Source organism: Ictidomys tridecemlineatus, chromosome 7, assembly GCF_052094955.1.
Source record: "Ictidomys tridecemlineatus isolate mIctTri1 chromosome 7, mIctTri1.hap1, whole genome shotgun sequence".
Taxonomy (NCBI): domain Eukaryota; kingdom Metazoa; phylum Chordata; class Mammalia; order Rodentia; family Sciuridae; genus Ictidomys; species Ictidomys tridecemlineatus.
The window spans coordinates 110,468,415-110,540,503 of record NC_135483.1 but is presented as its reverse complement, the minus strand read 5'-3'; the positions used below and the strand labels follow the sequence as shown (position 1 = coordinate 110,540,503).

The following is a 72,089-nucleotide window of genomic DNA, read 5'->3' as shown; positions in this document are numbered from 1 at the left end:
AAAAAAGAGATTTGCCTGGAATTTATTCTATTATTAGGTGATTAATTCCTCTTAGTTATTATTAAAATAATCATTATTATAATTTTATGATACGTTGACAAGCCTGTCTGCCAGTCTTTTATGTAGTGAAAGTAATAAGCCTCTTTTCTTTACACTTTCCCTTGTTGACACATATTGATACTATACTGGTTATCTAAGAAAACTGATGTATGTTTTCATGGTCAGAACATGCAATGGGTCTTGAAAAAAATTATTATTTTTCCAAAAAAGAATGCATTTTGCTTTTCTGACACTGTCCTTATGTATCAGGGAAAGATTGTGTCCGTGCAGGTGAATACTTTGATTGACTCTTAGTAAAAGGTCAAGATGAAAAAGTATGTGAAAAACTAGCAAGTCAAAGAGTAAAGCAAAACAAACAGCAAGTCTCTTAAGTAGACAAAAACAAAGCCAAGTTCTGAATTTTTTTTCCTGCGAATTCTTCCAAAACTAGTGGAAGGGGAAGAAATGAATGGAGAGTTATTTCAAAGGACCTATGTGAAGACCATCAAGCTTCTTATCACATTCAGAAAATATAAGGCCTTGTTTGAGACTGGTGAGATCTAAAATTGTTGTTCTCCCACACAAGTGGAGTGTGTTGAAATCAAGGCCTGTGAGATCTGGTAAGGTATCTAGAAGCAAGGGATTGAGTACCTGTGGCTTTGGAGTCAAATCCTGGAATGGGCTTTTCCTCCCTGAAAAATATGTGTCATTGAGACTGCATCTCTAGAGAAGACAGTGGGGTTGAGTTCCCACTGGTGAGAAGAGTTCTCCTTGATTCGCATTCCTTTTACCTGTCATTGGTTGTAGCTATACCAAGACACCTAGTCCAGTGACCACTGATGTACATTTATGTGACTGTTGGCTCAGCTAAATAAATGCAAGACTGTGAGTGTGCCAACAAACATTCCTAATGTATGTCTTGTACCCTATTTTGTTTTAATGATAAACTCTGAATCTCACATTCTTCTAGATGCTAGAGAACATCTCCTTAGATCTGGATTGCCCAGACCTGTATCTTGATTACACCCAACCCCTTCATTGGATGCTCATATTGTAAATTTGTGCAGAATTTTAAGAAGTATACTTTAATCAAAAATACTTTACTTCCTTCTATCAGAAAAGTGCCATAGAACACTGATTATTTTTAAAATAATGCACAAAAATTTTTCAAACAATTGTCGTACTCAATATGAACGCTTGCAATGAGTGTAATAGGAAAGGTTGATGGGATACCTTTTGTAATGTCCAACAAGGAAAATCATTATTATTTTTTTTAGTTGTGTGAGAGAGTATTATCTATCTATCGATCTGTCTATCTATCCATCTATCTACCTACCTATCTATCTAGTTAGTTTTACCAGGAATTGACCCAGCAATGCTTAACCACTGAGACCTAGTCCTTTTTTATTTTTATTTTTATTTTTTGAAACAGAATCTTCCTAATTGCTTAGGGCCTTCTAAGTTGCTGATGCTGGCTTTGAACTTGAGATCCTCATGCCTCAGCCTCCCAAGCTGCTAGGATTATAGACATGTGCCACCCCACTTGGCTGAGAGTACATTGCTTAACCTAGATCTGCTTCTGCAAAATGAAACCAGTAATAGGATTCTGGAATTATAACCGTTAATACATATAAAGTACTTAGACAGGAACCTGGCTAAATAAAAATTATAATCATTACTACTGATAAAGAAATGGAGTTTTTTTAATCAGCTTCCACAAGGACATCCAGCTGGGATACAAACTGGATCTGGTCTCACTCAAAGTCAGTCTTCTCTCCTCTACTTCATTCCAACTCTTGTTTCAAGAATGTGGTCTGTGGTCAAAAGTGAAAAGTGTTTGTCCATGAAAAATGAGGTTTTTGTTTTGTTTTGTTTGTGGTGCTGGGGATTGAATCTACCGGCTTGGGCACGCAAGGCAAGCACTGTACCAACTGAGCAACAATGAGTTTTAACTGAATGGAAAGTAGCAATGAAATAATCTGATATTAGGAGGCATGTTATAGAAATGCATGCTGTTTTTACAGATAAATAAAAAATGTGAACCGTTCTTTCCAGAAAATCATATATTTCTGCTCAGTTCGCAGTTCTTTCTTGACATCTAATGTCCTGTAAAATGAGTGTCCCATATTCACTTCCCTATTGGGAACCTACTGTAAGCTATTATAGCCTTTAAAATTTTGAATTTTAGAATGTTGATTAGTGGTCATTTTGAGAATTTATGGATTCTTAAATATGAGAGTCCCAGAAATTTGTAAATAGGTGTGAACAACTGGGGAGGGGAGGCCTGGGTAATGGTGCCTAAGAGCCAAACCAGACCTTTCACCTGCCAGTCCAAATAAAGATAGCATCTGAAGAAGCCTCAAAGTACAGGAAGCTCTGTTCTCATCCTCTTCTTCACTACCCTAAGTTCCTGTCATCAGTGCCCTCTAATAAATCCCACCACTCCACCCCAAGACGTTAATTTGTGAGCTTGCCTTTAGTTTGTATCCTGAAAATTCCTGTAGACATCTTCAGGTCTTGGGGATAATTAATTTCTAGTTGCTAGAAATGACCAAAATATCATCTCATGTGCTTATCCATGGAGCTCATTTACCTTTCTGCTTCCCCTCTGCTCTGTCTGTATCACAGAGTGTGAGAAGACAGTAAAGGAAGAAGGTTGACTGACTTCTGAATGCTGTGCTTTCCAGGGACCTATGTTTATCCATAGGCACATGCTTATGGTTGGGTTTGTCCCAGGAGGTCACTGATGGAAATTGGAGGTCAGAGGAAAGAAGGGAGAAGTTCCTACTTCTGTGCCTGAGGTAGGTTTCCAGGAGTATTGTTTCTCCTCTGTCTCCAGGAAACCTTGAAATGACCTACATTGACCTCAGTTTTCAATGGGTGACCCCCACCCCAACCCAGGGCACCAACAAGAACACCTCTATTTTGCTCCTTCAGACATAAGGTGGCAGGGGCTCCCTGTGGTTGCTTATCTCTGGGTTGCCTCCTTCTGTTGATTAAGCAGCATCTTCTGTTTATCCTATATAACTTGGATATCAATTCTCTCTCTGTGTTTTATACATTCAGACTGGTTTCTGTTTTTCTAGCTGGACCCAGTCTAATAGAAGCTGATTTTAGAAAAAAATGGAAGTGGTAGGGTCGACAGAAGCATAAACTCATGTGAGCATGGTGTGTTGGTTCATCAACACTGAGTTTTAACTGAACAGAAAGTAGCTATGAAATGATCTGATGTTAGGAGACATATACATTTCTGTTGTGGAAATCTCCTCAGATTGAACATATTTTGATTTGAACTGTTGTGGAAAAGGTTTAGATTGAAAATTAGGTGTTGTTGGCCCCTCAAATGCTGTACTACAGACAGGAAGGAAGTCTGTACACACCAGGTTAAAGATGGCGACTCATCACTTCCAGGGCCTTAGCACATCAAAACTACAGGCTTTCTCTCCTGCAAGCATACACTGCTAACTCTGATAGTTGCTTCATGCTAGCAGGGAAGGAAAGGGCTCTTGTCACTGGGGTAGCAGGAGACAAGAGGCTTTATCATAGGATGGGAGATCAAAATAGCTATTTGAAAGGAGTATTTCATAATATGACAGTGTCCATTACCTTAAAGGATAACTGCTTTCTTTGTTCATTCTACAATTGAGTGAATGCCTACTATATGTTGTGTTATTTCAGATACTGGGATCAGAATCATCAGCAAATAAAAAAAAAATACCCTATCTTCCTGAGTGTATAATATGGGGGAGGGATGGGGGAGAAAAAGAGATAATACACAAAACAAATAGTAGAATTAAAATGATGATATATACTATACAGAAAAATATTGCAGAAAAGTGAATAGTAAGTGTTTGGAAGAGAGGCTTCAAAATTTAGATGAGAAGGCCTTACTTAGCGTGGCATTTACATGAAGTCCTGAAGGAGGTGAAGGGAAGAGCTGTGGGCCTTCTGAGTAAAGGACATTGAGGTAGAGAATTGGAAAGGACATCATATTAGGGAGGGAGGTGAAAAATACAGCAGATTCCAAGGGCAGTGTGAGATGTCTGGCCAGAGCCTCTGGAAGGTTGGCATTATTAGTTGAAAAAGGGCAACAATGAGGAGGAGGAGTTTTGCTTAGGGTTGGGACTGGGAAAATTAGAAGCTTAATATTTAGACATGTAAACCGTGAAAGCCTATTACACATTTAGAAGGAGATGCCACTTAAGACAGCTGCTTCTATGAATCTGGAATTCAGAGAGAGATAGAGAGAGACAGGCAGACAGACAGACAGACAGACTCACACACACACACACACACACACACACACACACAGAGGGAGGGGGGAGAGAGAGAGAGGTGTATCCTGGAGTTGTCAGCAAATCAAGAATACTTACATAGCATTTAAAACACAGAGGAGTTACAGTGAGCACAGATAGGCAAGTGAAAGGTCAAAGATTGAGTCTTTGGCACTCCCATTTTAAGAGGTCAGGGAGATGAGTGGAAACTTGAAAAGAAGCCTTGGAAAATGAGCTGTGAGGCAAAGCGTGAAGGGGTAGCGGTGTGCTGAATGTTTAGCAAAAATCGAGCATGAATCGAGAGAGAATGTGGCAAATAGTGTGAATAATTAAGAAAAGGTGAGGCCTGAGGCCTTACCATCACACCTGAGGTCACTGGTGATGCCAACAAGAGCAAAGACAATGGAGTGGCACGGATAAAACATGGAGCATGCTCAGAGAGAAGGAAAGCAGAAAAATGACTGACAGTGAATGCAGAAGAGAGTTTCTGTAAAAGGCAAGACAGAAATAATAGAAAAGAAAGTAGAATTAAGAATTTTCTAAGGTAGAGAAATAAACATGAAGCGATTCTATCAGTAAGTAAAACCTAAGAGTGAAGAGAGAATTATTATTTTTGGGGGAAAAAAAAGCATTAATAGCTAGGATGATGTGTTTGAGCAGACTAGAGGAGTCGGTTCCTAGTGTACAATAAAGGAGCTGGTTAGCTAGGAGCATGCACAGCGACCCCCTGTACTGAGAGGGAAGGAAGAGCATGCAGGGCAGATGACATAGGTGAGTAGACGTGGTAGAGCTTGCAGGACCCTTTTGCCTTTGCTTTTATTTTCTCAGTAAAATATGAAGCTGAGAAGGAAGAAACAAGCCATCCACTAAGGAGGATGGGGCCCAGATGTTGGAGGTTTAAGGAAAGAACTGAAAGTCTGAAATACTTCACTGGTAGAGTGAGGGAGAAATGGACATGGAAATATAATTCCCAGTTAATGTTAGAGCCCTCTTGAGATTAGTGATCACAAATTGAAAGTGAGGCCATTCATCCTGGCTTTATGCTTTCCTCCAGCCGTGTTCAGTTGCAGAGTGTCAGGCCGTGGAGCAGACAAAGAGTTCCATTTAACTAGAGCTGTGTTTTTGCCTATGATGAAGCTGAAAAAATGGCAAAGAAGTCGCGGATATATACAAGGGAGGGGTTATAATTACTGGTCACCAGAATTTAGGATGGATAAAAAGAAGATTGAATTTAAGATTGGTTAGAAAAAAATGAGTCATTGGTAACAGTGATAAAATGTAGGTTCTGGGGCTGGCGTTGTGGCTCAGCGGTAGAGTTCTTGCCTAGCATGCATGAGGCACTGGGTTCTATTCTCGGTACCACCTAAAAATAAAGTTTATTGTGTCCACCTATAACTAAAACGAATATTTTTTAAAAATATAGGTTCTTATGGGATCGAGGGCGATTGGAGAAGTGGTACCAGAAGAAGTGAACTGGGAAGATGGTAGATGTTGGTCAGAGAGGGTGATTCTAGAAATAGAGTATATCTAGGGGGCATAATTCAGGTAAAACAAGGTCTATGGTATAATCACAGGAACAAATGGCTGAAGAATGTAGAAGAGAGGAAAAGAAAGAGAAAGGAAGTCACTGACTTAGAAGCCAGGCTACTACAACGACCATATTAGATTAGAAGGATATTGAAATCACCAGGAAGGAGGCATGGTATAAAACAGTGACAGCAAGCCAGGACTGATATCTTCAGGAATTACGTATGAGTTGTGAACTGCAGCCAGAACAACTGTGGCGGGGAGTAGTCTGGCAATCTGAGGTTCAGAGCTGAGTGCTTTCGTGGAGAAAGGAGACCATAGGAGAGTAGCAGCAATGAGAGGCCAAAGGGATGCCCGGGCTCCTGCCAGCCCAGAGAATGAGAATGCAGAAGGCTGACAGCGGCCGTTTGCAAAAGCTCTGAGTTCACAGACTCCTCCACAGAGAGCCAAGTTCTAGAACATGAGGAACTGAGAATAGAGATGTTCTTAATTCTAATGGACCAGAAGTTCTAGAAGTCACAGTGGAAGGGTTTAAGGATTTCAGATATGATCAGAAACAGACTTCATGGAGTTGGGATAGTCTGGCATCCAGGACTTCTACATAGCTTTCTTTTGAAGAAACTTCAACTTTCTTTAGCTCCTGACTTGTCTAATTAATTAATTAATTGACTGATTTGCAAAAAAAAAAAAAAAAAAAAATTTCTCCTCAAAGGCCAAGTAGCACAGAAACACGGGGCTCTTGATACACGATGCCTAAGAGATAATGTAAGAAAATTGGAAAGCTCAGGGTAGTGAGTCTCTTTCATACTTAAAGAAATTTGCATGAAATTGGGAAGGAGTTATGAGAATTTCAGATATAAAATTGGGCCAGTTATATGGAATGCTTTTTACACTGTTACCCCAAGGATAAGCTGTCACACCCTGGTGTTAGTACGGATTTCAAGAGTGCGGGGAGAAGCACAATAAATTTTGAGTCCTTACAAGAGTTATAGGTATATATGTATGTATGTATGTATGTGTGTATATATATATATTATTTTAAAGAGAGAGAGAATTTTAATATTTATTTTTTAGTTTTCGGTGGACACAACATCTTTGTATGTGGTGCTGAGGATCGAACCTGGTCCCCACGCATGCCAGGCGAGTGCGCTACTGCTTGAGCCACAAAGCCACAAAATTTTATGGTTTTTTTTTTTTTCAAATCAGATGTTCTGTCACTTTCAACCTCATTTCTACCTGATGGTTGAAAATATAATCCAGTCACTTTTAGGTTAATTCAGACAAATAAGAGATTGTTCATTCATTTTCAAGTAAAATCACAAATGCAGAAATACTTTCTACCGCCATCCCTTATAGTATCGATGCCCTAAGGATGGAGTCACAGAGGTTTGACTTCACTGCTGAGAGAGAACTGGTGCTTAGGTCTGATCTGGACAGCAATAGTGCTATGAAAAAATAGTGTGCCAAGATCTCTGTCAGAAGTGCGAGATAATCACTGGTACCCACTGTCCTCTCCCCTGCTTCCAATCCCCCTATCCAGGCAGGCTTCCATGCCTGTGACTGCTCCTCACAAACATGAGATCCATGGAGGACCAGTGGCCTTCTATCTACCCTCCCACAACATTCACCTGGGTGGTAGAGCAGAGTAGATGGGATCTTTGGGATTTCTTGTCAGACTCTTCAGCCTACAGGAACATAGTTTGGGGTGTGGTGCTCTCCTGGCTCTGTCTTATAGGCTTGGTTATACAATGTTAGTTTACTCCTATAGTAGATACCCATGATTATGGAAAGAATTCTTCATGAGGCTTCTGTCTCCTTGGCTTCACCCAAGATGGAAGAGCCACATACACTGTACACTGTCAAATCTTCAAATTTAAAATGGATTTTTTTTGTGTTACCTCGCATATTTGACATAGGTATTTGTCTCCAAAACGAAGCAGAGTTTTCCCTTGTGTCTAACATTCCTATTTTTCCAATTGTTCCTCCCTACTATGAATGTAAGCTACTTTTAGCTCATAAGGACATGGAAATTTGGTCTGGCAGGGAGAGCAAAACATTGTTATTGAAGATATAAACTTTATCTTTGGAGTAAAGCATCTTATGCCCTTGTTCTTTTGCTCCCTATAAGGAAGAACTTTTTTTTGAGGGGAGGGGGGATACCAGGGATTGAATTTAGGGTCACTCGACCACTGAGCCATATCCCCAGCCCTATTTTGTATTTCATTTAGAGACAGGGTCTCATTGAGTTGCTTATCACCTCGCTTTTACTGAGGCTGGCTTTGAACTCCCGATCCTCCTGCCTCAGCCTCCCAAGCTGCAGGGATGACAAGTGTGAACCATGGCACTGGGTCCTCATAAAGAAGAAATTTAATACCATTGGATAAAACACCTGGTAAGTTTGAAATTTTTCCTATTTATATTTCAGTGAAAAACTTAAACTCTTAAAATGAAATAACTTCCCTGGTAATTGTGTTCTTTTCAAAGAAAGTTGCTATATGAGTGGAGAGGAATTGTTTTACATTCCTGAGAATGAGAAAGAGAGAAAGAACAGATGGCTCCTCACGCTTGTGTTGGCTTTCAGGCTGGTTCCAAATGGCAAAGTATTGCTGGGCAAATATTTGGAATCAAAATGACCCTACACTATTTGTTGAGAATATTTCAGTACTCTGTGTACCCTGCAAGTCATGTTCACCACTATAAAAAGACATAAAATGTGAGAGGGGAATCAATGATTTATTAGAGCATAAGAATGCAGTTTGGGGAGAAAAAAACTAGTGAAGGAGCAGATATCCATCACCAAATGGCAAAGATGCTAGCAGGAAGGACTCTAAGCACATTGTGGAATCTGAAGTTAAGGTGGGAAATACTTTTATCCAGGCACGGACAAACTCAACGTACTTGATTCTTTCTAGAGATCGGAGCTATTATCAATCAAATGAAAAGTGGATTTTGAATTATTGATTCTGTTCTCCATAAGTCAAAGGGAAGATAATTTAATTTTGATAGAGCCAATAGTTTAATAGTTTCATTATTTGGCTTTTAGTTAAACTCTCACTATATTTTGAAATATCTTCTGACAATAAAATTAAATTGCAATGATAAAATATGCAAGATAACACAAAAATCCATTTAAAAATTTTTTAAAACATTTATTCTTAAGTTTTAGGTGGACACAATACCTTTATTTTACATTTAGGGTGCTGAGGATCGAACCCAGTGCCTTGTGCATGCTAGGCGAGCACTCTACCACTGAGCCACAACCCCAGCACCCCCCATTTTAAATTTGAAGATCTGACAGTGTACAGTGTATGTGGCTCTTCCATCTTGGACAAAGCCAAGGAGACAGAAGCCTCATGGGGAATTCTTTCTGTAATCATGGATCTCTACTATAGGAGTAAATTGTTACTCCTAACATTGCATAGTCAAACCTATAAGACAGAGCCACAAGAGCACCACACCCCAAACTATGTTCCTGTAGACTGAAGAGTCTGAGAAGACATTTCAAAACATCTAAAAAATATCAAACTGCTTAAAAAGAAGAAAATTTGAAGCATGACTGGTAATGTGAAGTTGATTTCAGGGGGTGTGAACTGGCTCACTCAATACTCTAGTTTGTTGGAGAGTAATTAAGAGACAAGAAGAAGTGGGGAGCTGGTATGGTATAGCTCATGCAGTCAGAGGGCCCCAGTTTCCATTCCCACTGTGCCACTTAATATCTGTTTGATATTAGGCAAGTCTTAACCTGTCTTAGGTTCTACAGCTTGCTTAAGTGTTAGTTTCTTCTGGAAAATGGAAAGAATAAAATCTATTTCATGATTTGCAAGAATGAAACACATATTATGTCACTTAGCACAGTGTCTGGGCTACAGATCTGGAATTGTGTAATTAGTTCCTCCTAGTATATCTGTTATGTGAAGAATTGAACTAATCTTGCCTGAACTATTTGATTTTCCTTTGAATACATTTAGGAATAAATTTAATAAAAGAACACATTTGCTCTGCTTTATGTCCCATAATGATTGAAAACAACTAAAAGTCCATTACCTCATTGGAAGGAGACTAGAAAGACCTGGATTCTTTGTTTTCTTGAAGTAAATAGATTTATTTCTTTCGCCATGCTTTGGCTATTCCCACTCTCTCATTCCTTGTCTCTATGCAACTGGTACATTGAGGTATGATTTCTATTGGTCAAGGTTAGAAGTTGGCAAATATAATTTACTCTACCCCACCCCAACTTATGCTCATTCCTGTAGTAGGAATTTATTTTTCTCTTCATGTTGTGATTTATTCCAGGAAAGGGCATTGCATTATGGGGTGGGGATGAGGGGGTCTCTAAAAACAGATGGCACTCTTCAAGATCCCGCTCAAGTGTGTCTTATCCATGACATCTGTTTCTTCACTTCTCTAGTAAGAATTCATTCCCTCAAGCAGTTTCTACAGTTCACTTTTGCATTCATATCTCACTGTATCTTGAAATATAGTTGTTTTTCACATGTCAGTCTTCCTTCAGACTCAGTAACATCTCTGAGCACTGGCACCAGTCTTCTCCTTCACCTTAGCCTTCCCATTGTATCCAGCATCTGGTTTTGTACACCACCAGTTTCCAAACAAGGCAGGTCCCTATCCATCAATTACCCTGTATAGAACCCCAAGACGAGAGTTTTGGCTAATGGACAGTGTACACACAACATTATATGGGAATTGGGGAGTTTGTTCAGGTAACTATAATCATCTGCAACCTTATTTTGAGGTAAGTAAGAAAGATTGAAGATGTGGAATCAGCACATCATGTAATATAGAAAGTGCATTCTGGTCCTGCTGGCTTCCAGCTCCTTGGCTGAGAAATGTCACAGACTGTTAAAGTTTGCCTCCAAGCCAAAGGCACATCTATTTACACAGTTGTGACTATTTCTGTTTCAAATTTACATCTGCTTCTCAAATGCCCCTCTTTCTTCACAGTAATATTTTCTCACTGCTCCGTGTAAATTCTCCCATTTTTCACATTATTGATCTGAAGGGGATAGAAGGAGTGGCTCGTGCAGAAAGGAAAAATCACTTGGCATGTGTAGTTGCCTTAAAATGCCTGACATTTACATCTAGTTCCCCTTCTGAGAATTAAATAATGCCCTTTTAAGGCACAAAAATGGAAATGTTATAAACCCTGATTTTTAAATAGCCATAGGTGTTCTCGGCTGGATTTAAACATATTTTTCTTGATGGGAAATGATTATGTCTTATATATCCCTCCAACACTATTTTGCTCAAGCCAGCAGACCTCTGTTCTTTCTGATTGGAAAATGTAAATCATACTTAAGAGTTGTTTCAAAGAAAAAAAAAAAGAAGTCTGAAGCTGAGTCCTTGGACGCAAAGTTGCAGCTCACTGCAGATTCTATAGTTGAGTTACAACTCACTGAAAATTGGGGATTTAAAATGGAAGCGCTGACAAACCTTCAAGCCAGGGTAGCACAAATGGCGCCTTGATAATTTATAGTCTACAGGCAGCTCTTGGGTTTATTATCACAATGACAAATGCACTGTCATTGTTAATAGGATATTTCCCAGCAAGGACTTCTTGTTATGCAAGCCAGGTTCGGTATGTCATGCAGCATGATAGCAATAAAGTCTACAAGAATTTGTAATGAACTTCAATTACTAATAGATTATGGTTAATGGGAAATATGTGCAGTAAAGATATGAGTTTTTATATGCGCCTTCTGGTATTCTATGAGGCAATGATTTATGCTACAATTTATGTTAACATTTTCCACTATGAAAAGCCCCAATTTGGTAGAAAGCCACTTCATTTATAACATATATTTAAGATAATTTTGCACACAATATAAATGAAGGCATAAAATTAGATATTAATCTATTTAATTCTAGCATTTTTATTTTTATTGAAAATGAAGACTCTTTTCTTTTCTGAGTAGTACCATTGGTTAAAAATTCCTACTATAAAACAAAGCACGAGATATATTGTCTTTGAGTTAAAAGTAACATGTTGTATGTTAATTTCTTTGTTTAATTTCCTTTTGTAATTAAGGACCTGTTAGAATTTGATAGACACTGGTGTCTTGCTTATGTGAGTATTATTTTTAATTAAGAAAATCCACAAGTATTCATGTTAAATTAAAAGATGAATTTATAAGCCACATCATGCTTCCTCTCACCATAAAGATCCCTGGCTATGGTATAAATGTGGAGGTATATATATAAACGATGTGTGTGTATGATATACTGAAGCACACACACACACACACACACACACACACACACACACACACAGTCTCTATACATATACACACGTATGAAAATTGACAAAATTGAAAAATGCTTACCCTAACAGTAAATGCAGGCAAAAAGAAAAAAAAACAGTAAAATTCAACTATGACAATTAAACACTTAAAGATTTTTTAGTTTTTATTAAATAAAAATTATGAGAATTTTAGAGCATTCATAATCTTGCATACCTGAAAGTAACTTTACATCTATAAAAGTTGTGTGTGAAATAGCTAAGATAATTTTTGAAGTTTATTTTTAAACTAAAAAACAAAACAAAAACACATTTTTATGTTTTTCCTTCTCTTCAAATTTTCAAATTCATGTTTTCCCTGCATAGGTGCTACATGGTATCTTCAAATGGCAGGTACAAACATAAGGAGCACCCATGCACTTGTTACTTTTATTACTTGAACAGTCATTGAAACAGTTTTCTTTTTTCTTTCCTACTTCTCCTCCTCTTTCTCATCATTTTGTGGTACTGAGGATTGAATCCAGATGTGCTTTACCACTGAGCTACATCTTCAGCCTTTTTATTTTTATTTTTCATGAGACAAGATCTTGCTGAGTTGCTGAGGCTGACCTTACATTTGTGATCCTCCTGCTTTAGCCTTCCGAGTCTGATATTGCAGGTATGAACCATCACAACCAGAAAACAATGTTTTTTTTTTTTTTCCGGAATGATGATGGCTTTAAGAATCAGAGAGGTCTTAGAATATAAGAATTAAACATTTTGACTTTGAAGAGAGACACTTCCAGAAGACAGCTTTACTACATATCTTATACAGTGTGCCCATCTACCTAAAATTATTATACCTCAGAGTCTGAATCTAAAAAATGAGAATAATTTTAAAAGACTGACTTTTTATTTAATTTTTTTTAGTTGTAGGTGGACACAATACCTTCGTTTTATTTATTTATTTTTATGTGGTGCTGAGGATCAAACTCAGTTCCTCACATGTGCTAGGCAGGTGCTTTGCTACTGAGCTACAACCCCAGCCCCCAGAGACTGACTTTTTAATAATTAAATTCAAGTGAAATAAGACATCAAGATTTTTGCATAGTGCCTGAAACATAAAAAGTACCCAATTCATTATAAATAGCATTAATATTAATAGTAGTGATAGAGTATTAGTAGCATTTGAAGAAATACTGGTCTACATATGTTAATTCATAATTTAATGTTTATGTACTTATTCCTTTTCATTATTATTACAAAATTCCTTATAAGCCTCAATATCTTATAGGTTCAGAGGCTCTGGTGAACCAGAAAATCACCTGATCTCATCATAAAGCTATATTGGACAGCACATATGGTTCGATTTGGTATTGAACCATGCCATTTGCATAGCTCAAAAGCCTCCTAGGTGATTCTTCACCCTATTGAAATTTAAAAAGCAGCACATGAGTTCCATTTATAGAATCTGTTAATGCTCGTTCCTCTATTTGTAGAAACAAACTAAGTCATCTTTTGGGTGGATACCTGACATCATGCAGATTAAACATCTAGAATCCAGGTGACTGACACATGGGCATACTTCTCACCTTGATATTTTGGCCCTATCTGAAATAGTCACAAATTTTCCTAGCACCAACGCAACCAGTATTGTATTTCTCAAACTTTTGCTCTTATTATTTTCAAAATGTTTTTATACTCCTTTATAGATTACAAAAAATATTCTGAGAAAGCTGGGGAAGACTTGGGTCAGAATAACCTAGCTATGGTAGTTAGGATATGAATATAGTTGCTATTACTACGAACAAGTTAACATAGCACGTACAAGGTAAAACATCATTTCTATGTCTCATAATAGTCAGAGGACAGGCAGTCCTCCCCTAAACCTTCTCCCACAGGTCCATGGGACTGACTTCTTCTGTCACATTGATCCATATTTCCTAGTATGTTGCTGCCCTTTTCTGCATGGTCTAAGAGCTCCCTACCACATCCACATTGCAGCTATCCAGGAGCAAATGGAATAGTAGAATGTATTTCTTCCACTATCAGTCTATCTTACAAATTGTGTTGCCACTTCTCACATCCTATTGCCTAGAACATAGTTATATCTGCAACATTAAGGGAGTATGAGAAATGCTTACTGGCTGCTATGTCCCTAGCAAAGAATTAGACATTCCATTAGCATAGAATTGGGCAGGGGGGCTAGTAGGAGTAACAACAGCCTCTGCTGCAGGGTCTCACACATCTTGCCAGTTGGAGATACACAGGTTTTAATCATTATCTTAATAGTCTCTTGTTATGGATACTCAGTTATTGAGGTTGTTTTTGCAAGGTCAAAAATAATAGATCAATTCACTGAGATTGTCCTCCCCTGTCCAAGCGGCAAGTCCAGTCACACAGGGGCTAACCTTTGAAGATAATGCATTGTTGAGCCAAAGCCGATTAAGTCAAACAGGTGCTATTTTCATATCAGAGACCTCAGCTGAGCTCAGTGCACAGGAAAATTTGGACGCTAGGAGATAATTCCTCCATCAATATTGAAGAGAGAAAGGGACAGAGAATCAACAGCAGTACATTAAAAGCCACAAGACCCAGTGATTATGAACATCTTTGGGGTTAACTTGTGTGGGTTGGAACTCTGGCTCCACAAGATTTAAGAACATAGGGAACATGAATCAGGCAAATCTCAGTTTCTTTCTTTGTGAAATTGGAATAAAAATACTAAATCATTCATAAACTTGTACAAGGATTAGATTATATAATGCATATAAACACTTACAGCAGTGCCTGACATCTATGAAGTCCTCTATAAATATTAATTATTGTTAATGGGGAATCCTTAAAATTCTCTATGGTCTGTTTTATTTAGCAAAGAATCTTACTCCATGATTAACTCTTTTTCAAGCTGGAAATCAGGAGAGGCCAAGGAAAACAGAGGGAAGCAGCCAAGCAGAAGAGCCAGGATTTGCTCCATCCCTAGGACACACAGATGGGAAACTCATGAACTGCCAATTCCCCAATAAATCCATCCTGCAAGGCTTCTCATGGAGCAATAAGCCCTAGATAGTTTCCTTCTCCAATTCATTTTCTGATAACTTTTAAACAAAGAGAAAGAATTCCAAATTCTTCTCTGGAAGAATAAAAATAAATAAATAATAATAATAATAAACAATCACAAAAAAATAGCAAGCCACCTCCCATTAAAGCTACTGTAGGGTAGATGAAGTCTCTTGAAAATGTGCAGAAGAACAGCAATATCTTGATAAATAAGCTACAGCTGCAAGGTGCTTGTGCCGATAATAAGTAGCATGGAACAACTGCCTCTTCCACAAAACCCAGGGATTTATGTCCAGTCTGCCTGCTTTGAAAACTAGAGAATTAACTCATGAAACCCATACATCAACACATGGAGAAAAGGGAATCACAGTATAGAAATGAAATTAGCATGAAATTAGTTAGCTGTAGGACATAAATAGAGGTACTGACATATCTGTGCGTCTTCTGTATCGAATGTCTTTGGAGAACTCACCAACCCTGGTCTGCAGTTGATGGCCCCCGTGATTTATTTCAACATTTTCTACCCTAGGCAGGTTGTTTGCAAAGTCCTTCAAGTATCATTAAGACGAATCAGGAAACACAGATAATTCTTCAGGAGAAGAATATGATTGTGGGAAGACACTGCTTATACAGAACATCCACAATGTGTCATTTCAGCCTCCAGAACAGCGCATTACTATATTTATTAATCCATTGCCACAGAGATTACAGCAATCTGACACAGAGCTCTAATGAATTTTTGGCACGTTTGGAAATTGTGACTCTTGTTGTCCAAGGAGCCTCGTAAATCAACATCCCCCCTTTTATTGCAGTTGGCTTTTCATGGTGTATATCACACTGAGAAATGGATTACATGATCCGTAGCTTTAACTACCTTGCATTAGTTGATCGTGTACTATGGATGTGTATTACACAGTGTATGAATCATAGGGGAGCTAGAATACGTGTGACAGATAATTTAAACATGAAATCGGTGATGCCTGGGAACAGGTAGAAATAGAGTCAGAGAAATACAGGCAAATACAAGTCAAAGTGAATGGATGGGAGAACCCAGGTATTTGCTGCTGGCTTAACACAAACTTATTAGTAAAGTGTGGTGTTCAGAAAGAGTGCTATTTCACCATTCAAGGAGATGATTCTTCTTCATACTACTCTGATCCTCCAATTGCTGCTTTGTCCCTTCTGTAATCAGACCCTTTCAGTTTACAAATGGACATTTAGTGGCAAAGGTGATTTATTTCTATGAAGTCTTACTCTACCTCTAAGATGAAAGAAGATCATAAAGTTAATTTGCCCAATATCCTAATGCACAGTGGGGAGTCAGAAAGCCTAGAGGCTAGCTTACTTCCTGTTAACCAACCTGCTTTGAGAGCTAGGCTGTTATTTAGCTTGTATCTCAAATTTCCTCACCTGAAAAGTAGGATAATTAACAAATGATCTTCCTAATTCATTGAGTAAAAATCTCATGAGATCTTATATTTGCTCTAACTAGGGCATTTGAAGGGCACAAGGTAGACACCCACATAGATCCTGCCAGGAAAAGGTTGTTTGTTTTCAGAAGAGACATAGAGAGGAAGTAGAATGGTGAGGAGCATTCTTGAAACAACCAAAGTTCATCTGCCCTTCAAAAGTCAGGCCATCTTATACTCCTGGCATCTCTCATTCTTTACACAAGACTGGTCCATTCTTGTTCAAACTGTGGCTTCCTAACTGGGTCTTCCTGCATGGGCCCACAGTGGCCACTCTGGGTTGAATCTGTCTGATGACTTTAGAGCTCAGCTACTATAGGAAGTCACAAATGTCACTACTGCTCTTCAGACACATCAGGCTCATTCCCATATGAGGGCCTTCACATTTGTACTTCCTTCTTCAGATACTTTGTCCCATCACTTCACAGGACTTGTTCCCTTACTGCTGCATTTAAATCACTCTTCAGATGTCCCTTTTAAAAATTTGTTTTAATTAGTTACACATGACAGTACAATGACCTTGACATATACATTTGAATCAGATGGGATATAATTTCTCATTTTTCTGAGTGTACAGTTTGCAGAATTACATTGGTCATGCAGTCACAGCAATAATAATGTCTACTTTATTCGGCTGTCCTTCCATTCCTCCCCCCCAGATGTCCCTTTTTAATGAGACCTTCCGTAGACACTCCACTTAGTGCTATCTACTCTAGTATTCCTTTTCCTTTATTCACTTTTATTTTATGAACATTGCCTGTCTCTTTCTGACATACATTTATTTTTATCTTTTTCACTCATTATATATCAAGTCAATGATGTCAGAAACTTTTTATTATTTTTAACAACTATATCTCTTGCTTAACATAATGACTCACATCTAAGAGATACTCAACTAATATTGGAGAATGTATATTTAGTGAGTGAGTGAATGAATGTGCAGCTGTTCCTGACTTGTGATTCCAAATTTCTAAGAGGAGAATTTAATGTACTCATTTCATATTTTTCAAAAGAGAAGACTCTAATCAATTTCTGGCTGACCTGTGAGTTGTCATCCATGGCCAGTTGCCCATTCCTTGGTCTGATTAGACAGAGATGAGATGGGGCCACTTCATGTGGCAGAGCGCAGGCACATAGAGCACTAGGGCTAAAGGGAGGCGGATCCCTTAAGGAGGACCTTGAATGGCCCAGCCCTGATGGTTCTGAGAGTGCCAGCTTTGCTCTGGCAGAAAGAGAGAGAGGCCATATGCCTTTGACTAAGAATCACAAGGTTGGAAACTAGGTTGCCTCTTCCATGTACCAACTCCCCATTCTCTTACAACTTTTCTTAATATTAGTTTCTTATTCTGCACTTTATATTAAATTCTATGTGAAACTAATAATACTGATAGTTAATATTTTCTATATAGCTTAACCTTGGGAATCCTCACAGCTATCCTCTGAGGTAGGTACTATGATTCTCTTCATTTTGTGTATGAAGAAATGTGAAAACAGAGAAAATAGGTTGCCTGGGGTCATTTGGAGAGTGATCAACACAACCAGGATTTGAACCCAAGGACGTCTGGTTCTGTAGCTTCATCTAACAAGACCATTTTTATCCATTCAGTCCACAAGCACTTGATAGGAAGTCAATATTTTCCTAGAAATAAACATTCCCATGAGGTAAACACATATAAATATGTTTTCAAAATGACAAGATTATTATGTACAAACTATGCTTATTAAATACACATTTAAAATACATTAAATATACATTTGGTTCTGTCAGTTTCACAGACCTAAGATCTAGTACTCTTCAATTTTGCCTCTCTTTTTATGGATGTGCACTGGATATTACTTAATTTGGGGGCCCAGAATGGCAGAATTGTCAGTTAAGAAAGTCACCAATTTTTATAGCAAGCAAATATGAAGACCCTAAAATACTGATTGGTCCCACATTATACTTTCTTTCTGGATATTAGCCATACTGTTTAATGACAAATTTAAAAAATTGTGTGAGAAACAGTCCAAAGTGAGTTAAAGTACACAGCAATGCATGGGTAACACATATTCATGTTGAGTGTGTTTCTTTTTCCCTCTTTTTTCTTTTGCTGTCTTGGAGATTGAACCTGGGACATCATAACATACTATGCAAGTGCTCTACCACTAAGCTTTATCCCAGACCCTTGTTTGAGTTCTTTGAGCTATGCTTACAATAATAATATCAACAGATAAGGTGTAGGATAGATGCTTGAAAGGGGAAGAATTTATCCATCACTTTTTCCTTTTGTTTTTCCTTTTGGTACTGCTGCTTGAACCCAGAGGTGCTTCACCACTAGCTGCACCCCACAGCCCTTTTTTAAACTTTTTTTTTGTTTGTTTTTTCAAGTCAGGGTTTCGCTAAGTTGGTAGGGCCTTGCTAAGTTGCTGAGGCTGGCCTTGAACTTTCAAGCCTCCTGTCTCAACCTCTCAAGTTGCTAGGATTACAGATATGTGCCACCACACCTACCTTTGTCTTAGGACCTACCATATGAAGGCACCATAACAAACATAGAGATACACATGGTATATAAAACATTCTAAGTTCATGCTTATGAGGCTTCTTTCAGAATCACAGAAAAAAACTTAAAAAGTCAACATGTGACTGACCCAAAACCTGTGTAACATCATGTAATGCCGGAAAGAAGCCAATAGTTCCATCCCTTGAACCTGGAGAGCTTTCAGTCACTAAGTAGTATGTCCTTGTGGGCATTTTTCTATTAAAGAAGACTGTGTATTCCCACTCCATTAAACTGAAGCAGGTAAGTATTTATCCTGTGTTTCTTAGGAAAGGCCTTATAGGGATGAAAAAATAGTCATATTTATAAATGCTAATCTATATTGCACTTCTATTATTTTCTACTTTTAATAGCATATAGGTTCTGTTGGCTCTAGTTTTTATTTCTTCTTGCACATGTGCATTGTACAGAAGTCCATCATTTGCTGTATAGAGTCTTGATTTCTATTCTTCTGGTGAAGCTTTTCAAGGTCATCCTGGTCTCATATCCATCACTCACGTGTGCCTCCCCGATTTCCTTTGTCAGTAGTACACATCAAGATGATTAATGGTTCAATGTTCATATTCAGAAATCTGACTAGATAACTGTCGTTTTATTTGTTGGAATTTATAATTCAAAAAAACATTGATGAAGTTGTTCAAGAAAAGAGATCAATACAAGTCAGTTTTACTTATTATGAAAGACAAAGCTTGGTAACTTGTTAGTTTAAATAGGCTCTGTACCTGCATACTCCCTAGGAATGAGCTAGAGGATTAGGGAGGGGTATCCAGTCTTTTTAAAGTGACTCTACTGCAGTGCTGAGAGAAAATACTCAAACAGGAAAGATTGAATACCATCTTGAGCTAGAGATTTTTTCACTGACAGAATGAGAATCTATGAGTTTTGTAAGAATACCTTACTTTTATTCTCTTTTGGCAGGGAGTATTAAGTATTTACTTACTTTAAAATATTATTAATCCATTATTTTTACTTAATTATTTACCTAAAAAGATGCATTGCTTTTATAAGAATGACAAGGGCTTATTATTAAAAATAAAATAGGGACCATCAAAAAAATTTTTAAAATCCCCTGAAATCTACGGTCCAAGATGATTTTGGCCTCAAGAAGAGGTATTAAAGCAATATAAAGGATTAAAAAATATCAAAATAAATTCAAGGTTTTATACAAAATTTGTAAATGGTACAAGGTATGGGTTTTTGTCAGCTTTTTTGCTGCTGTGACAGAGAGACCTTACAAGAACAATGTAGAGAAGGAAAAGTTTATTGGGGGGGCTCACAGTTTCAGAGGTTTCAGTCCATGGGTGGCTGACTCCATAGCTCTGGGCTTGAGGTGAGGCAGAACATCAGGGCAGGAGGGTGTGGTGGAAGAAAGCAGCTCAGGACATGGCAACAAGAAAGGAGAGAGGGCTCTCCTCACGAGGGACAAAGCATAAACCCCACTAGCACAACTCCAGTATTCTGACTCCCCCAGCCATACCCTGCCTACCTACAGTTACCACCCAGCTAATCCATTCAAATGGAGAGTTAATGCACTGATTAGATTAAGACTCTCATAACCCAATCAGACCACCTCTAAATTTTCTCACACATGAGCTTTTGGGAGACACCTCATATCTAAATTATCACAGTGCATTTCAAGTTGAGAGTTTTATTGTTTGTTTTTCCATAAATTTTGTTTACGTGGCTATTATTTTAGGAGAAATACCTTATTTGCAATCTTAATCTTTAACATATAAATTTCAAGCATATTACTGTTTTATTTTTTAAAAAGTGAAACTATAAAATTATGATAAAATATGTTAATATTTTAAAGTGTGTCAGCCGGAAAATAGAAAAGAAAAAAAAAGGAATACCCTAAATCAGGCTGAATAAAATACAAAAGTTACAACACATCAAAAAGACAAGCAAAACATAACTAAATCATAGATAAAATTACAAGAGAAAACAAAATGGGAAGAAAGGATAGCATATGACAAGGAGCTAATTTTGTAATATTCTAAAAATGCCTACTCTTAATAAAAAATCAATAAAAAGTAAGACCAGAATGACAATATAATGTACAAAAGACAAATACTTCTTCACAGGAGGAGGAAAAATCTGCTTTCTTTGGGATTAAATTATCAATTAGTATTGATTTCACTAGCATTTAAAAAATCCATAGTATATATTTACTTAAAATGCTAGAAAATTCCATTACAGTAAATAAATGGAAAGAATCATATTATCAATAGGCCTGTGAATCTCAGTTGTCTCCTGTTCCCAGCTATGTGATGCTTAGTCAGTCTGCATGTGGCCTCTCATGGATAGGTAAACCCAGAGTATTCCATAGGATTCTGCATTGAAGTCCAAGAGTGTTTTGGAATTTTCGAGATGACAAATACGCAATGCTCTTACCTCTACTCTGAGATGCACTGGTAATTTTAGTATAAAAATGAATGATCAATAATTGTTCAAAATATAACTTTTGAATATGCTGCCATGATTGATAGTTACGCCTCGACCACAATGAAACTCAAACTATTATTAAAAAGGACCTTCCCCTCTTTCTTAACACTAAATTCAGGCTCCTGGAGATCTTTCATAATTTCTGCTTTGAGATCTGGTGGTGCTGTTGTGTTAAAGTTGCAGGTTTCTGTCAAAAAATCCCACAGCAGGTCTCCATTTTCATTACCATCAATAAAACAGTCAGTAATGTCCATGGTGGACAGAAGGTCATAACACTCATACTTGATCCCCAGGTTGTCCAGCATCTGAGTAAGGTGAGAAGATGTGACATACTGGCAGAGGTCATCTCGGGGTAGGCGGGATCCATACTTTTTCCACAGCTTGTCCCAGCCACTGATCCCTGGGTAACAGAATAAAATTCACATGTTCACTTATTCTTTCTTTCATTTACCTCCTGCCAACCAGTACACTAGATGTTTGGAAAGAGCAGTGAACAAAACAAAATTCTCATACTTTGTGGAAGTCAATTTAAGGAACACAGATGAAGGAGAGGGTTAAATAAATAAGTAGACATGTCAGATGAGGATAAGTGCTAAGTGAAAAGCTAATCAGAGTAAGGGATGAGGAGGCTAATGAATTTGAAGAAGTGTCATTTTATCTAGGGTGGTCACAGAGAGCCTTTTTACTAAGGTGACATTTGAGCAAAGACCTAATAGCAAGCCATGTAGACATCAGAGGGTAGATTACTCCAGGTAGAGAAAAAAGCAACCGCAAAGGATGTAAAGCAGACACATGCTTGACCTATTTAAGAACCAACCAGGAATTCACTCAATTGGAGTTGAGTAACCAAGGAATAGAGTAGAAAGAGATGAGGTTAGATGAGTGGCAGGTGTTCCAGATGAAGTGCCAGATCACATGAGGACATATTGGAAACCACTGTAGAAACAAATTAGAAGTTTATGGTCTGATGGAAATGTTCTATCTGTGTTGTCCACTATGGTAGTCACTTACCACCTGTAGTTATGCAGCACTTAAAATGTGATTAGTTGTTACTGAGGAACTGAATTATAGAATTTTAGGTTTCATTTCATTTTAATCAATTTTAATTTCAACTTCAATAGCCAAATATGGCTCCCATATTGGAAAACACAATATTAAGAGACTAATTTTCATTTTAATAAGGCACTCTGGCCATACAGATGAGAATTGACTCCAAGCACATAAGAGAAGAAGCAGAACAGTGAACTACTAAAGACAAGAGGTTGGACATTTTTTGTATCTTATGCTCCTAAATCCAATGGTATTTGGCAGCAGCTTGGATTTAGGGTATGAACAAATGAAAAGAATCAGTGGAAACTCCAAGGATTTTTGCCTAAACAAGGGAAAGGCAGAATTGCTATTAATTCGAGTTTGGAAGAATGTGGAAAGAACATATTTAAATGTATCAACAGCCATGTGGTTTGGGAACTATAAAGTTGAGATACCTACTGAATATTCAGGAGGTGATATAAAGAAGGTAGTTGTTTGTGTTAGTCTGAAAATCAGAAGAGAGGCTCCAAGAGTTTTTTTTTTTTTAAATGAAGTGGAAGGAAAGAGCACAGTAAATAAACGATAATTTAATCAAACCAAAGGGTAGCTTCATGTCCATACACCATTTATAAGACACTGCTGTGGACTGCCATTAACTAGGCTTGCTACAAATTTTGCACCCCAACTTTAGAAGACAGTTTAGCAATATCTGTTATATTAATTGAAAATTTAACCCAGCATAGAAGCTAAGAGATATATCATGTGGTTTAAGTTAATGTTCCTAGAGTTAATTCAACCTAAGAGATTATCCAAAACAGGAAATTGGAAATAATAAATACTCTAGGTACTTGATATTCTACTAATGTTTCAGAAGATGGAGAGATACTTGCAGGATTTGCTCTAAAAAGGTAAGACTGGATGAGGCAGAAAAAAAATTAAATTGTAGTTGAATTTAAAAAAGATTATGAAAATGTATTTTTAAATATTTCACACCAAAGATAGTAAACTGTCTTCTCAAAAGAGAAGCCCTGTTGTTATTATTATTATTATTATTATTATTATTATTATTATTATTATTATTATTAAACCTGGTGGAGAGAAAAGAATCAAACACCAATTGCGGAAAATTTGCTGGTGTCAGTGCTGTGACTCAGTGCCACTTCTGAGCTTAGCAATTATACACTCTCTGACTGATGCATTATCATAATGGCTCTCAGTGGGCACAACATATGGTGTTACTTTTGCTTTCAACATGATATAAACCATTTTTCCCTGTGTCTTAAAAATAACACACCACGATTTGCCTGCTTCCTTAGGAGAAGACAGAAAACTTGGAGAAATCCTTCTATGTCATCTCCCTTGACTAGATAGGCTGTCTTCAATTTGGCAGCTCTCTCAACTGAGACCTGACGACATTATCTGCAGAACTATGCCACCAGCATCATTTTAGTTGGGGATACTCCTCATTTAAAACAAAATCCAAATCTTTAGTTCTTCTTTCTTCTATTTTTTCACCCCCAAATCAAATCTTTCATCTTCATAATCAGGAATCGCTGCTAGTTATCACTAAGTGCATATTTACTGAGCTGGGTTAGTTGTATAACGAATGCTTAGGAACAGAGAAAAGTGTCTTTCCCCTCAAGCAACATGCATTCTAATAAACTGATCCATAAATGCAGTCATTTAATTCTGATTTCAATTTCTTTCTTTTCCCAATTAGTTTTACATGTTTACCCTTTATTGTTTTTATCTGGGCATTTCTCTCTCTCTCTCTCTCTCTCTCTCTCTCTCTCTCTCTCTCTCTCTCCTCTGTGCATGTGTGTGATTGAACCTTTTATTCCTGTTTATTTTAAAACCCACCTGCAAATAGTATATTTTATGTTATTTATATTTTATTTTTTGGTAACAGTGACTTAACCCAGGAGCTTTTTTGCCACCATGCTGCATACCCAGTCCTTTTTATTTTTTTATTTTGAGACAGGGTCTCACTAAGTTGCTAATGGACTTGCTAAGTTGCTGAGTCTGGCTTGGAATTTGTGATCCTTTTTCCTCAGCCTCCTGAGTTTCTGAGATTACAGGTATGTGCCACCACATACCTATAGGCAGTTTAAAAGGAAATGTCCTTTGTTGGGGGGGATGGACATTCAGAGCTAATTATAGTTCTTATATCACAAGGTAGAAATAAACAACTGTTCAGTTCAGATCAAACATATTTTGAGTATCTTCTGCAGGCAAAGGTTTAATAAAGATCTGGCAAAAAATTAAGAGGCAAAGACCCTGCTCTCAAGAAACGCTCCTGAACTCCCTATATGTAATAGCACATTGCTTAAAGTATTTACAGATCTGAATACTTCTTTAGATTAGGAGTCTTTCAAAGGTAGAGGAAAGCCAGGTGTGGTGTTCATACCTGTAATCCCAGTAGCTTGGGAATCTGAGGCAGGAGGAACTCAGCAATTTAGCAAGGCTCTAAGAGACTCAGTAAGACCCTGTCTTTAAATAAAATACAAAAAGAAATAAAAAAAAAACAGCTGGAAATGTGGCTCAGTGGTTAAGTGTCCCTGGGTTCAATCCCCAGTACTCCACCCACTCAAAAGAAGAGAAGAAATATGATGGTTTGGTGCTGGGGATGTGGCTCAAATGGTAGAGTGCTCTCCTGGCATGCGCAAGGCGCTGGGTTCTATCCTTAGCACCACATAAAAATAAAATAAAGAAGTTGTGTCCACCGAAAACTAAAAAATAAATATTAAAAAAATTTCTCTCTCTCTCTCTCTCTCTCCCCGCTTAAAAAAAAAAAAAGAAATATGATGGTTATCTCAGTACCTTTCAAAGCCTACAATTGACAGAGTACAAGCTCACAAAACGGAACAAACAAAATCCACAAGTAACTATACTATACAGCAAACATGGAACTGAGGTATGTTTTGAACACTGCTGATCCCGTACCTCATCTTCACCCAACTAGATGATCAAATGACTCCATATTTCATTACCTTAACATCTAATAAATTTCAATCATAAGTGTCCATATAATGCTCAAATAATGGTAATTTGGTAGATTCAATTAAATAATTCATCCAACTGGGAATAGGTTAATATCTGACTGCTGGGCATATAAGAACTCAGGCTACATGGCTTACCTAAGATGATCTTTTAGAGCAAGATGATTCTCCAGAAACGTCATTGGTCTACCTAGATGAGATCTTGGCTAGATGAGTGCTCTTAGGAATTTAATTTAGTAAATAAACTCTAAGCTGTTCTGAGTCTACCTACAATGAGTACTCCACTTTCTTCATTGCAGAGCAGATATGGATGAAAATATTATGCTAAAACAAATGAAATACATCCTGAAACATCTTTGTTGTTTGTTGAAGCAAATTCCATGTAGAAGGTGATCACAAGATCTTGATAAAAATGGAGTGCAGTGTGAACCATTTCAGATTAGGTATTCCAGTATTCAAGTTTATGAGCTATTTGTTTCTTTTTAATTTATTTTATTTATTTATTGGTACCAGGGATTAAGTGCAGGGCTTTGCACATGCTAAATATGTACTCTACACTACACTTCCAGCCAGATTAAATGTTTTAATCTGACAAGTTGATAGAGAATGGAGTTTGAAGAATTAATTCGGTTGGCAAGACAGGCTAGGGCAATTCTTCCTATAGGAGGAGTAGGAGGGACACAGATGGAGCACCTCAGTCTGGAAAGAGTTCTTAAACATGTCTTTTATTCATAGAGTAGACTAGCAGATATGGATTTGAGGCTTTATCATGAAATGACTAGTAGCAATGTGGATTATTTCAGTACATGTTTATTGATATAACAATATCTGGTTAGAAAAACTTTTGTGGCTAAATTTGTTTCCAATGTTGGGAACTAAGCTTGATGTACTTTTAAAAACAATGAACTATATTTATATTGGATACAATCAAGTAAATATTGCTATTTTTTAAAAGGAAACTATAGTTACTTCCAGACAATGAGAGGACAACAGAACTTGTCTCAGAAAATGTGTTGTTGTAAGGCAGGTTGGTGGGTGCACGGGTTTATCTTGGAGATAGAGGTAAAGCAAAAGGGACTTAAACTATGCCATGTAACAAAAGGATTAGACTAGGAAAGTGAGGAGCTGGCATCATAGCATTGAGCTAAAAGAATATAGGGAGGTCAAAAGAAGTTATGAGAGTAGGTCCAAGGGAGGTGGGCCCTGAGTTCGCAAGAGAAAGACCAGAAAGAAATTGGCTGTGAGACCTTAATGCTGAATTCTGTCCTCTGCTCTGCCTACCCTCAGGTCTCAAAGAATAATGCTTTGGAGAATGTAGGAGGTTAGACTATGTCCATGCCTGTATATGGTGGAACAAGATGAGAAAGGGTGGGTGCAGCTCATGCAAGGTCTAGAGAGAAAGAATCAAGTGGTGAACTACGAGCAGAAATTTTGAAAAACAGAGGCTGGCAACCATCAGGAGCATGTAAGCCTGAGCCCAGGAATCCTCAGGAGTATAGGAATGATGAGGGGGAAGGAGAGACTACGCATGTTACTTAGGATGAAAGCTTCAGTCATTTACTTAGTAATTATAAGAGTTAAGTACGACCCTATAGGATTAGGGAACCTGGAGGCATTCCACTTAAACTCAGTGGATTAACATATATAACATATTCCTTTTTCAGATGGGATGTTTTCTTGAACTTTAAAGAAAATTATCTTGGAAGTGTGTTTATTTCTTTCATTTTAACATCTTTAATTTATTTAACACTTCTGATAATAGCAAAAATATGAGTCATTTTAGCATTAGGAGAGAGAGAAGTGAAGAATTCAAATAAAAGATCTAAATCTATTTTCTCTTTTCTTCAGTGGTTCTTCTTTTAAGAAGATATGGATGTGGTATTTCTTCCATGGCAGTTAAGCCCTCTTTTAAGAAGTGACCATGGGAAAGGAAAGAGGAAATCAGTCCCAGTGTCATAGTCTGACTTCTCTTATTTATTACATTCTTATGTTTAGGAATGACGGCAGTTTGCAATATTTTTCTCTTTAGGACAGCTGTCTCCTATACTATAAGCAGTATAAAAAGAACCTGTGAACTGCATATTGAGAAAGTAAGAAAATATATATTTATTTCCACCATCCAAACTACCTTGATTAACTTTTTCCTCAAAATTCTTTTCAGGCATGTCTGAGGTCCTGGGTTTAATCCCAAACACCACAATCATCCAACCAACCAATCATTCAATGAATAGTTTTCAAAAAGAGCTAACTTGTTTTTGAGTCTTTACTCCCTCTTGATTTTTTTTTTAATCCCTGAGTACATATTTATATAGCACATATGAATCACATATATGGATAGATACAATGTAGGTATGATTATCCAGAAACAGACCTTGAATTAGCTAAGGCTCAGAGACCAAGTTTACATAAGTGGCAAGTGCCTTAGTTTTCTTGCCCCATGTATCATTCTTATGTGTGTCTTCATTTCTCTCTCTCTCTCTTTCTCTCTCTCTCTTTCTCGTGCTAGGGATCGAACTCAGGACTTTGTGCATGCGAGGCAAACACTTTAACACTGAGCTATATCCCCAGCCCTGTTTTTCACATTTCTTGATGCCAATAAACTATGGCTTCTAGTAACTCATTCATAACATGGCCAGCAGAACACTGTCTATGAGGTTACTTGGTCAATTCTCAGTTGCATAGAAAACTCATGACACTTTCTAAATCTGGATTTTTAAAATTAATAAATATATACTCATATACTCTGATACTCTAATATTTAATTCCTAAAAATATTTTAGAATAAACCAAATATAAATATGAGAGTGAACTTGCTATTGCTATGAAATATATTTTAAAATCAAACCGTATTATTTATGGATGAATTGCTATTTATGTATGCAAGAATTCTTCTGGTCCACTGACGCAGATCATCAAGAACAGACTTTTGACAATGTCAAGAACTAATTTTACTTTTATGTTCCTAAATGCAGTGCAAAGTACTTCAGCCCAGTGTCCTAATTTAGAGAGAAACTAGTAGAAAGGATCCTGTTTACATAATCTCTTTTAAATGGAAAGTCAGACTTTTCCCACATAAATTCATACTTTTAACTAACTAGAGATAAAAAAAAAGTATATCAAAATGTTCTCATGGGAGCAGGTTGTGTATAGGAGGTCTCACTGCCAAACTCTCATAAAAGTTCAAGCCCTGGATTATAAGCAGCAACTAGTTTTGCGATCTTGAAAACTATTCATTATATTTAAGAACAAGTTAATTTTATGACATAAGGATTGAGTCTGGAGTTGGCTATGTGGCTGAGGATGATAGGGACTTTGTGCATTTTGAATCAAGACATTTATCACCAGGTGGGCAATCCACAAAGACTGCATGGAAGGATTACTCTAATGAATAAATGACCTCAATAATGTTGACATTTCATTTTCTAAGAACATTTACTTATGTTCTCTACATGGCACTCTGTATCTCTGGAAGCCACATGAGGGGATCAAAAGCTTCTCTGGCAAATGCATCATCCCAAAACAAACCATGTGGGCCATTTCTTTTTTATAGGTGTTTGATAAAAGCTACAATGAGCAGTGTTGCTAATGGTTTACAAATGGGAATTAATCAAATATGATAGCATCTTAAATATTTTAACCTTTAGTTATTAATTAATATCCAGAAGCAAAGGGATACTCAAGTGACACAAAGTAAGTATAAATATTCACTACTCTTAGGCTCACTTAAAAATTCCTATCACTTGGGGTTGGGGTTGTGGCTCAGTGGTAGAGTGCTTGCCTCACATGTTGAGGCACTGGGTTCAATTCTCAGCACCACATGTAAACAAATAAATAAAAGTCCATCCATAACTAATAAAATATTTTTTAAAATTCCTATCACTTGACTTTCCTCTGTTGTATGAAGAATTCATAAAAGAAGACAAAGACTTTTACCCAAGAAAAAGAAGTAAATAGATATTTAATTCCTTTACACCCCCTAAACTAAGAATGTAGCAAAAGACTTTCTTAATAGTATAAAAAATAATTGATTGGAGTCAGAAACTAAGGCAAGAATTTTATAACAATGACAAAATATACTAGATCTCCTCAAACACATGAATCCATATATACATGCACTATTGCCATTTTAAAATTCAGGCTGAACGAAAATAACGTACCTGATACAAGAATAATGAGAATCTTAGCATTGTTAGCTAAGAGACTATGGAAGAATTTCAGGGTAGCTGGAATATCTTCTACATAATACAGCATCTAGATAGGAGGGAAAGAGAAATGTAAAAAGAAAAAAAAGAGAAATGAGACATTGCTCTGTGTTGGAGTCTTTGTTGCTTGGACTAGAAGGTTTGATTTTCAAGTTCAGTGAATTTTTATCCAATAAAACTCTAAAGACATTTAAAGATTAAAGATGTTATATGGAGAGATAGGACAACAGCATGAGAAAATATTTGGGAAAATGGAAAACTATGGCATTTGTTCAATTAAAGCCAAATAGGTTTAAATTTTACTTCTGGCTTCTATAACACAGACATTTATAGCTGGAGACACTTTGATTCCATTCCACATGGGGACATCGATCCTCTGCCTATTCTATATTTTGTGAACTGCAGTCTTTTGGGAGAAAATGGTGCTGGCACCATAAAATCAGACCCCATTTCATGGAACGTTGCTTTAAAATTAAGTCCTTTGTACTAGCTTCTCCATGTGCTCACAGATGCTGTTTTTAAAAAAAAAAAAAAAAAGAAAAAGAAAAAAGAAAGTCACAGAAAAATGTGACAAGTTCTGATGTCTAGGACATTGACCTGAGAAAAGCAGGAAGCTACGTGCTTGGACATAGAGTGTTAGGGGTCAGCCCACCCTCTTTTAGTAAGGGCAGAACTCTCTAGCCAACATACAGAGTGGGATATTATTCACTGGGAGTGGGAAAGTTTCCCTAATGATTTTCATGCCCAAGCGGCTAACCACCCCACATACACTTCTTATATCTCACCTTCCTCTCTCTCAGACAAGAATTCAATATTCCATATAGTGTGTCCATAACAGAATTCATTGCCCAAAGGGAAAACAACTTAAGCTGTAGACTCTCTCACGTGAATGAATGAAGTAGAATGAAGCTGCTTATGGCCCATACTGCCTCAGCAGCCGTGTTGAGTGCCAGGTCACTCCACATTGCCCACTACAGGGAGCGCAGACAGGCACCAACACGGCTGATCCACAAGATGGCTAAATACCTATGACATGACCTGGATGAAAAAGAGACAGGCCCATAGCAGACATCCTGAATTGTTATCTAAGACACAGGGAGACCTGTGGGCTGACTGTGAATATCGGGAGAGTGCCAGGACTGAAGTAGCAGTGAAGAGATAGAGCTCAGAAAATGTCGAGTAGATAAAGGAAAGAGAGATGCTGTAAGGAAGAAAGGACAAACATAGAAATCTGGGGGGAAAAAGAACAAAGAAGCTGATGCCTAAAGCCACAGTATTTTAGAACATGGAAAATAATGAGAATCAGAGAATTAATGGAAGAACTGGCTTTTGATAAGAGGAGGCTTCTGCAATAAGACAGAAGGAGATGATGGTTACAAATGCAACTGTGTTTGCAAGTTAAGAGGTTGAGAGATGAGTTTTCATCTGATAATTTATATGGTTTCCACACAATAAGAAGTGAGGTCATCAGTTGGGGATGAATGGTAGGGGGAGGTTGCAGGAGAATAAGGAAAGAAGGGAGTTATGAAATAGTTATGTGAGCAGGGGGGAAAGCAAGTATAATAGACAAACACCCAAGGCTTGCTTAACAACATTAAGTGCTCCCTCATGCAGAAAAGCTTTTATCAACCAAGGGAAGAGAGTTGTAGGATTGCCTAAACATGTCAACCTTGGGGTCGTTTTTTTCTTTTGGTTTCTTCATGAGTTTATTTCTTTGTTCTAACTATAGTTGTGGTCTATAGAACAGAAAAAGTGTTTTGTTATTCACCAAGTGGTAGATCTGAAATATGCACATCTGCTGGTAGTAGCCAACTCTCAAAGCCTAGACATTGCTCATGCTATCCAGAAATATCCTTGAAGGCTGGAAATTCATCTATTCAACTATTCATCTGGTCCTCTATTCAAGAGTTATCACTCATTAGGCTCTTGGTGCTAGACATAGAAATAAAGTCCTGCTGAATGACTGGCTGATATCAGTAAGACTTTATTGACCTGAGGAATCATAAAACTTGCCCCTTTTGCTTTATACACAGTATACAGGCTGTTTATTAAAGGCTAAAGCAAAAAAGGATTTAGAAAAAATGTACATTTCAGACCATTTGGGTCACTGGAAAACTAGCCAGGACATATATTCACTCTACTATGTATTCGTTCTACTGTATATGAATCTGTGTGGGTTTCTCACTGCAGAAAACTATATCTAGATAGATAGATAGATAAATATAGATAGATATAGATATATAGATATAGTTATGACTATGGAATAAAGAAAATTGGCCTTATGGGATGTTAAGGAGAATTTTATCAATACTTGTATTTGGACAGATAATACTCCCTTGTAAAATGAGAAATCACAAAATTTTCATTTAAAAAAACATTAAAATTTTACACATGCTTGATGAATATTTCTGAAAAATCTCCCTTCTGATAGTATTATTATAATAAATATTTCTTACCTGAATCATATGAATAAAGTCCCACTTTTGAAGCTCTTTTTTCTCCATTATTCTATTTTGATATTCAGATGATGTCTCCTTATGCCAAGCAAACTTTATGTTCTCGAGGTTTGATGTCTTGGCTACAAGCTCTAAAATACAGAGAAGAGGTGGCACACTATCAATTTTAATTGCAAATGTGGAACAAATTTCCATTTAGAATTTTAATGCAATCAATGTTATATACATAACAGATATAAAACACATTTTTCTTTTTTATGCAGCTCTGGGAAACCTTGGGGCTCATTCTGATTTTTTCCCAGGATTAAATAAAATTAGAGGTAAAAGGAAGAGTCAATAAGAAATAATTATGAGAACCTGGTTAGATATAGGTTACATTATCTTAGTATTAATGGGGAATCAACTAGTAAATTTTATTAATGTAAAGTTGATATGAAACAGGTAATATGACTGTGTAAATCAGGAGCAGAAAACCAAGGCCCAGGACTATATCTGGTCTACCACCTATTTGCATGAACTATAAACTAAAAACATATATTGTTCTATTTCCTGACTTACAGTCTCTGTCATTCATGTTTTATGCTATTACATTATTATTAATTATTTTATTATTATTAAATGACTAGAAAAATCAAAAGAAGGACAATATTTCATAATTTGTGAATATGAAATTCAAATGTCAGCATTTATAAATGAAGTTTTATTGAAACACACTAATATTCAGTTTAAATACTGTCTATGGCGAGCTTTGTGCCAAAACATCAAAGTCAATTAGCTGTGACAGAGACTAGTGGCCTTCTGAGTCTTAAACATTTACTACTTGGCCCTTTTCAGAAAAAAAAAAAAAAAAAGCCAATTCTTGTTGTAACCCATTAAAGATAAGCTATTTAAGGGCAGGAATTCTGTCATATTCTGAATCAATGAATGACTCTGACCCTAAGAATAAAAATTAAAACTAATAGTTGATGACGACATGGTAATGGATGAAGAGTCAATAAGAGTCTAATTATTCACTGTTCATAGGCTGAGGCGTTCAGTCATGCCTTTAAGAATTAATTAGGTTCTTCTCCAAAGAAGCTTACAAAGAGCATACCACAGTCACTGTATTATTAATCATTCAAGGCAAAAAATATGAGATGATAAGCCTTTGTGGATAAGATTTGGCATATAGCACCAAAGGCTACAGGTACCTTTGTATTTGGTGATTTGTTCTGCACTCGGTTCAACAACTTCATTGTTGATATGCACTCCTGGGTATTGAACCTGAACTTTGGAGAGAATTTGAAGATCAATTTCACCTAGAAGATAAATATACAGAACAGATTATACCATTACAAAAAGAAGTGGTTAAGAACAATTTGAGCTGATTTATTATCTGCCTTACTTTCACAAGAAAAGACTAGCAGAAAGAATAATGCAAAACTGTTCCACTGCCACAATACCTGTAAGGCAGAAAAGCTAGGTTTTCAGTAGGACTCATAATATAATTTGAGGGGTAACATGAATGTCATTCATCCATTCATTCATTCACACATATAATCTTTATTTAATATCCATCACTGCATTTTATTAAATCAAAGATGTCATTGATTACAGAAGATGACAATCCCTATTTTTGTTTTACCAAGTATGGAAAAAAACACCATTAAATATAATTTTAAGATTTTATCAACTGACCATAATCTGAGACATTAAGATAAAGAAAAAATAGCTTAGAATGAATAAACTTGTCTAGGCTAGAAGAATGAAATAAAATTTAAAAAACATAAAAACATATGTTAGGTACAAATAAAGGATACAAAATATGTCAGACATCTGCCTTCTAAAGTATCACTGCCTAGTGGAAGAGACAGATATGGCAACAATCCTGGCTGTATTGGGCTAGGGTGGGATGAGGAGAGGAAATCATGAGAGAAGATATAAGAGAAGTTAGAATAAGCAGAGCTTCTTGAAAAGAGACCATTCTCCAGCTCTCTCTCTCGCTCTCTCCAAGTGAGGGAGGTGGCCCAGAGACTTATGGGAAGTGAAGGATTGTAGGCAGAGCAGACACAGAGGCACAAAGTCAGGAAGTAGAAGAGTACCTATGAATACTTAGAATACTGGGTGAGGCGGGCTTCTAAGCAAGAGGAAATCCAAGAGGTAAGTGGAGAGGAGATTTTGGACAAAATGCATATTTTTCCATTATTTCATTCATCAACTACTAATTGACGGTTTACCCTGTGCCAGCAACTGCACTAGGCTATAGCAAATGCAAGAGCAGGTGGATCCCCATCCTGATGGAAACTAGGTCTATAAGTGATGGCATAGAAGGTGGTAAGGCAGATGGACTTGCATTTCAAACAGGTGTTCTCCATGTACTGGGTGTATATGATCTTGTCAATTTGCTTTACCTCTCTTAGCTTCATTTTCCTCATCAGAAAAATATAAAAAATAAGAACACATAATTTATTAGCCGTGAGGGTTAAATGTGTTAATGCAGATAGAATACAGTGCAAAATAGAGTTGGCACTGAATAAATGTTAGCTATTAATTATTTTTATTGTTGCCATTGAGTCCCTGTCTTTAAAACCATTCCTTCTCTCCCTATTACTAATGCCTCCAAATTAAGTTTTGCACTTTTATTCGATTAGGTTATGATGTTGACCTTCATTAAAATGGAAATACCTCTTGGCAAGATTAGCATATGAAAATTATGTTAGACTTTAACGTTTTGGCATAAATGACATTAACAGAACCTTTTCAAGGTTAGACATTGCAGGCAGAAAAATAGATCATAAGACTGGGAGATCTGGAATAAAGTAAATGAGAAAGATAAACTGGGAACAGAAGATGCTAGGCTAGGAAAACAGGATAGTCAATGTCATAATGGTAGTCCAAAGAAATGCCAATGGATTTGGGTTCCAGAGATGGTGCATATGTACAGGAAGGCAGGGGAGTGAGAAAGAAGCTGAAGTGGGGGATGAAAAACTTATTTTTCTCCAAAGCTTGGACTACTACATAAAATTTCTTATTCCTTACCTAACAATTATAGCTACAATTTATTGGCCACTTCTTTGCCAAACATTGTACTAGATGTTTTACTTAGAACCTCATGTGCTCCTGATTGCAAACTACAAATTATTTAAATCAGATAAAGTGATTTGAATATTTTTAATAATATATTTATTATTTAGTGCATTGTACTTATATATAATAGTGGGGTTCATTTTGACATATTCATAAATGCATATAACATAGTTTATTCACGATCCTCGTTTCCTCCCCTCTTCCCTACCCCTGTTCTTTTCCTCTACTTTATTGGTCTTCCTTATATTCATGTATTTACTTTTTAATAGGTGCATTATAGTTAAATATAAAATTGAAATTCATTGTGATATATTCATACATGCACACAGCATAATTTTGTCAACTTCACTCAGAGGATACTGATATATCTAACATTTTAAGCACATCTGTTAAAATCTGTAGCGTTTGGTCTTCTATTTCATGCTAAGAGACAGGAACATACTGAATACTAAAAGTACCCAAAAAGTATTTTATTCTTCTCTACAGCAACTGTTTTTGAAGGAAAAAAATTAAGACAAATGGTTGATTTAAAAAAAAAAAAAAAAAAAAGCTATAGGCTAAATGGAAATAGGTCCCAGCTTGCCCCAAAGGACTGAAACATGAAAGTCCTGTTCCTGCTTCTGTCATCCAATCCACTATCTTCAATTTTTCATAAATCAGTTATGAAGATTTCAAAGTCAACATTTTAAAAGAAATCACTGAAATGTCATCATTTCTCCCCCTGGGACTTGATAAGATCTCCTCTTCCTAAGATGGATCCAGACTTTTCAGATCTGCTAGAATGGCAGATCACATCCAGCACAGCCTCAGACAGGTTCAGAGCCAGCAGTCCCTCTCCATGGACACTAAAAGAAGATGCAATGCTAGAACAGCAACTGAGATAAGCAAACCATGAGTTTGGGTAGCAACCGCTAGAGTGCAAAACCATGTGTGTTACATCCCTAGCAAAAATGAACAAATAACAAGAGGAGGTAATGAAGCTGTTTCTTCAGGAGTAAGCACATGTAACTTATTCCTGACTTTATAGGTAGGGTGACTACTATGGTTTAGATCTTACATATCTTCCCAAAGTTCATGTTGTTGAAGTCTTGGTCCTCAACTGATGGCACTGTTAAGAGGTGGTCAAGCGCTGGGGTTGTAGCTCAGTCGTACAGCACTTGCCCTGCACACATGAGGCACTGGGTTTGATCCTCAGCATCACATAAAAATAAATAAAGATATTATGTCCATCTACAACTAAAAACAATATTTAAAAAAAAGAGGTGGTGGAAGCTTTGGGGTGGAGTCTAGTTGGAGGGAATAGGTCACTGGGGGTATGCCTTTATGGGTATATTGAAATCCAGACCTCTTTCTCTGCTTCCTGGCTACCATAAAGTGAGAAGCTTTCCTCTGTCACCTGCTTCTGCCACAATGTACTGCCTTGCCACCGGCCTAAACGCAACTAATCCAAGTGAACACAGACTGAAACCATGAACCAAAATAAATATGTTCCCCTTCTAAATTGTGTATCTCAGGTATCCTGTTACCGCAATGGAGAGCTGACTTACACTGTGACCAATCATACTGCCTGCTTGCAAAAGATAGCTTCATTCTATGCCTGTTGTCCTAGGGACCCATCTAGTTTTGTTTGGTAGACTCAAATTTTTTCCTTTTAAACAAAACATTCTTCTTCACATTTTATTTTGTAAACAAAATTTTTAAAAGGAACTATGTCATAAACTGACCAGTATAATACAACAAATGAGCAATTGAATAAGACACACATATTTTTAAAATTTATGATAATTTTAATTCCTTTTACCTACTCTCCGCAGCTCTATCAAAAGGATTTTAGGTTGGATATTTCTTCAGAGATGGCATCATTTAGGTATCCTCATGTAATATAAGGGCTAGCTGATGACACTTTGATAAGTTCACTAATCCCATTCTCAAAGATGGAGCCCTCAGGCCTGATAACTTCCTAAAGACCTTATCTCTTAATGCTGCTGCATTGGGAATTCAGTTTCAACATGAGTTTGGCAGGAATGCAGACACTCAAACCACAGCAACATCAAAAGTGAAACTGAATATAAAGATGAATTTAGGATATTATGATTAAAGTTGATGAATTTTAATAAAGATACAGATTTGTTAGGGAATATTGATAACAGGGAAGCTATACATGTAGGGAGGGAAATCAGGGTAATCTTTGTACCATCCTCGCAATTTTGCTACGTGTTATGGTTTGGATGTGAGGCATCCTCCAAAAGCTCAAGTGTGAGACGATTCAAGGTTTAAAGGAGAAATGATTGGGTTATGAGAGCTTTACCCAATCAGTGAATTATTCTCCTAGTAGGATTAACTGAGTGGTAACTGTAGGTGGGTAGGGTATGATTAGAGGAGGTGGATCTCATGGGGTGTACCTTAGGGGTATATATTTTGTAACTGGAGAGTGGAATAAATCTCTCTCTCTCTCTCTCTCTCTCTCTCTCTCTCTCTCTCTCTCTCTCTCTTTCTGTCTGTGCTTCCTGATCATCAAATGAACTGCCTTCCTCTGCCATATTGTTCTGCCTCACCTTTAGCCTGGAGAAATGGAGTCAGCTGCCTATGGAATGAGACCTCTGAAACCATGAGTCATGGATAAACTTTTCCTCCCCTACAGTTGTCCTGGTTGTGCCTTTCAGTCACAGCAGTGAAAAAGCTGATTAGAACACTGTGAATTCAAAATTTCTCCAAAAATAGTTTTTAAAACAAACGTAGATATATATGAACTTCCTCCACAATAAAGTAAGTCAGAAAGATAGTTGAGACTTTCTATTGTATTAGTTCTTGACTAATAATTTAGTATTTAGTTATAGATATTTTCTTGAAATTTTCACCTATGCTGTTTGGTCACATAAGCTTCATTCTTTCTTTGTCTTTCTTCCCTGGCCATCAGGTAGTTTTCCTAATAAAGGATTCTTTGCTTTCCCTTTTGGGTCACTAATAGCAATGCTCTTATTCAAGCCCAAATATTCCAACTCTAATAATACTGTAATAATATCTTAAAAGGTCAGCCTACCCCTCTCGGGTCTTGTCTCCTGCAAAGCTATCACCATGACAACCATTTAAAACTCTATGCTAAATGAGCACATCACTTACCTGCTTAAAATTTGATCAGTTGGGTTAGGGTCAAGCATCTTGACTAAACATTAGTCAGCCTGCCAGCTTCCTTATTCTCATCTCACAATTTCATGTTTTGAAACTTTTGTCTTCAGGAACCCTCTATCACTTGCATTCCCCCAGCCCATCCCCATAGACCATGTTCTTCCATATTTTTTTTCTTTTGCCCATGCTTTTTCCTCTGCCTGGAATACTATTCCTCGCTCCCTTACATCATCGAGCTAACATTCAGAGGTCTTGAACTCTGCCATATATGACTGACTGTTCTGGTGGGTTTTCCCACTGAGGCTGCTTCCAGGAAACACAGATAAAACATACTTGTCTTTCTTGATCTAAAGTATTGCTTTTCTTCACTCATTTAATTCACTAACAAAGGCTTGGCTCCAGTAAGTTTGTTAAAAAGAATCAAGGTTCATATAACAGCTGAGCTGGTTTAATCATCAATCACTGAAAAGCATACCAGGGGTTATCAAACCCTATGGTACCATGATCCAGGAGTAAAAGAGAAAGAAAGAAAGTTAAATAGGAAGGAAGGGAGGGAGGGAGGGAGGAAAGGAGGGAAGGAAGGAAGGGAGAACATTTGTTCTTGTTCAGCTGAATTCCTCTGTGCCAAAATGTTATAAATGTGTTCCTATGTTCGGTATTAAGTACCCTTATTATAAATGCTTTTAGTGAGCACACAAGCCAAACTCATGTGTCAAAGAGATGGAAGAAACCAAACTAGGCCCAAATCCATCAAATTAATCCAGAAATTCTCAGCATCTTCAGGAATACACGAAAGACATGGAGAAGCCAGGAGTCTGTTCTAAGGGAAGTGTGACGATATATGCTCAGTATATAGTTAGTCTCCTTTCACATATGAGCTCTCATTAGGCACTATTTGGTCCTAACTATGACAACTGTAAGCTACTTATTTTGACATCACAATCTGAAGATACATATTCGGGTACGGTGGCACACACTGTAATCCCAGCAGTTGGGAGGCTGAGGCAAGAGGATACTGAGTACAAAACCAGCCTCAGAAAAAGCAAGATGTTAAGCAACTCAGTGAGACCCTTTCTCTAAGTAAAATACAAAATAGGGTTGAGAATGTGGTTCAGTGATCCAGTGGACCTGAGTTCAATCTCTAGTACCCCCGCCCTCCCAAAAAAGATACATAAACACCAACAGTTGTTTGGATTAGCTAAAGCCTTCTTAAGAAATGTCATTAAGCCAGTAGCACACACCTGTAATCCCAGTGACGAGGGAGGCTGAGGCAAGAGAATTGCAAGTTCAAGGCCAGTCTCAGCAACTTACAAAGACCCCAAGCAATTTAGCCATACCCTGTCTCAAAATAAAAAATAAAAAGGGCTGGGGGTAGAGCTCAGTAGTAAATCACCCCTGTATGCAATCCCCAATACCAAAAACAAACAACAAAATAAAACCAAAAAATGAGAAATTCCATTAAATACTTCACACTTTAAAATATCTGCAAAATTTTCTGTGACAAAAGAATAGATAGCAAAGATTGAACAGCTCTATTCCTGTGTATTATCCTCCCCCCGCCTTTTCTTCCTTTTGTGAATAGCAAAGCAAATTAATGAATTTGGAGTCTGAGCATGCTATGATGATTTAACAACTGATTTTGTCTATTGATCAATGTGTGGAATTTGAGCAGTTAGGCAAATCCAAACATATGTCAGCATAAATCAATAAGTTATAGAGCACTTTATTTCAATACACAGTGCTCAGAAAGACATGAACTGAATTATAATCAGTGGTTATCTCAGGATGGTGAAATTTTAGGTTACTTTTAATCCTTTTTTGTTTCTTATCTATAATTTAAAATTGTTTCCACAAAACTTCAGTTGAATTAATTATGTTAAAGTGTTTATCTCCCAATTCAAAAATCCTCTGGATGGTTAATTTCATGTATTGACTCTATTGAGCCATGAGGTGCCCATATATTTGGTTGGACAGTATTCTAAATTGTCTCTGAGGGTATTTCTGGATGAAAAAACATTAACATTTCAATCTATAGATTAAGTAAAGCAGATTACCTCTCTAAGGAGGATGTATTTCATCCAATCAATTGAAGACCAGAATAGAATATCCTGAGCTGGGACACTGGCCCTTTCTGGCCCTTAGACTCAATGAAATTATAGGTTCCTTTGGGTCTCCTGGATGCCAGCTTTTAGACAGGAACTTACACTACCACTTCCCCTGGGTCTTTAGCCTACAGACCATAGACATTGGGATAGCTCAGCCTCCATAAACAAGTGAACAAATTTCATATATATATACACATACATAAAGAAGATGTCTATCCATGTTCTGTTTCTCTGAAGAGCCTTATTAAACCTTCTTATCATCTCACTAAATAAACAACTCTTCAATAAAATAGGTACATGTCTGAATTGATTATGGTTATAATTTTATATGCAAATGACTATCCTAAGGCATCTATAACCAAATGTGGAGCAACTCACAAGAACCACAATTTGGCATTAAGCTTAATATCATTATTTAACCTCTCTATAATAATTACCTTTCAACATTAGCACCATCCTTATTACTGTTTCTAATTAACTATCTTTAAATAAGAGATCCTTTATAATGGATTCTGTTTTCTCATATATTGAATGGATATTTAATTTTATAAAAACACAAAAATTTTATTTTATAAGACATGGCTACATTATCATAAATGTTAATATATGGAAGATGTGACCATCCCTTAATCATGTATGATCTTCATCTGGTGACTCCAAAGAACTGGTCCTCTGAATAGGAATTGTCTTTCTGTTCTTGGTGAATGCATTAGTAAAAGAGGCAACAAAATGGAACTTTGATTGCCTAAAAATATGCTTGCTTTATTGATGGACAAACATGTCTGCTGTCAGAGATCCCAAGGCAATCCAGGGATGGTGTTACAGTGGTTTTGCAAGTTCCTAATTCTCAGTTATTTGGCTCCTTGGGTCTGCCTCTAGTGCATACCCAGATTTGCAAATTTCTGCATAATTTAAAAGGTATTTAAACCTCTTCTGACCTCATTTCTTCATCCATGAAATGTGAAAATATAATGTACATTCATTCGCTCCCTTATGCCATAGGGCAACATTTTTTAAAATTCATTTTTGTATATTGGTTTCATTTAATTATTCTATTTCAAACTAATAAACAATCTTTGACCAAAAAATCAGGACAACTAGTTAATATACTTAATTTGCTCAAAAAATTATTTACAAAAGTTATCATTCAGATCTTGAAATAATAAAAGTACCATAAATTACTTAATGAGAACCATTAATGAGACTAATTTGGGATTTTTGCATCCTACAATGTCTTTCCTTCAGCCATTCATCTGCTAAGGATCTAATATATACCATGAAATGCCTAAAGTGTTGATTAGATAAAGATAATTTTTAAAAGTTAATAAGCACATTGACAATTGTAACAACTCATTAATAATCAGAAAGATGAAAATTGAAATGGCAATGCAATATCACTTCATGCTTATTGAACTTGTAAAAAATTCAGAAAGCTGGAGAGTGCTGTCAGAAATATTCAGATAGATGAAATTTCATGGAGACTGGTAAGAATATAGACTATTGTGGCCTTTATGGGGACTAATTTGACAATATTGATTCCAATTAAATATATGCACAACCCATGACTCACATGCTCTGAATTTGAGATAAAATACAAACATAATATCCAAAGAAATTCTCACAGGTCGATGAAGAGATATTGTACCATGATGTTTGCTACAGTGCCATTTGTGATAAAATGAGGTTGGAAGCAAACCAGAAAAAAAAATTGGATAGAATAAGGTGTACACACAACACTCAAGTATTCTATAACAGGCAGAATCTATAGATTATATGCACACCTAGCAATGTATGTGAGTGTTCAGAATGTAGTACTCAGTAGAAGAGAAGCATGAAAATTAGTAATATATTGAAGGAACCAGAATGTGTCACCCCAAAATATGCCTTTTGACATAAAAATTATTTTTGAGCTAAAGGCAATTAAGTAGCAACAGAACAAAGAAAAAAATCTCCCTATCCTTGTTTTTATATCTAAAGGCAGGATACAAATTCTCTTTTATTGAATATAGTTCTAGATTCTTCTTAGCCCAGAGACAGTACTGGAGGAATTTATAAACAAACCTTATTCTTATTCTTAGTTTGTCCATATATATTCACCTTCCCATATATTTCCTGCCCTTAGATACTAAAACTGCTTTCTTTTGTCTAGTCATCTCCCCAGAAATTTATTGTTTTTTTCTTGAAGGTGCTCTATAAACCAGTGTTCTGAGCCACTGCTTTGAGTTACTTTTCATGAAGGTTTCTCTCACATCATGAGCACTGTCCATTAGTAAACATGCTGGTTTATCTCTTGTTAATCAGTCTTTCACAAAGGAGTCCATCCAAATTAGGAAACTCATAAAGGTTGACAAAGAAAAGTACTTTTTATTTCTGACAATGTACGTAGTAGAAAATATACAATAGAGAGAAGAATTTGAAAAAAGGTATAGATTGGTAATGGGAGATATGTACCACGCTAAGTGCATATTATTACAGTGCCATATGGGATTTTGTCAGGAAAGCAATGAAAGTGAATTGGCTGAGTTACTGGCTGTAATGAGCAAGGGAGAAAGAGCTCAGTGAGGAGGGGAGGGAATCCTTTGTAGAGGATTAGGCTAGTCTGCGTGTCTACTGTTAGCTCTCCACCAGGTTTTAGACCATTTACTCTAGAACTTTCTATGTAATTATGTGTAACTGGTATGTTCTATAGGTTCCATGATATAAGGGGAAAACGAGGGAATTTACAGAAAACTAGACCTGAGATTGGCTCTCAACTGTACCACCTGCTACTACCTGATCTGAAGTCCTCTGAGCTTCCCATCATCTGGACATTAGCTTCTTCAATTTAGTGAAGCCTCACAGAGTTGCCGGGAGAACAAAATGTGATGACATATGAAATACCTAATAATATACCCAGAAAAGACTAGGCCTGCAGCAGAACTTAACTCCTCTGGGATTCTTTTTCTAAAATGTACAAAGGCAGTTTAATATTATTATAGCAGATAAAGGGGGAGAAAATAATTTTTATTACAGCTATTGATGGTGAATTTGGGGGAAGCTACATGGCCATAATTTACTTCAAAAGTTAATAAATTTTAGCTGTTTTCTTATAGGCTGGGTTGTGGATTTTTATCTGTTCTTTCTACTCCTGTGATACATTCTATCAAACAAATGATGCTAACTTTTTGTTTCGGAAAATGAACGAACACCAAGTTTTTAAAACCTCCTTTGCTGCAAATCTCTGTTACACTATGTGTTTCCTCAAACTGCAATCCATTCCAGTCTCCTTTCTGGGCTATGTTGAGCATTTTATTTAAGATCACATATTTTTGTAGTTATAATATCTTGCTTTCATACAAGCCACATTTTAAATGCATTGTGACTACGTTTAAAGAGGGACACTTAATTGAGACCTTTGACAGTGGTAGTGAAAAGAAATCCAAAAAACTAGGAAAAGAGAGGTGTCAGTGTCTCATTTTCTAGACAACTTTTCTCTACAACCTGAACTACAAGGTTACATTTAATATGACAACAGAGGAAATGTTGAATTTTTGTTTAAAATCCAAGTTCATTTAATTAAAGATGGGGGGAACTATAGAAAAAAAAGTAGGAAATTATAGAGACAAAACACAGGGTCACTATGTTCAAGGAATTAATATGGAGACGGTTTGCCACGGTTTATGATATACAGTAAGTGTTCCTTAAATTGAAGCTATTACATATTAATCATATTAATTCAACTGATAGTTCTGGGCACCTAGTAAAGTCAGGTTCTAGTCACTGGAGCAATGAATAATACAAACCCAAACATCAAGCCTTTATGGATGGCAACCAGTGCCATAGAGAAAACCAAAGCAGCAAAAACTGAGGGTAAGCAGGTGGAGGGCTTTGTAATTTTCAATTGAGTGGTCAAATAAGCTTCCTGGAAAAGGTGACATTTAAAAGAAGCCTGGAGGAGAATAGGAACAAAGAGAATGAAGATTTGCCTTTCTAAATGGGCAGCTCCATAATAAAATGACAACTTAGAAAAGCATTCATCTTATATTTGTGATGTCTGGCTTGTCCCACTGATTGATCCTACAGAAAATGAAACTCAAATCCCCGCCTGAAAACCCTGGGGCTTCCCCAAATGAGAAAATCTGTAGGTCAAGAAAATGGAGGATTAAAGACTGTGATATCTCTTGCCATTTGATTTCAGTCTATTCTTGCTTCATTTCTCATATCAAAATATACATGAATTCTTGAGATTATCAACAGGAAAAAAAGTTATTATATTACATGTTGCAATAAGATTATTATCATCCTTGTTCTCTTTCCTAAAATATGGGGGAAAAATTGTTTCGAGGAAGAAAGATTGCTGAGATAACTCCATGCTTAGTGATGAAAAATTATTTCAGCTCTGAGTTTGCAACTAGAGCAAGAACAATCTGATTGTGAACTGCAGTGTGGAAGATAGAAGATTCTTGACAAGATCCTCTTCTCTTTCCCTCTCTGTTTCTCTCTCTCTCTCTCTCTCTCTCTCTCTCTCTCTCTCTCTCAGAAAGCATCTTAGTACTGAAGCAGTTCTGTCAGTATGGAAGAATGAGAGCTGAATATTAAAATAGCTGCAGGGCCTCAGTAAGGGGATTATAAATATAAATTCTGAGTCAAAAGGGCATTGCCATTTGCTGTCATGTGTCTTCCGGCCCTTGGCCCAGGAAATCTACTGTCTGGATGGTTTGCAAGTGCTGGATACCTAAGAAAAGACAGCCAAAATGCACTATGAAATATAAAGTTAAAGAAAATGTTCCATGAAGTATTACTTTTCTTAGGACTCCAACCTGGTTACTGAAGCATAATTTCATAGAATTAAAAAAAAGAAAAGAAGGAAGAAAGAAGGAAAATGTTCCAAAGGGTACTAAACACTGAAGTTCGAGATATTTCATAGACGACTTAGAAAAAGACTGAGTTGTGCCTTAACTTTTAGTTTATAAATTTCAAATAGATAGATACAGCCATTCTACGTCAGCCATACATAAAGAGGGGCAAATTCTGTACATGCATTATTGTAATGTTTGAAAGTTACATTCAGCTCCACTTAATGAAATCGATCCTCTTAGCATCTTTACTCTCAAAGACATGATTTGTAAAATGAAACTACTTATACTGGCGAGAGTAGTCCCAGACAAGCAGGAGGCTGCGACTTCATCTGTGCAGTGCTCGCTCTTTCACCTTCTCTCACTGAGATTCACTCCATTAGCTTGTAGCCATTAGTGGTGGTTAAAACACAAAACTTGCTGAAGAGAATTATCAGTCATTTATACTCCGGAGTGAGGAGTCTGGGAGTCTGCTGTCCTGTGGAGCAAGGAAATCATCCACAGAAAAACCCTAGCACCTCACGGATCAGAGGACAAGCCCCACACTTTCAATCAGCACCACCATCACCTGTCCCAGGCCTAATTATCATGGCTAATATGCACGTCCTTCAGACAGACAAGAAACTCTGAGCTTTAAAGAAAAGCCCTTCGAATCTATAAGGTAGCTGGAGATGCTCCTAAAGTATTTATACAAGTACAATACTACTACAGGTGGATCAAAGTCTGACAAAGGAGAACTCTCATGAAAACATAGGTTGGGACAGTGCTGTGGGCTTCTGCTACTTAGCAGCAGAAGAAAGAAGTTGGAGAGTTCAGACCGTTTGTCATGTCTCAAATATAAAATCAAGTTTTCATTAGGTTACTTTTCCCATCCCAAGCTATAAAATACACAGAAAACTTGAGACATAGATGGTACAAAGTAGAAAGAAATATCTCATTGCTAAAGAAAGCAAAAGTTATTGTTTTAGTGTTTTTCTTCCTATGTTTTTTTGTTTGTTTGTTTGTTTCCTTCAAGCAAAACATTTTCTTTTGCCTACCAGGTGAAAATCATTATCTATATGAATGATTCTGCTTTTCTTACTTGACAGTTAAACTATGAATATATCAAAATGTATCTGAATATGCTACTTACAGTGGCCACACTATATTCTCTTAAATGAATATGTGAAATAACTGATTTTAATTATTAACCTTTTATTTATATCGGATATAAATAAAAGTACATATATACATATTTACATATACTTATAAAAGGAAATGTGCTTTATTTATGTTTATATATTAAGGAATATATTTTATATGCAGTTTGTTTTATAAGCTAAATATATAGTCATAGACCACACCATGATACTTCAGTCAACAACAGACTATACATATAATAAGTTGACATGGCTTAGTGATATCATAGTTGTTTCAATCTGTATATGTACAACCCATGATATTCATACAACAAAATCATTTAATGATGCATTCTTAGAATGTATTTTTATTGTTAAATGATGTATGACTGTTCTCTGTGTGTGGGGGTGGGGAGGTGACTAATCAACTGGGGCTGTGTGTGTGGCACAGTGGTAGAGTACAGACCTAGCACATCTGAGGCTACAAGTTCAACACTCAGTACCACAAAAAGACAAAACAAAACAAAACCCAAAAAAGTAACTTACCCTGTATAGTTAATTATATATAGTTTTAGGTATTTCACTATTATGAAGAGCTCAACAATAAAACACAAAGTGTTGTGCAAATCTTAACTTTTTCAGGTTAATTCTGAGAAGTAGAATTAATGGTTAGAATGGGACTCTTAATTTGTGTTGGTATTCAAACAGCAACAACAACAACAAAAAAAGACAGAGGTTTAAAAAATGAAAAAGGCTTAAGGAAAAGGGTACAAAGCTGCTCAGAAAAGATGTGGCCTGAACTGTATCAGTCGGTGGCCCTCTTAGGTGGGCACCACCAATCTACTTGCTGGAGCCCTGGACATGGGGAGCAGAGAGGTGGGGTTGGGCATCCAGGAGATGCTGGAGCAACATGTGGGGTGGTAGAGGAGTGGTTTAATTTCAACATTTCAACAACCAATATGGCCATGCCAGTGTACATTAGATGAAAATCAGAACTGTTCTTGACACCAAATGCCAATTTACTTTCAGAAGAATTTAACTTCTTTTCATTTCCTTACTTCTTACATGAAAGATTCCACATAGCAATAGCAATTGGATTCTTCAATCTTCTTAAATTGTTCTCAGTGAAATTTGATCTTTTCTTCAAATAGATTTTTTTAAAATTTTGTATTAAATATGTAATTAGGCACCTAACCAATTTTTTTTCAGTATTTCCCTGTTAATAGGGATAAAGTTACAAGACACCCAGGGCATTGATGCCAATCTCTGTAGCTCACAAACACTTTGTGGTGTTGTGTGGCAGGTTGCTGAGAAAACACACCAACTCTCAATTTTGTCTAAATTAAAGAGTCTTTAGTTAGCTGGTCAGCCAGCGACTGCTCCCCACAGGACCCATAACTATCTCTGCAAGGAAAAGCAGCAAGCCTGAGCATTTTAGGATATTTAAAGATAAAAACCGCAAAAACCACAACCAGGTTGACAGAGCTGCAAGCAAACAGGTACAGAAGCTGAACTGGGTGCTTAGGAGACAATGCAATGGGTACATTATTTCCCATGGGATTTTCCAGATTGGCATAGCAGCAGCAAGCAGAAGGAAACTAGATCAGAATGACCCCAGTTCAGTACAAGTTAGAGAATGGTTACTAATGTCTAGACAATCAATCTCTGACAAAGTACATTACCCAAGAAAAATGGAAACCAAAGAGAACAATTTTACATTGTATAAGAATTGCTATTTTATGCTGCCAAGTATGCTATGCTAGGTAACTATTAATGGGTACAGAGGTGGGGCTTTCCCATTGGAGAAGCATTTCTTACATGATATGGAGTCTCAGGGTAAAATGGAGTCTGTTTGGTCATTGCCCATATAGCCTGGCCCATAACAATCACCATGTTTGTTTTTATGGAGGAAGTGAAATTCTGCTAGGGTGTCTAGATATGCAAACGAGTTTTAGTCCAGGTTCTAATTGCTTGTAACTTTAAATGAGTAAGAACTGTTTTACTCATGTACAGGATGATAGCAGTTATTCCATTATTGGAAGGATATATAAGCTATAGTGATATATAATCTGTAAGACTTAGGACTACTTTAGATAATCACATCTTGAGGCCAAAATATTATTAAATACATTCATAACTAAGTAATTAAAAAAGAAACAGTTCTCCCCATGCAATCTTACCAAAAGTCTTTGCCTCATTGTATTGTATTTAAAACCTTCAGTGAATATGAAAGTATTGTTTAAAAACAAGTACATTACAGACTTGAGAGAATGGAACATAATGGTACAACATTGGAGTCATTGTCATTAAAAGCAGAGTGAACAAGATTGTTTTGGCTAATTTAATAAGGCTTGAAACAGAAAAACAAGGGATAATGAGCAGAGTGGAGACAAAACTATCATTATTTGCAGATTAAATGACTGTATACTTAGAAAAGCAAATAAACTCAATTGTAAAGCCTTAGAATTAATAAGAAAGCAGCAATGGCTGGACACAGGTAATACTGATAGAAGAAAATATGTCCTATGGTAGAGCCTAGGTCTTTCTGTTGTTGTCATCAGCATTTGAGTATTTTTTATTCAGTATGGATTATTTGCAATCTACTTGAAAGTCTGTGTTATATAGTTATTGTAGTTTTCTTGAAGGTCAGCATTTTCCTGAAGGTCAGTTTCTTGTTGGGTTTTGTGCCAGTTTGGGGTGTGACCTCTTAACTAGTGAATAGATTTCTGTTTGACATTCACTACTGAGTAAATCTTTGCAACTTAAAGCCATTTAATACCAGCACATGCATCTCTGACATGAGGAGTCCGTTCTTACCTTCACTTTATGATGGGAAGCCTAATAATATGTGCCAATGTTATGGGCCAGGCTATATGGGCAACCCGGATATGGTTTTAACAGTTTTTACCTTTAAATATCCTCATATGCTCAGGCTTGCTGCTGTTCCTTGAAGAGACAGTTATGGGTCCTGTGGGGAGCAGTCACTGGCCAGTTGGCTAAATAAAGACTCTTCAATTTGGACAAAACTGGGACTTGGTGTTTTCTGAGCAACCTTCCTCATAACCATGATACAGCTGGATAAAGGCCTACCTCTTTCCTGAAAGGTTTCTCAGAAACCATAGATTTTTCAGGACAGAAAGTACCTTTAATAATCCAAACACCCAAGGCATCAATGTCCAAGTAGATTCCATAACATGTCTGAGAGGTACTTTATCAGTTATGCTGATACTCTTAAAGTGACAGATGACACTATTGCCTAAGATATAGCTGCGAATTCAGGACATGTTTGATCATTAGCAACTTCTTATACTGAGCTGAGAGACCACTTCCTGGAACTTTGAACTACTGGCCTCTTGGGTGCAAGTATTTTGCAGTTTATTCAACAGGATCTATCTGAAGATGGCAATAAGAGCATTTAAATAATTTTTTTTTCCTGGAGAAAATTTTTAAAAAAGAAAAGAAAAAGCCCAAGTTCTTTATCTTTCCCTAATCATTCCTAATTTTGTTGCTCTACACTCTTGGCTTACACTGGATCACTGGAAAACATTAACCTTTGCTTCCTGCCACCTCCTGGTTTCTACACCTGACATACTGGCTCTTCTAGTTCTTACTCTAATTACATCTATTTTACTGCTGTCCAACTAGCTTAAAGTTATAAATTTCTGTGTCACTTTAACATGTCATTTATGAAAGGAGCCAAGATTAAGAATCTGATAAAATTAGATTTTCAAATAGTTGGTCATTACTAAGTAACCAATCTCTCCTTGGCCAGGTTAATAATTACTTTTTATATCTGTTAACTTGTTGGACTGGACTAAAGAGACGTGGGTTTTATTCAAATTTAATGGTTCTTAGGCTGTTTATTTGTAAAGTGAGTGTTTTGATGGTTTCCAAAGTCTCTTCGGTTTTTTAACCTATATAGGAATGATGGTATTTAAGTGTTGCAGAGCAAAAAAAACACCCAACTGTTCTCAACAGATATCAGTAAAATTATCACCAAAAAGATATGAAATACCACATGCATTTCATATGCGATTTGCCTAAGTGGATTAAATAATTATCAATAAACATATATGCAACGATATTGTACATAGTATGGCAATTGCATTGGTATACTAGAGGTTAATGAAAACAGAAATAAAAACTGGATAGAATAAAATTATTTGAATTTTAGTTATGTCTAACCCTTACACAACTTCCTGACATTTGAACATAAGAACTGAGAGGCAGATGGAATGATTCTCATTTAAGCAAAGTCCAGAGCAAGGAGAACATGCTGCCCATTATTGCCTTCCGGAATGTTTTTCCAGGCGTAAATGTATGCACTGTAAATTAATAGCATTCTCCCTTACCAAAAGAAATATGGGCTTATTTTTTTCCATGTACCATCTAGCATAAATATAATACTCATTAAAGGATGAATAATAATGAAGCTCCACCGGGTGGTTTAATTTTAGGAAGCATTAATGTTAAAGATGGACCCAAAAGCAGATTCTGTGAGATTTAGAATACAAAGCAATTATTCTTAAAACCTAAAAACAATTGCTGAAATTAATATGATATGAATACACAGAGACCCTGAAAAAAGCAATCCTAGCAACTCCTTATGTTTCATTAAAGCACACAAACTCATGCATATATACACACACAATTTCTCAGTTTGGGCTCTCTGAAAGCTATGTGGTCTCTAATTCTATTCATGATTTGTTTTCCTCCACTTTCTTTTGGGGGGGTTCATACAGTATTTATCTCACACATTTTCCTAACACTAGAACATATAATCTATGGTTAACAGTGCTTCTTATCGATTGTATTTTACTGATGTGAAAGATTATTGAAATCCTACACCAAAGAGTTTACCATCAATTTCCTTTCTTTTGAACTGCTTAGAGGCCCTGATAATTGCTTGGCTTTTGAACTGAAGTGCCCAACACCTTTTAGGAACTCTCTCCACACAAACACCAGCCTTTAAATAAGAGAGGTTAATAGATAGGGTGCACATGCACACACTCCCTGCTCATGTTTCTGAAAAGGAAACCAAATAAGCCCCAAAGAACATGAGCACTAAGTGGCTTAAAAGCAGCAGTTTCACTTAGGAAGTTTTTACTTTGTTTGCTTTGGGTATGTTTTTCAATTGTGCTGGAAGAAATGGTAGCACTGTTACAAATGCAGAGATGATCACAGTTATGCAGAAAACACCTGCAGTTGTCTGGGCAACCAAGAAGAGAACACTGTGGCAGTGAAACCAGAGAGGCCGGTCAGCCAAGACTGCAGTGGGATCGCACTATTGTACTGTGGGAGCTGAGTACAGAGTCACAAGGTGCAGGAGAAGGCCAATGGCCTCATTTGCCAGCATTAGAGTTAAATGATTGATTTGGAAAAATAATGTACAATCTCAGGCACACTGTAGATCATATAATACATGGGAGACCATTTCTCTAAGGAAAGGATAGGCAGTTCCTCCATGCACATGCTTGCAGTTAGGCAAAGAAAGGTTATTAGATAATCACCACCCAGTTAATAGAAGAGCACTGAAATTAACTACAATGTTCTTTCCCCTCAAAATGCTTTTGCTCACAATAAGAATACCTAGACCTAGGGATTTTAAATACATTACTTTTGATTTCATGGATTTTACTTAGGTAGTGAGAGCTAAGTATCTATAACTTGAATTTCTTTTTTACGTTTCCTATTAGTTTCATATAAAGAGTGACCCTAAAGATCACCCATATTCTCTCCAAGGCAGAGCCTGTTATTCACACAATGTCCAGCTTCTCTCAGAAGAACTCCAAGGGTTATTTCCTTTATTTCTTATGTTCTCTCTATTAGCTTCTAGGTGTACCTGGATGTAAGGAAATGCTGTACAGGCCAAATGTTCCTTTCTCTAGATAGCTCATAAGGACCTGGATAAATTTGCATTAGAAATTCAATTAACTTTACATTAAAAGGTCAATTAACTGGGTCATGATAGAGATTGTTTTTAATTACTTTTTCTTTTAGGACTTCTCATTTTGTCCAAGCACAAGTGACACTATCAAGTCATAGTCTCCTTGCCTGTTGGTTGCCTGAAATTCATATGCAAAACACACTGGAAATGACTGTCTTGGTTAACTTAATTAATAGGACACTCTTTGGGCAATTCATCAGGCTTACAGTATCATATAATCTTCCCGGCTTATCATATCAGTAAGCAATAATGGAGTATTTTAGCTTAAATGCTCTCTATAGTATTGTCTATAACAATATCCTTCATTTGTCCTTGTTGGTTTCTGTTTTCTTGGTGAAAGATGATAACAAAGTAAAATGATTTTAAGGATTTGTCCTTATTAGATTATATCACAGTGCATTTTGTGAAAAAATGAACCAATAAAGTTATCAAAAAGTAGTCACTCCATCTTGCTAGAGGGCTCTGGGTTTTCTTTGTGTTAACATAGGCCCAAATTCAACTCATTCATGTGTCACTGGAACCCATGTACTCCGGAGATTACCACTTAGCAGTAAGTAACAATTGTAAGTATAGTATCAGTATTACCAGTGGTAACCATTACCAAGCCAGTGCTCCAATAAAAGAAAACAATATCTAAATAAAAGATATATATATATATATATATATATATATATATAACATATTTAATATTAACATATTAACTCAAACTTTCATATGACTAGTAACTTAAAAATAAAGCAAATACTACTTGGAAATTGGTAAGAGGCAAAGTCATGAGTTAAAGTTTGTTTTATTTTTGCAGAAGGGAACAGCCCTTGCCTTATAGGAAAAACCATATGCTAAACACTTTATAAACATTTTAACTATACTATTCTCACTACAATTCTATGAGATAAAATCCATTATTCTCATTTTACTGATGAGAAAACTGCAGCTTTTGTCTCAGCCTAGAACATACAAATCATTAGGGGCCATTAGAAATGACATCACGTCTATCTGCCTTTCCAGAGTTCACATTTTTGCACTAGCTCCAAGAATAGTGGGACCATATTTAAAAGGTTTCGGGAGTGTTTCAAATGCTTAGAAGGCAGCTTTGAAACTCAACCAGAAAAAGGGAGTGGTTTAGGCTAATGCAACTTGAAAAGTAGGGTCACAACAGTGTAAATGAACTACACCACCAAGCACTTATTCCTCCTAGTGAGGCTTTCTGAATGAAGGCAGCTATGCATCCAATAACTCTCCTTCTGTTGAACAATTCTAATTCACTCCTGGATGAACCACAGCTCATATAGCAGTGACCAATGCATGGACCAGGCTTCCAGTGGCACAAACCTAGGAAACTTCATATGAACTTCTTCTTTTCTGTGAAATCATTTTGGATAAAAGTAAACTTCCAAATTATTCTGTTTCCCCATTCGTAAAAAGGATAAGAGAGTCACATCACTTATCCACATTACAGATAGTAATGAAGGTTAATGTCCTAAACTATAAATCTATAGGGGCATTCATCTTAGTTGACATGGCATTGCTAGTTTTAATGTGCTGATCTTTTCCAAAAACAAAATAGCTTTTCTAAAGAATAAAAAAGATAGCCATCAAATAGCATGATGTTTACAGTAAAATACAAACTTTTAAAATGTATTATTCATACCTGCACCTCCGCCTATGCTCAGAATCTTAATTTCTGATTTTGCATCTCCAATCCTGAAAAACAAACAAAAAAAATATGTATTTTACGAAAAATGTGCAAGGTGCTTTGTAAAATCTGATTACCAAATCTATTTGAAGAAAATAGACTAAAAATACAATAAACAGAAACTAGGTTAACATGAAAGGTCTCAATTATTTCAGTGGTTCTAGTGCCCTCTTTAGAGTGTCTTTGTAAACTTACAGATTCCATTCATCAACAGTCTTGACCTGGGAGACTTTAAACACAGCTCTAGGAACATTGTAAAGGTATGACATACCATTTGCTTGAAGATTGTTTGGAGAACAAGAAAAAATAAATGAGGACTTTTGAGTCCAGTGACGTGACCTTCAGAGTACATAGGGAAAAGGACAGAAGGTTCACCCTATGTCTGTGGTATCTGTTGTCTTCCTGTCCTTCCCACCTTCATTTTGTTTTGTTTTGCTTTTGGTACCAAGGATTTAACTACTGAGCCGCATCCCAGTTCATTTTATTTTTTATTTTGAGACAGGGTCTTGCTCTGTTGCTTAGGACCTTGCTAAGTTGCTGAGGCTGGTTATGAACTTGGAATCTTCCTTCTTCAGCCTCCCGAGCGGCTGGGATTACAGGTGTGCACTAATATGCCCAGCTTCCCACCTTTCTTTCAATAAACAATGTCTATTATGTATTTCTTATGTGTGTAGCCTTAGATTCTGAGGTTCAAAAATGAGTAAGATACTACTTGGCTCTCAGTTTGAAATGTGAGACAACAAAGCCCTGAAACAGAGAAGAACTAGAAACAGAGAAGAATAGATGAACTGGCAAGTAATTAGTAGCACCTGCTTGTAGATGGATAGAAAGGGGTCAGGAAAAAAAAATATAAGTGTATAATGACTGTCATGTTTCTGTGGGTAAAGGGCTGCAGAGAATATAGTTTGACACAGCAAGTTTACCTTTTGTCAGTTCTTTTATTCAGAAATCTGAATTCAGAAGATACTTGGACATGCAAAATTAACTGTGTAGGAGAGGGTCAGGCACCAATGACGTATTCTGGAAAATAGTCATCATAAGGTAATGGCCAAGCAGGAGAGTGCACTCCACCACCCCAAAATGTTGCCAATCGAGAAGAGCAGAGGGATGATGATGATGTAGCACCCAACTTTTAAAAGTCACTGAATTATAAGGAAGACACAAAGGAGATAGGGAAAGAGAGTGACAGAGCTCAGAGGTGCAAGGGGAATGAGACAGAGACAGCCACCAGCAGTGTCAAAGAAATAACAAAGGAGAACACGAACATTGGATTTGGCAATATGAATGGGTTTGATAACAACAGGCTTAAAAGAAAGTTAAGGCCAAACGTCAGATTAAAGAGTGAGAAGAGAAGAGGTGACAAGTAGAAGGAAAACATATTTGTGTTTGTGTAACAGTGGGCCATTTTATGATCTGAACATAGCCCTTGCTGCTCTGCCACTGGGACTTATTTTTTTAAATGGACATGTTTCTTTTCCTCTGTCCATGCTCCTCCCTAATCTCTACCCCTCCCTAATCTCAGGGAAACTATTACCTTTCCTTCCCTTCCTCAATAAATTTATCTGTCCCTGAGTACATACCCGCTATAGGAACAAAGTAATCCAGGTGTTGAGGAAGGTGCCAGAAGATCTCAGAAATGACTATCTTCCAAATTAACAAGTGAATTACAATTCCAACAGAGAACATGCAGAAGGTAGCCTCTGAATCAAGGCTTTAGAAGACCCCTGTTCCAGGCTGGGGCCATAGCTCATGGCAGAGGGCTTGCCTAGCATGTGTGAGGAACTGGGTTTGATCCTTAGCACCACATAAGAATAAACAAATAAAATAAAGGCATTCTGTACAAAAAATAAGTGTTGGAGAGGGTGTGGGGGGAAAGGCACATTGCTGATGGGACTGCAAATTGGTTTAGCCGATATGGAAAGCAGTATGGAGATTCCTTGGAAAATTTGGAATGGAACCACCATTTGACCCAGCTATCCCTCTCCTGGGTCTATACCCAAAGGACTTAAAAACAGCATACTACAGAGACACCGCCACATCAATGTTTATAGCAGCACAATTCATAATAGCTAAATTGTGGAACCAACCTAGATGCCCTTCAGCAGCTGAATGGATTAAAAAATGTGATATATATATACAATGGAATATTACTCAGCAATAAAAGAGAATAAAATTATGGCATTTGCAGGTAAATGGGTGGAGTTGGAGAAGATAATACTAAGTGAAGTTAGCTAATCCCAAAAAAACCAAATGCTGAATGTTTTCTCTGATTTAAGGAGGCTGATTCATAGTGGGGTAGGGATGGGGAGCATGGGAGGAACAGATGAACTCTAGATAGGGTAAAGGGGTGGGAGGGGAAGGGAGGGAGGAAGGGGCTAGACAATGATGGTGGAATGAGATGGACATCATTATCCAAAGTACATGTATGAAGACCTGAATGGTGTGAAGATATTTTGTATACAACCAGAGATATAAAAAATTGTGCTCCATTTGTGTAATATGAATTGCAACGCATTCCACTGTGATATATAACAAGTTAGAATAAAAAATTAAAAATAAGTAAATAAAGCCATCTGTCCATCTACAACTACAAAATAATAAATAAAATAAAATAAAATAAAAGCTCCCTGTTCCGGCTGAGGGGCAGAATCACAGGCTCTGGGACAGTAGTCCCCAGTGTTTCTCCTTTGCTAGCAAAGTAATACACCTTCTTTTTCATTTTTCTCAAAACCATGTCCTCACTATTGGATTGGAACCAGGGACAAGGTCTGAGCTTTCCACAACATTTGGACTGTTGGTTGATAAACACCTTTAATACAGCTCAAGGGAAGGAGTCTGCATGGAGCAACAGAATGGGACAGGTAGACCCTGGTTCTGGAAGAAGCAAGGAAGGCTAGAAGGCTAGAGAAAAAAGACTGTTCCAATCAACTTCCACGTTATAATCATGAGGCTTAGTATACTCATCTTCATCTTTCTATATCTTGTGCTCCTTTTTAAAAATGCTTATATATGTGGATAGCACAGGGGGACTATGGAGCAGAGCATCCAGGCTGAAATCCCAGCTTACTGATATGTTACCTTGAGCAACTTATTTGACCTCTCTGTTAAACAAGGTAATAATATCACCTACCTACCTCACAAGGTTGTTAATAATTGTATCTAAGTCATACAGGAGTTGTATTAAATTATTTAATTCATCTAAATCTCTTAGAAATATATTTCTATATTTCTGTGGCAAGCACTCAACATTTGCTAACAATTATTGTGATTCTGGACATAGCTAAGTGATTTACATGAATTAACTTTTGGAACCCTCACAACTTACTCCTCTCTGAGTAAGATACTATTATTGTCCCATTAAATATATTAAAATGGTAACAAATAATTACTGAATACTTGGTATTATTGAGGCAAACAAACATATGCTTTATATGTAACAACAATAACAAACTTGACTACTGACAATTATATACTATAATCAACCCTTGAACCCTACTCCACCCTCCAACCCCAGAAAAGAAATTGGAGATTTACTCTTTGGGGAAACAAGCAATCTGAGTAGTAAACTTCTATGTACCTGAGGATCTCCCAGAAAAGAACTGGGAGATCCACTCAATAAACCATACCCATACATAGACAAATAGGGTACTAACCACTTTTTAGTACCTTATTATTATTGATCATATATACATATAAAATGAAGACTTCTTGGGTAGCTGGGTATCTCCCCAAACATGAAAAACAGAAAATAAATTTATGATACAAATCATTTTCAGTAGAGTATTATACCCAATCAAACTATCTATAAAGGATAAACAGAGAGTAAAGGCATTTTTAAACATAAAAATTTCAAAAAGCTTACCACCACTCATTCACCTTTAAAATTCTTACAACTTTAGCTCAGGTTAAAAAAAAAGGCAGGGGGGACTAAAGATATCCAGAAAGAAAGGCCTGAAATCCACCAATCCATCATCAGGAAATCAATCAAATACTGAAGAGAAAAAAATTTCTAGAATGTTAAACACATTCCCTCATCAATAGCTATATAGCCAGCCAAAAGTAAATCTTCCCAGACTGCAGAAAAGAACAGAAGGCTCCAGAAAAGATGTTTCCATGGGAAAACTAAACACATTATTTTTAGCAATTGCTGCTTGGGCATCATTGTAGTAATAGAAACATAAAAAACCAAAATCCAGACAATCATTGTCAATTATAGGCAAGACCCAAAGTTACACATGAAAAATAAATGTAATGAGTATAAATATTGTTCAATTATGAATAATATGTAAACAGAAAAAAATGGTATAGACACTATACCATTTGGTTAATTATTTAACCAAACAATTGGACATAATAGATGGGGAAAACGTATGTTTAGTTAGTTATTTTAGTAGAACAAACTTAAGAAATAAAAGAATTATATGTATTTTAGATTATGAAAAAATTCCATAAGCAACAAAATATTTTGAGGTTTGGAAGTGATTGCTTTTGGAGAGTGGGAAGGATAGAAGACTACGATTTGTTGTTGTTGCTATAAGCTTTTTAGAACCATCTGACTTTTTAAAATATGAACATGTCTTGTTCTAATAAAAATGTTAAATTCAATAGGCTGAGTCCACACCCAATTAACAGCCAATCAGTGAACCCTACCCTTACATACACAGTGAAGTTCTGAACCACTTTTTAGTGCCTCATAACTTATAAACAACCTCAAGCAAAATCTTTAAAGGTCCTTCAACTAAAGTCAAATTTCAAACATTACTTTTAGGAAAAATTTACTTTCTTAATGAAGGATATTTTTACTCAGGCATTCCTAACTCTATATTGCCATTATAATGCAAATTTAGTTATAACTTTGAAAATTCATCAGCCTTTCAAAAAATTAACTTTCAACATTCCAGTTAGATCTGGATATTCTTTGAAGACAGGGGAGGGGAAGGGGCATCCATCATTGATTATTGATTATGTTATATTGATCCAAGCTACCTCTTCAGAAAAAGTTGTGTGGCTTTAGAAAGCCAAGGATATGGATAAGCTAAAGAAAAGAATGTGTTCTTATAGGACTGGAAAAGAATGCAGAAATTAAATCATTATCTTTAATTTTAGAAATGAGCAAAAAGACCTAAAGAAATAATGTACAATTAGTTCCTAAATAAGAATTTATCTGTCTTTGCTATCTACTTTGATTTTTATATCACTACTCCACTAGATATTAATTTTAATACATTATGTAATACTGTTGTTTTTTAGAAGCAGCATTTAAAAAGTAAACTCTGTAATGAAAATTGAATAAAAATTTCCAATAAAATGGAAATAGTAGAATTCTACATACATCCAACAATCTCTGCTCTGATCAGACCCTGATACTGCTGTGGTGAGAGAATGTCAGGCCTGTAATAGAGAAATTAGCAAACAATAAAATATCACATTCCTTTGCTGTCTGCAAATTGGATCCACAGTCATTTCTTCCCAGTTTTCCATCATTATTTCCTGAAGCAGAGGGAGTTGTAGCAATTCATCCCCAGATAGGTGATTTGATTATCTTTAGCATGTGGAATCTGTTACTCTCATAATGCTTATCAGCTCTGGCACAAATTGAACACATTAATCACACACCAAAAAAAAAAAAAAAAAAGGAGGGGGGAGTCTGGGAGAAAGAAAACTAGTCAGTTCAGTTTCACTGATAATGAGAAAATGCTCTTTTTCAAGGACCACATAGCTAATACTAAGTTGAAAGGAAAAGACAATATTTTGAAGAGTGATAACTATAAGGGACAAAGGAAAACGAATTTAAATGCATATTATTATGAGAACTGAGAGGTACCCACTCAATTCTCAGGAGTCAATGGCATTTTGCAATTATTTGTATTTGATTCTAATGAAAAGAATACTGTATTCCACTTGGGACTTTTTTGAAATGTAAAAATTTGGAGGAGGGCTGAAAAATCTGACTACAAAGATTTGTATCTTATGTTTTCCCATGAACATAGATTTTGTGCCTTCAAAGAGTTAACACTTATCTCTGTGCAGCTGGAAATACAGCACAAATCTGAGCCTTTGAGTGTTTAAAGCAAAGAGAACGTCTAACCAAAGCACTGCAGGAGACAGGCAGGAGAGGGCATGAGGAGAGGCAGAGGGGGAGCTGCTAGGAGCTGCTATCAGCAACTCCCCTTATCCCCGCGCCCAGCCTGCGGGGCTGGGCTCAGCCCATCTATCACTGGCGCACAGTGATCGGACGCTTGTCCCTTTGACAAAAAACGTGCCTTTTTGTTACCTTGCTATTATGCCTGGCAGCTTCTTGTCCATGAATTCCTGCATGCACTGGTGTTCCGTGGAATTGTCGAGAAACCTCCGAAAAGATTCAACATATCTGCTGTGGTCAGAGAACAAGCTCCTCATGGAAGATGCCATATTGGGTTTTCTAAGGAAGATAGGGAGGGAAGCAAGGTTTAACTTCCTCTCCTTCTCTTCCCAGTTCCCTTTTTCTCTCCCCACCCCCAATGTTTTCTTTCAAAAAAAAAAAAAAAAAAAAAAAAGCTAAGCACATTCATTAAGTCAGCATTTGTTCTGTACTTTGTGCCAATACTTTAACCCCTACAGGGTTGCACTTTTTTTTTTTTCATAAGCAATAGAGGAAGTAAAGCAAGGCACTTTGGGCAACAGCTAAAACATATTTTAAAACTCCTGAAGTCCAGAAACCCACAAAAGCAGATTGCATTCAAATCACTTCCTGTTTTGTCAGCAGCAGCCCCAGGTTCCAAATGGGAAAGTGGCTGTTTAAGACAACAAAACAGGCGGATAAACAGGACAGCTACAAGGCTGGACACCACTTTTAGAAATCTGGGGCTGCTGAAACCTTTGACAAAAGTCCACCTGCTGCATTGATTTCAGTGTAACTCTGCAAGTCTCTTAACTCAAGGAGGACAATGAGAATTATTAACTAGAAGGTAGCGTGAAGCCTTCCATCTTTCCCTCAAAAATCATCTGTTCTGGTAATTTCTGAGCCTCTTGCAACTTTGAAGGCTTTTATCCTTGCATTATGGTTGTTTACTATATTGGCCTTTAACTTCCAGGCTCAGTGTGACTGCAAGCTCAAAGTGATCTGAACTTAGTCACACCTACTTTCTTTTGGTTGCTCAATCAGCTTTCCATTTTTTCCCCCTTTTATAAAATTGGTGCACTATAGTTGTACATAACGGTGGCATTCATTGTTACATATTCATATCTGCATGCAATATAGCAACATAATGTACTATATTATATATATAAAATTTCCCCAGTATTTCTTTTTCTTGCCCTCATCACTCCCCTTCTTTTCTTCCCTCTACTCTATTGATGCCTCTTTGATTTTCATGAGATTAGTTAAATTAATTTACACAATCAATCAATTGAATTAATATGATCCCCCTAATTAAATTAAAATTCATTTAATTTTTTTGAAAGATTAAAAAATATGCTTATGTAATTCCACTATTGAGCTTTTCTCTACTGTCAGATGGACTCCATCCTTTTCATTTTGGGGTAGCTTCACATGTTACTCGGAGTGCTAATGATTCCACTTATGGAGCTCTTCATCTGTGCCAGGAACGGTGTGTGATTCTTTTCAAACTTAGCACGAGATTTATTCTTTTCTGTGCCTCCATGAGCTTCCCCACAGTACAGATAAGAAGACTGGATTTTTAAGAAGTTGAGTGATTGTGTTCAAGGATGCCTATCTAAGAAGTGTCAGGGTTGATGTATAATTCTAGACTGGTTAGTCCTAGGACGAGTACTTTCACAAAAATCTTTATATTTAGCCAGAATCTGCCTGTATGTAACTTCTAGATAGAACTCTTATTTTTGGTTGCTTAAGGAAACACACTGGATTCAATTCCTTTCCCATATGACATTCATTGAAAATTTTTTGCAATTGATTTTTACCACAACCTCGTACCCAGGTGTCTCTCCCAGGGTTTATAATTCTTGCTTTTAGGAAGGTATATCTTTATATAATTCGTTACTTCAGTTTCCTTCTTTGAAAAATTATAGTTTGTCTGGGTTCCTTTAAAAAAAAAAAAGTGTGGAGGGGGCGGCATTTGTAAATAAACACAACAAGGCAAAGGCTGCCTAACCAATAGAGGCTACTACTATCTGGGCTTAGTCTGTTGTGTCCCCATGTTCTGCCCAATCCAATTTCTTTAAGACTTTATTAGATGCTTTGCAGAAAATGGGCTATGTAGTCAAATAATTTAGAAAGCATTATATCAAGTATTTTCCTCTGGGTATTTGTAACATGCATTAGTATATTGAAAGTTCATGTCACCTTTGTCACACGCCCTTGAGCAGATATACTATGTGTCTGTGACATTTTCTGATTTGTATTAGAGCTGCTCAAAAAATAAATAAATAAATAAAGAAAGTCTTGTTTTCAGCATGACTTGCATTGGATTAGGCTCCAGTTTCAGTAATCGCAATTTTCTTCAAAATGTTTTCACATAGGATATCTGTTTTATAATCTATAAACCATCTGGAATTTTTGTGGGGCTTAAAACTTCTATCTGACTGTTTGGAATTACCAAATCTTGAGAATCCTCCTTTCCCTCCTTTTTGAAAATTGGAGCAATAAGCTAACATATCTAGCATTTGCAACAACTTCTCAAAGGTTACTGGCAGTAGTATCACTTTTGTTTTTTCAATTTTTACCAGCACACTGGGATGTAAGTCTTCTTAATGCTAAAATATTGTCTAATTTAAAAGTCTTTTTTATTTTATTACCTATTTGGAGTTTCCATCCTCTGTATTATATATGTATTACACTGTCATGCATTATCTCATTTAATACTCCTAAACCTCTTGGGTTAGAACTACTACTCAAATGAGACTCAGGGCAGATAAGTTGCACAAAATCCCTGACTCTAAGAGCAACATATGGATTCGAATTCATGTTTGAGTATAAGGCCCACTTCTCTGAATCCTTCCAATATGAAGATTATTTTCCCTGTTAAATAAGGAGGAACAAGAGGAGTGGAGTAATTCTTTATTCTTCCTATCACCTATTAATAGGATAACATCTGTGCTAGATCAGAACAAACAAAAAAAACAAAGGCTTCCCCTTATTTATTCCAGCTCTGGGTGTGCTAAACCAAAAAATAAATAAATGAACAAAAGAGAAGGAAAAAAAACAATAACGAAATCTTCAGGACTCATTTTATTGTACACAGTATCATCCAGATAGCTCCATTTACCTTTAGTCTTCTGAACACTGTTTTTTTTTTAGTCTGGATATTTATACTTAGTTTAATGCTCATGTTCTAAATAGTATGACATCCATCTGTCTACCTTTTATATATTTCTTCACCTATCTATTCATCAACCTATCTTCTATCCATCTGCCTGTATAGAAGAAAATAGCAAAATTATTTCATTATCTTAATGAAATAATTTTAAAAACTCAAATTTTTTTTTTCTTCACAAGAATGGAGGAGGGAGGTTTTTTCAACAAATTGTCTGTTTTAGTTACTCTGGTGTTTTATTTGAAATTTAATAGGTACATTGACCCAAATTTGGTCTCAAAGCGAGATTTGCAATCATAGTACCTACTATTTTAGAACTGAAACATCACAGGGTACCTAACTAATATGTAAAATTCTTATTTTTGTGTGTATCAGTCAAAATTAAAGTTTAAAAACTGTACTAATAATAATTTTAGAGCTGGATTAGACTGGCAATTTCAGGCAAATAGAATGGACTTCAGCAATCTCCCCCTGCCCCCAACATTGGGCTAACTTTCTCATAGTGTGGAAATAAATCAAGAAGCAAGGAGTCTTGGTGTTATACAAGCTTAGTTTCTTATGATGATGTCAGTGACATAACTGCTATACTTCCTTTGTTTCCATATATAAAAAATTTGAAAAGAAGGTAGGCTAAACAATCTTTGAGATTCTTTGAAGTTCACTATAACCAAAGACTACCCAGTAAATTGTAAAAATATTAACCTAAAGGTAAGTTTCTGGGTAAGTGACCCCTTGGTTTTATTTAAAATGTTATTAGCCAAGTTTTACCAATGTGAATTGATGAAGGTCATGCAGTTGGTAATAATGCCATGCATCTTGTTATTTTTAATGACATAGTTGTTTCAATTTCACTTTATTAATGTAGAATATATAATAGCTTTGTTTCAAGTAACTCAAAATGGAACTAAAATAAAGCTCCCAAATACCCAATCAGGGACATATCAAACCAAATGACTCAGAGGAAATAATTGAGGGATAATTAGTTGAGAAAAAAAAGAGTAACAAAAGATGAACAAATGGTGTTAAAGCTATATAAGAGTAAGTAGTGGGGCTGGGGCTGGGGCTTTAGCTCAGAGGTAGAGCACTTGCCTCGCAGGTGTGAGACCCTGGGTTCGATCCTCAGCACCACATAAAAATAAATAAATAAAGATATTGTGTCCATCTACAATTAAAACACACACACACACACACACACACACACACACACAGAGTAAGTAGTGGCATTCTAAAGGCCAAAAGCTATCTGAAATGTTTAAGAAAGGAAACAAGGAAGGAACAAGTATGGAGACAAGAAATAGTCTGAGAACTAAGTGCTATTTAATAAGTGAAAACTCTATAATTTCACCTGGAAAGGTCTATATTCCCTTCCAGATTAGAAAGTATTCAGATCCTGAATGTTGTTATAAGTGGAAAACTATCAAAGCAAAACAACATTAATAACAACAACAACAACAAGCTAAGCCTATGAGTCCATGTTACAAACTATGCAAACTTCTCACCCTAAGACTGCCGTAAGAAGTAGGTCTAGTGGTATATTGGGGATCTGTTGCAGGGAAAGGGCTCTGAGAGGAATTTTTATAGACAGGTATTGTAAGCAAACCTCTGTGTTACTTGGTGAAAAGGATGTGCTCAAGTACATGCGGGGTGAGAACTCTTTTCTACTGGGGAGGCTCTGCCTGTGCATAACCCAAGACTAGAAAGGATACACATATCCATAGAACCCAGAGAGAACTCTGTTTTAAAAGATAAAAGCATAGATTAAGTAGAATTAAGACACAAGTCTCAAGTATACACATTGAGGAAGTTTGATATATGAATATACCCATATAAACACCACTCAGATAAAAATGGAGACAAGTATTTCCAGTTTTATAGAAGATTAACTCTTGCTTTCAAAATATAGTAACTGCCTCCACTTACAGATAACCAGAATTTTGACTTTTATTTCTACAGATTAATTTTGTCTGTTCTCGAATTTCATGTAAAAGGAACATATGGAATGTATTGTTTTGAAATTTACCTTTTTTTTGGTATATCAGCAGTTTTCTCATTTTTTAAACAATCTACATTATTGCATTATATAAATATTTCACAATTTTTAAAAACATTTTTCACTTAATGAACATTTGAGCTAAGAAATTTGCTCTTGTAAATAAAGCTAGTAGAAATATTCTTGCATATATTTTTCAATAGAAGATCATGGTGAAAATACTTATGCAATGGAAATTTTATGGATCAGAACTTTTTTTTCCCTCTACCCAAAGAACACCTTGTTCAACAATCAGCAGCACAACACTGTTATTAACCCTGTGAGTATTTGCAAAGCAGCTATAATGAACTTAAATTACTGAATTGTGGTATTACAGTAGAGGCTTCTTTACTCCAATCTCTAGCATGAGCTTTCTAAGGACTATGACTAATCATTATATATGGTGAACATTAGAAGAAGAAGCAATATCTCCCAGTATCTCTTAGTTAATCACCCTTCTGATGACCTAGGGACTGATCTAAGCATAGCTCCTAAGTCTAACAGATACCAAGATGACATTTTGCCGGTTATTTATGCTACTTGAGCTTTATTTTCTTATATGTGAAATAGAGATAATAATACTTACCTCGATATGTAATGAGAACTAAATAAAATTATAAGTAGTAGTGATCTGCATAGTGCCTAGCACATAGTAAACTCTGGTATAAGACAGATTTCTCTAATCTTTGGGTTCTTTCAATTATAAGATGAAGACAATGATATCAATCAGGTTCCAATCCAAATGATAGAATCTATGTCAGCTGATCCATAGGGGATTTTTAGCACTGAGAACCCACTATTATAAAAGTGTTGAAAGAGTTGAAAGTACAAACTGGGGTGGTGAAGCAACCCGCCAGGATGGGATGTTCCTACTGCCTGTAGGGTTTGAGGTACAGAAACAAAACATGGTGTTACCAAAGCTCCAGAGCCTGAGCTGCCTACGAGGAGCTAGAACAATGGAGGGACACAACCTCTCTTAGAAATGCTACTGAAACAGAAGGAAATGGGCAGAAGTACTGAGCATTCCCCCTCTTCCCACCCTATTATGTCTACAAGTTTTTCCATGACTAAAACCAATTGAAAACCAGTTGGCAAGAAAGCTTGGATGATGTAATTTGTAGGATAAAACCCCTGAAAGTACTGAACAGTGAAGGGGAAGGACAAGATATGGATGCAGTAGTAAATAGGCAATGACCAACACAAGTACCTACTGCATTAATTTGTTGTGAAAGTTTATTTTATAAAGAAAAACATAAAGCAAAATATTTGGAACATAGTGTTAATTAAATGCTAGATAATCACAATAAGATAGTGTAAATAAAAATAGCTATTATGACAGCTATAAGTCAAAGGAAAGCTAGTATTCATGAAAACTTAAAGGCTGAGAGGGTGGACTATGGCCATCACCTCTCTGGGACTATTGGAGGATTGATAATTGTTGCATCTATGTTCATCTGGGATATTGGTCTGAAGTTTTCTTTCCATCATTCACAATAGCCTCAAAAAAATAAAATACCTGGAAATCAATCTAACAAAGGAGGTGAAAGACCTCTACAATGAAAACTACTGAACACTAAAGAAGGAAATTGTAGAAAACTTCAAAAGATAGAAAGATCTCCCATGTTCCTGATGAGGCAGAATTAATATTGTCAAAATGGACATATTACCAAGAGCATTATGAAGATTTAGTGCAATTCCTATTAAAATCCCAATGACATTCTTCATATTAATAGAAAAGTAATCATAAAATTTATTTGGAAAAATAAGAGACCCAGAATAGCCAAAGCAATCCTTAGCAAGAAAAGTGAAGCAGGAGGCATCACAATACCAGATCTTAAATTATATATACTACAGAGATATCATGACAAAAATGGCATGGTATTGGCACCAAAATAGACATGTAGACCAATGGCACAGAATAGAAGACACAGAGACAAACCGACACAAATACAGTTATCTCATACTAGACAAAGGTGCCAAAAACAATCACTGGAGAAAAGACAGCTTACTCAACAATGGTCAATGGTGCTGACAAAACTGGAAATTCTTATGTAGCAAAATGAAATTAAACTTATATCTCTCACCCTTCACAAAAATCAACTCAAAGTGGATCTAAGATTTAGGTACTAGAACAGCAACCCTGTAACTAATGGAGGAAAAAATAATCCCAAATCTTCACCATGTTGGCCTAGGATCTGACTTCCTTAACAAGACCCTAAAGTGCAAGATATAAAATCAAGAATCAATAAATGGTATGAATTCAAATTTAAAAGCTTCTTCTCAGCAAAGGAAATAATTAATAATGTTAGGAGAGAGCCTACAGATTGGGAGAAAAACTTTACCATATGCACCTCTGATAAAGCATTAATCTCTAGGATACATAAAGAACTAAAAAAAACCCACCAAAATAATAATAATAATAATAGCCCAATCAACAAATGGGCTAAGGAACTGAACAGACACTTCACAGAAGAAGAAATACAATCTATCAACAAATATATGAAAAAGTGTCCAACATCTCTAGCAATTAGAGAAATGCAAATCAAAAGTATACTAAGATTTCATCTCACTCTAGTCAAAATGACAATCATCAAGAATACAGGTTACAATAAATGTTTGCAAGGATATGGGGGAAAAGGTACACTCATACATTGCTGGTGGAACTGCAAATTGGTACAGCCACTATGGAAAGAGGTATGGAGATTCCTTAGAAACTTGGAATGGCAGCAACATTCGACCCAGCTATCCCACTCCTCTGTTTATACCCAAAAGACTTAAAAATCAGTATTCTACAGTGACACAGCCACATCAATGTTTACAGCAGCTCAATTCACAATAGCTAAACTATGGAACCAACCTAGGTGCCCTTCAATAGATAAATGGATAAAGAAAATGTAAGATTATATCTATCTATCTATCTATCTATCTATCTATCTATCTATCTATCTATATTTCCCCCCAATGGAATATTACTCAGCTTTAAAGAATGAAATTAAGGCACTTGCAGGTAAATGGATGGAGTTGGAGAATATCATGCTAAGAGAAATAAGCCCATCCCCCAAAACCAAAGGCTGAATGTTTTCCCTAATATGTAGATGCTAATTCATAATAAGTGGAGGGGACACTAGAGAAAAATCAAGTTACCTTTGATTAGGTAGGAAAGTGAAGGGAGGGGAGGGGAGGGAATGTGGGGATAGTAAGGATAGTAGAATGAAACAGACATTATTATTTTATGTATATATGACTGCATAACTAATGTGATTCTACAACATGTACACTCAGAAAAATGAGAAATTATATTGCATCTATGTATGATATATCAAAGTGCAAAAATGCATTCTTCTGTCATGTAGAGCTAATTAAAATACATTTAAAAGTCTTTTTAAAAAGATGCTGTAACAAAACAAAGCTAATGTTATTTAAAAAAAATGAGTTTGTTTTATGAGTAGGGTATTTGGCTGAAACTTACTTCTTGGGAATCTGTCAGGGTTTTGACAACTTGCCTGATGGACCTTCAGAACGCACTCAAATTTTCCCTCACCTCCACCATTTTCCAAGTTGGCAGTGAGCAGGGTCTGTTGGTTCCTTCCTGTCAAGTACTCACAGCAAGTCAGGAATTAAGGGAGCGTGTGAGCCTTGCTTCTGTCTTGCTATCCTGCTTATTCTCCTGTGTGACTTTTAGCAAGTTCTTAACTTAGCTGGGCTTGAGTTTCTTAATGAATAGAGAACTAGCTATCTTGCATTCAGTTCTGAAATCCTAAGATTATTCGAGATTAAATCTGCTAATGAGAGATGTGGCTAATATTTCAGGTTTGAAGGAAGATGCATTTCTGAGGTGTGTGCCTCATTCCCTGATTCTTTAATAACTCTCCTTTCCTATTCTAACTCAAATTCAAAGCTATCTTTTTTTATTTTTAAACATAAATTACGACATCATGATCCACTCACCATTTGGAAAACATAATGGGATCATTGTAATTATCCATATGCTTATAGGCAACAGAAAATAATTAAAATCTGTTATCAATCTGGCTAATTAAAAACAAAAGACATATGTATTCCCTGCTTATTTTTATTATTTCCTATATGGAACTGTGGGAGTTGTTTTCCAGTATAGCTGATGCCTATAGATGAACTAGCTCCATTCTCAGTATTTGGTATAATCAGACATTACGTGTGGGGGTGCCAGTTCATTCAAATAGCCAGAAGCTGACCTTCTATAAACCAAACTGCTGTTATGTTTCGGCATTTGCATTTTATGTCATCGAGTGAAATTTGTAGTCAATAAACATATGGTTAAAGGGAGACACACAAGATACACAAAAGTGCAATTAATGCCTCTCTTTTCTACTTGTGCAAAATAATACTTCCATTGGTATGGTTCTGGCAGCAGCAAAGTGCAGTTTGGGTCAAAGATGATGATGGTATTAGGGATTAATTTGGTAACCTGAAAAAAATTTGCTTCTTGAGAATTCTGAATTGAATGTGGGCTATATTGTCTCCAAAACTCTGGGCCCCTCCCCTCAAAACAAAGAAAAAGAAAAAAGACCACCCTGATTTTTGCCTCCCACAAACACATGCTGTTTTAAAGCCTATTAGTGGTTTGGATGCTATGTGAACGCTGGTTGGAACTTCACAGTATGTGGACTTTTCACCAGTCAGATAAACACTGAAAAGCTCACGTGTTTTTCATAATATTGCTGCTAGAATCAATTTTCTAAGGTTCATTTTTATCACCTTTTTATCTCTAGTCGGGATAAGGAATGAACACATATTGGAATTTAATTTGTTTGGGGAATTCATTTTGTTTAATTTGGATTTAAAATACTAAGTGGAATCCGATATTGAGAGGAGATAGCTCAAACTTCTTAATGGCTATATCCAGAGAGATTTACAGAGTGAAGTGGGGGCAAAAAGAAGATATTGATGATAATCAAGCAAAAAATTTCTGGAAAAAAAAAGAAAACAAAACAAGGAATGAACTAAAATTATATATAAAAAACTCAAATTGGAATTAGAATTCAAAGCAAGATCTCCAGTGAATACAGGGCTCTGCACCTTGACGCTACATGACAGACAGAGGGAAGAATAAATGAGCTCCAGCTTTTGAGAAACTTAATTAAAAGTTATATCAAACCTGGGATTCTCCTGAAAGAATTTGTACTTACTTTAATAAAGGCTGTTTCTCATTGAGAAGCAATTCTAATTTTATAGCAGGGTTGCAATTCTGTGCTGAAAATGGTCTTTCTGTGAGATCCTGTTCATTTTTTACAGACACAATATATCCTCCCCACCCCCAGGACATTCCCTTGGCATCCTGACAAGAGAGCATTTGCCAAAACAATGATGGGAATGCTCTGTAGACAATAGCGTTTCTTTGAACTTTATTACTATGAGCCACAGCACAACTAAAATCCAGACCACAGCCAAAGCTGAGGTAAGCAGGACACCACTTCTACCATCCAGATGGAAAATTTTCATGTTCAATTTTCAAACTGTAACAAGAACAGAGAGCCTGTCAGTGCTGTGCAGAGGTTGGTGAGGGCTGCCGAAGGAACGGTCAATGGGAATTTTTTGGAGTGATGGGGCCATTCTGTGTTCTGAACATAGCGGTGGCATTTGTTAAAACTCCCCAAAGAATGAATTTTACTATAGGTAGATTTTTTTTAAAATGAGTAAGCAAACAACATCAATTTTGAAAGTATGTGTCAGTTTTGCTTTAGGTTAGATGTGTCTCTAAATAGGCTTGACATCTCTGCCTCCCTGTCTCCTTCCCATCTCTTCTCAGTTTCCCCCTTCTCTGGGGTTTGCTATTATTCCCTGATTTCTTTTGAACACACACACACAAAAGCTACCTTGTGAGCCAATACCTCAACTTCATCGTGAGGATGAAAAGAATTCAACAAGTACATGAAAAAAATGCTCACCATCTCTAGCAGTCAGAGAAATGCAAATTAAAACCACCCTAAGATACCATCTCACTCCAGTAAGATTGGCAGCCATTATGAAATCAAATAACAAGTGCTGGCGAGGATGTGGGGAAAAGGGTACACTTGTACATTGCTGGTGGGACTGCAAATTGGTTCAGCCAACAACGTGGAAAGCAGTATGGAGATTCCTGGGAAAGCTGGGAATGGAACCACCATTTGACCCAGCTATTCCCCTTCTCGGACTATTCTCCAAAGACCTTAAAAGAGCTTACTATAGGGATACAGCTACATCGATGTTCATAGCAGTACAATTCACAATAGCTAGACTGTGGAACCAACCTAGATGCCCTTCAATAGATGAATGGATAAAAAAAATGTGGCATTTATATACAATGGAGTATTACTCAATATTAAAAAATGACAAAATCATGGCATTTGCAGGGAAATGGATGGCATTAGAGCAGATTATGCTAAGTGAAACTAGGCAGTCCCTAAAAAACAAATGCCAAATGTCTTCTTTGATATAAGGAGGGCAACTCAGAACAGAGCAGGGAGGAAGAGCATGAGAAGATTACCATTAAACAGGGATGAGAGGTGGGAGGGAAAGGGAGAGAGAAGGGAAATTACATGGAAATGGAAGGAGACACTCATTGTTATACAAAATTACATATAAGAGGAGGTGAGGGGAAAGGGGGA

The 72,089-nt window shown here is 36.5% G+C and overlaps 1 protein-coding gene across 2 annotated transcripts; it reads right to left on the bottom strand.

Annotated features, from left to right (window-relative positions):
* Positions 1–20,383: 20,383 nt before the first annotated feature.
* Positions 20,384–60,884, bottom strand: Hnmt (histamine N-methyltransferase). 2 transcript variants are annotated; one of them, XM_005315832.5, is made up of 7 exons: positions 60,866–60,884; positions 60,437–60,583; positions 54,118–54,170; positions 33,460–33,567; positions 32,270–32,400; positions 29,769–29,862; positions 20,384–21,983 (listed from the first exon to the last, which is right to left on the bottom strand). In XM_005315832.5, exons 2-7 carry the CDS (start codon positions 60,571–60,573, stop codon positions 21,628–21,630), a joined length of 879 nt encoding a protein of 292 aa, XP_005315889.1. In that variant the 5' UTR covers positions 60,574–60,583; positions 60,866–60,884; the 3' UTR covers positions 20,384–21,627. The 2 variants fall into 2 exon arrangements, with proteins under 2 accessions (XP_005315889.1, XP_077873452.1); XM_078017326.1 differs by lacking the exons at positions 54,118–54,170; positions 60,437–60,583; positions 60,866–60,884 and adding an exon at positions 36,393–36,545.
* Between the last annotated feature and the right edge of the window lie 11,205 nt (positions 60,885–72,089).

Excerpts from the sequence above, each read along its gene's own strand:
- Hnmt (XM_005315832.5), bottom strand. The coding sequence starts at position 60,573 with ATGGCATCTTCCATGAGGAGCTTGTTCTCTGACCACAGCAGATATGTT. Across the intron at positions 32,401-33,459 it reads ACAAATCACCAAATACAAAG|AGCTTGTAGCCAAGACATCA; the intron begins GTACCTGTAGCC and ends TCTGTATTTTAG. Across the intron at positions 21,984-29,768 it reads TCTCATTATTCTTGTATCAG|GGATCAGTGGCTGGGACAAG; the intron begins GTACGTTATTTT and ends TCTGTTACCCAG.